General features: G+C 45.1%; 1 protein-coding gene across 1 annotated transcript; it reads right to left on the reverse strand.

Moving 5' to 3' along the window:
• Window positions 1–35,992: 35,992 nt before the first annotated feature.
• LOC132833946 (uncharacterized) lies at window positions 35,993–56,151 on the reverse strand. The gene is made up of 6 exons (XM_060852632.1): window positions 55,992–56,151; window positions 50,506–50,622; window positions 47,885–48,022; window positions 42,620–42,742; window positions 37,352–37,492; window positions 35,993–36,327 (listed from the first exon to the last, which is right to left on the reverse strand). Exons 1-6 carry the CDS (start codon window positions 56,038–56,040, stop codon window positions 36,272–36,274), a joined length of 624 nt encoding a protein of 207 aa, XP_060708615.1. The 5' UTR covers window positions 56,041–56,151; the 3' UTR covers window positions 35,993–36,271.
• Between the last annotated feature and the right edge of the window lie 15,938 nt (window positions 56,152–72,089).

Here is a 72,089-nt window from a genome sequence, read left to right on the forward strand (position 1 = left end):
GCTTGCTTGAAATATCAATGTCAGCAGAGCAAGAGGATGTCTTCATGAAACAGGGTGGGTTTTTTTTTCCGGTGGCAAATGCTTTAAATTGGTTGAATAAGAGAAGAGAAAGAAGTTTCTGTTTGCACACAGAATCTCGGAGGTAATGAGACTTTACACAAGTAAATAGTTGGTGCTAGGAGAAAGCGAGGACTGCAGGTTTAGGAGACCAGAGTCAAGAGGGTGGTGCTGAAAAGCACAGCAGGTCAGGCAGCATCCGAGGACCAGGAGAATTGATATTTCGGGCATAAGGAAGGGCTTATGCCAGAAACGTTGATTCCCCTGATCCTCGGATGCTGCCTGACCGACCGTGCTTTTCCAGCACCACCCTCTCGACTCTGTTCTCCAGCACCTGCAGTCCTCGCTTTCTTCTATAGGAGTTGGGACGTCATGTTGAGGTTGTATAGGACGTTGGTGAGGCCTCTTCTGGAATGTTGTGTTATAGGAAGGATATTACCAAGCTGGAGAGGGTTCAGAAGAGATTTACCAGAATGTTTCTGGGTATAAAAGGTTTGCCTTATAAAGAAAAGCTGGATAGGCTAGGACTTTTTCACTGGAGTGTAGGAGGTTGAGGGGTGACCTGATAGAAGTTTATACAATAATGAGGGATATATTTGATTTAATGATAGTTGTCTTTTCCCTAGGATGGGGGAATTTCAAGATTAGAGTACATATTTTTAAGGAGAGAGAATTAAAAAAGACGAGAGGCAAATTTTTAACAGTGGGTGGTTCAGTGTGGAATGAACTTCCTGAGGAAGTGGGGGATACGGGTACAATTACAGTGTTTAAATGAAATCTGGATAGATATACGAATAGGACAGTTTTGGAAGGATTTGGGCCAGGAGCAGATAGGCAGAGCTTGTTTAGTTTGGGATTGTGTTTAGCATGGACTGGTTGGACCGAAGGGTCTGTTTCCGTGCTGTATGACTCTATGGCTTTATGATCATCCTCAATTCCATTTTCCTACTTTTTCCCAATAACCCTTGATTCCCTTGCAGATTCAAAATCCATCTTGAATGTACTGGATGACGGAGCCCTGTCAGCCTTCTGCAGTGAAGAATTCCAGAGACTTGCTCCCCTCTGAGTGAAGAAATTCCCTTCATGTCTGGATCATGGGTGATCCTTATTCTGAGATTAGAACATAGAATATTACAGTGCAGTACAGGCCTTCCGGCCCTCGATGTTGCTCTGACCAGTGAAACCAATCTGAAGCCTATCTAACCTACACTATTCCATTTTCATCCGTATGTTTATCCATTACACCCTCTGGTCCGAGCCACTCCCACATGGGGAAACAACCTTTTCATATCTACCCTGTCAAGTACCCGAAGAATCTAGTATCTTTCAAGAAGGTCTCCTCTCACTTTTCTAAATTTCAATGAGTATAGTCCCAATCTCAAGGCATCATAAAATTTGTAGGGGGGTAAATACAGAAGGATATAGATGGGCTAATCAGTGGCTCGTGGAATACAATCCAGATGAATGTGAGGTGATGCACTTAGGCAAGACAAAAAAAAAGACAAAGGAATATATAATGGGCTGTAGGACCCTGGGAAGCATTGAGGATCAGAGGAACCTTGGTGTGTCTGTCCACCGATCCCTTGAGGTATCAGGTCAGGTAGATAAGGTGGTTAAGAAGTCACATGAGATACTTACCTTAATTTGTTAAGGCACAGAGTTGAGGAACTGAGTGGTTATGCTGGAACTGTATAAAACTTTGGTTAGGCCACAGTGACAGTATTGTGCACAGTTCAGGAATCTACATTATAGGATGGATGTGATAGCACTGGAGACATTTCAGCGGGAGATTGTGGGAGAAAATCCGCTTCCATGTCCACCCATAGCATGGCCACAAAGAGCAGAAGACACCATGTCTGTGTGAGCCACAACAGAAACTACCCGGAGTGCTTCAGTCTTGACCAAACAGGCTAGCAAAGACACAAGGCAGCAAACAGGAGATGACTCAATCCACTTTCAGGCGGAGGAATACACTTCCCGAGACAGCCTGACAATAGATTTCCTAGCACTCAGTAAGCACAACTGCTCCTGAAGCCCTAAGGGCAGCCTCACTCCTTACACGTACTGGAACTTCACAAAGGATGCTCAGACTGAAAGGTAACTTGCTTGCAGACTAACTACAATGGAAACCCATTGATGCCAGGATGAGAGACATTAGCACCTGCACTCACAGAGGATTGGGATCTCCTAACTCAATCATAGACTGATTGCTGCTAGATGGCTGATTGTCCTCCCATTGATTGTGTTTTACTCTTGATTGTACTGTAATTCACACCACATTACCCCTACAAAACTGCCTGTGCCCACTGCTCAGAGAAGAGAGCCCTTGATCTACCTGTAGAGACTCTCAGTTCTGTGTCAGTCTGGTCAATTTCTCTTCCAGCCATATCGCTTGTAATAAACAGCTTGCCAATTTCACCCGATCTGCGCTTGTGTGGTCTCTGTTCAATTCGGCTCAATTCTCTGACAGAGATTGATAGGGTATAGCCTGGGCTGGACAGTTTCATTCATGAAGAGAGATTGGACAGACTGGAGTTGTTATCCTTGGAGCAGAGGAAGTCAAGAGAGAATATATTGAGAAGTATAACGTCAGAAGAAACATATATAGGCTAGAGAGGAAGAAGCTTTTCCCTTGCTGGATGGATCAATGAACAGGGGACATAGGTTTTACTTAAGGGGCAGAAGGTTGGAGGGGATGTGAGGATAAACTTGATCACCCAGGGCTGGTGGGAATCTGGAACTCACTGCTTAAAAGGGTGGGAGCGGCAGAAACCCTCATCATCTTGAGGAAGTGTTTGAACGTGCATTTCAATGTCAAGGCAGGTAAAAACAATGACTGCAGATGTTGTGGTTCTGTTCGCCGAGCTGGAAGTTTTTGTTGCAAACGTTTCATCCCCTGGCTAGGAGACATCATCAGTGCTCTGGAGCCTCCTGCGAAGCGCTTCTTTGATGTTTCTTCCGGTATTTATAGTGGTCTGTCCTTGCCGCTTCTGGGTGTCAGTTTCAGCTGTCTGCTGTAGTGGTTGGTATATTGGGTCCAGGTCGATGTGTTTGTTGATGGAGTTTGTGGATGAATGCCATGCCTCTAGGAATTCCCTGGCTGTTCTCTGTCTGGCTTGCCCTATGATAGTAGTGTTTTCCCAGTCGAATTCATGTTGCTTGTTGTCTGAGTGTGTGGCTACTGGGATAGCTGGTCGTGTCGTTTCGTGGCTAGTTGATGTTCATGTATGCGGATTGTTAGCTGTCTTCCTGTTTGTCCTATATAGTGTTTTGTGCAGTCCTTGCATGGTATTTTGTAAACTACATTAGTAGTTTAACAATCCGCATACATGAACATCAACTAGCCACGAAATGACACGACCAGCTATCCCTAGTAGCCACACACTCAGACAACAAGCAACATGAATTCGACTGGGAAAACACTACTATCATAGGGCAAGCCAGACAGAGAACAGCCAGGGAATTCCTAGAGGCATGGCATTCATCCACAAACTCCATCAACAAACACATCGACCTGGACCCAATATACCAACCACTACAGCGGACAGCTGAAACTGACACCCGGAAGTGGCAAGGACAGACCACTATAAATGCCGTAAGAAACATCAAAGAAGCGCTTCGCAGGAGGCTCCAGAGCACTGATGATGTCGCCTAGCCAGGCGACGAAACGTTTGCAACAAAAACTTCCAGCTCGGCGAACAGAACCACAACAACGAGCACCCGAGCTACAAATCTTCGCACAAACCTTGAATGACTGCAGATGCTGGAAACCAGATTCTGGATCAGTGGTGCTGGAAGAGCACAGCAGTTCAGGCAGCATCCAATGAGCAGCGAAATCGACATTTCAGGCAAAAGCCCTTCAGCAGGAATAAAGGCAGTGAGCCTGAAGCGTGGAGAGATAAGCTAAGGGAGGGTGGGGGTGGGGAGAGAATAGAAACGACCTGGGAGTTGTAGGGGGAGAGGGACTCCCTGAGATTCTTGTAGATAGAGGAGGAACACTTTTTCAAGGCAGGCATCCTTGAAAGAGGATTCGCAGTAGGGTTAAAATCAACGAGATAAAAACAATGACTGCAGATGCTGGAAACCAGATTCTGGATCAGTGGTGCTGGAAGAGCACAGCAGTTCAGGCAGCATCCAACGAGCAGCGAAATTGACGTTTTGGGCAAATGTCAAGGCACACAGGGCTATGGGCTGGAAAATGGGATTTGAATAGTTAGTTAGTTGCTTTTGACCAACATGGACTGGATGGGCTGAAGGGCCCTTTTTGGTGCTGTAGATCTCTGTGATTCTACATTCATTTCCTCCACTGATAAAAGCCAATTTGGGCTTTAAAAAGTGCACATCTTAGGACTGTGGGAGGAAACCGGAGCACCTATGCAAGGTTACGCAGTGCATGGTCTATAGTTCCCTGGCTTGTCTTCACTGCCTTTCTTAAACAGTGGCACCACATTAACCAGCCTCCAGTCTTCCAGCACCTCACCTGTGACTATCAATGATACAAGCTGCATGGTTACGCAGTGGTTAGCACTGCTGTCTCACATTTCCAGGGATTCAGGTTCAATTCCAGCCTCGAGTACTGTGTGGAGTTTCCACATTTTCCACGTAGCTACATGGGTTTCCTGCATGTGCTATGATTTCCTCCCATAGTGCAGAGATGTAGAGATTAGAGTGGATTGGCCGTGCTAAATTGCCCGTAGTGTGTAGGGATGTGCAGGCTAGGTCAGTCAGCTATGGGAAATGCAAGGTAGCTGGGGTAGCATCGGGATGGATGGGTATGGGTGGGATGATCTTCAGAAGGTTGGTATGGACTTGGTGGCCAAGTGACCTGCTTCCACACTGTAGGGATTCTGTGAGAGGCTGAATAGCCTGCGTTTTTTTTCTCTCGAAGTGGTGGAGACTGAGGGATGATTTTACAGAGGTTTATAAAAATGAGAGGCACAGATAAGGTCTTTTTCCAAGGATGAGGCGGGGATGGGGTGCAAAACTAGAGGGCATGAGTTTAAGAACAAAGAAAATCTACAGCCCAGGAACAGGCTCTTCGGCCCTCCAAGCCTGAGCCGATCCAAATGTACTGTCTAAGTCTGTCGGTCAATTCCTAAGCATCTGTATCCCTCTGCTCCCCACCTACTCATACATCTGTCCAGATGCATCTTAAATTAATCTACCGTGCCTGCCTCTACCACCTCTGCTGGCAACGTGTTCCAAACACCCACCACTCTCTGTGTGAAGTACCTGCCATGTATATCCCCCTTAAACTTTCCACCTCTCACCTTGAAAGCGTGACCTTTCGTTATTGAATCCTTCACCTTGGGAAAAAGCTTGTCTCTCTCCACCCTGTCTATACCCTTCATGATTTTGTAAATCTCAATCAGGCCCCCCTCAATCTCTTTTTTTTCTAGTGAAAATAAACTTAACCTACTCAACCTCTGTTCATAGCTAGCACCTTCCATACCAGCAGCATCCTTATAAACCTTCTCTGCACCCTCTCCAAAGTGTCCACTTCCTTTTGGTAATGTGGCGACCGGAACTGCACACAATATTCTAAATGCGGCCGAACCAATGTCTTGTACAATGTTAACATGACTTGCCAGCTCTTATACTCAATACCCTGTTCAATGAAGGCAAGCGTACTATATGCATTCTTGACCACTCTATCCATCTGTGGAGCAATCTTCAGGGCACAATGGACCTGCACTCCCAGATCTCTCTCCCCATCAATTTTTCCCAAGGCTCTTCCATTCATTGTATAATTCGCTCTATAATTAGACTTGCCTGAATGCATTACCTCACATTTGTCTGGATTGAAAGCCATCTGCCACTTTTCTGCCCAACTCTCCAGTCTATCTATATCCTCCTGTATTCTCTGACAGTCCCTTACGCTTTCTGCTACTTTGCCAATCTTTGTGTCATCTACAAACTTGCTGATCATACCAACAGTGCCGTCTTTGGGATCATTTATATATATCACAAACAACAGTGAGCCCCAACACTGACCCCTGTGGAACACCACTGGTCACCTTTCTCAATTTTGAGAAGCTCCCTTCTCTGTCTCCTGTTGCTCAACCAGTTCTTTATCCACCTAGCTAGAACACCCTGCACACCGTGTGACTTCACTTTCTCCATTAGTCTACAATGCCTTACTAAAGTCCATGTATATGACATCAACAGCCCTTCCTTCCTCTAAGGTTAAGAAGGGAAGGATTTAAAAGGATCTGAGAGACAGCATTTTCAGAGATCACAGCAGGTCACAATATTAGCTTGCTATCTCTCCATGGATGCTACCTGACCCGCTGTCATCTCCAGCATTGGTTGTTTTCAATGCAAATTGCAGTGTCTGCGGTAATTTACTCCTTTTTCACACAGAGAGTGGTGTATTCATGGAATGAGCGAAGAGGTGGAGGCTGATACAATGACAACATTTAAAAGCATCAGATGGGTATATGAATAGAAAGGGTTGAGAGGGATATGGGCCAAGTCCTGGCAAATGAATCTAGGTCTGATTGGGATGTAGACGTGGATAATTTGGACCAGAGTGTCTGTTTCCATGCTGTATGACCCATGTCTATTATGTCCATCCAATCTGCTCGTTATCAAGTTGCTGTTTTATCTGGATCTTTAGGTACACCCACTGCTGCTCTTGGCATCGTCTCCTATAGAACTTGTCGAGTCAATATTGATGTAAAAAGTGAGGTCTGCAGATGCTGGAGATCAGAGCTGAAAATGTGTTGCTGGTTAAAGCACAGCAGGTCAGGCAGCATCCAAGGAACAGGAAATTCGACGTTTCGGGCATGAGCCCTTCTTCAGGAAGAGATTCCTGAAGAAGGGCTCATGCCCGAAACGTCAAATTTCCTGTTCCTTGGATGCTGCCTGACCTGCTGCGCTTTAACCAGCAACACATTTTCAGAGTCAATATTGATCCCAGGCTTGATGGCAGTCAGAGAGTGAGGGATGGAAGGAGTAACAGTAACCATGACATCATGCTGCAGCTGTACAAAACTCTGGTGTGGCCGCCCTTGGAGTATTGCGTACAGTTCTGGTCACTGTATTACAGGAAGGATATGGAAGCTTTGGAAAGGGTTCAGAGGAGATTTCCTATGATGTTGCCTGGAATGGAATGAAGCTTTTAACGAGGAAAGGCTGAGGGTCTTGAAGCTGTTTTCGTTAGAGAGAAGAAGGTTGGGAGGTGACATACTTGAGACATATAAGCTAATCAGAGGGTTAGATAGGTTGGACAATGAGAGCCTTTTTCTTCAGATGGCGATGGCTATCACGATGGGACATGGCTTTAAAGTGAGGGGTGATAGATGTAGGACAACAGTGAGAGGCTGTGGGACCCTGTCCCAGTTAGAGCCAGTGTGTGTGTTGGAACCTGACCCAGTGAAAGTCAATGTGTGTGATAGGGGCAGTGTAGAGGGGTGAGGTAACTGAGGTAGTTTCTTTACTCAGAGTAGTAGGGGCATAGAAAGCACTGCCAGCAACAGTAGTAGACCCACCAGCTTTAAGGGCATTTAAATGGCATTGGATCGGCATCTGGACAAGAATGCAATAGTGCAGGTTAGATGGGCTTCAGTATGGTTCCACAGGTCGGTGCAACATCGAGGGCCGAAGGGCCTGTATTGCACTGTAATGATCTATGTTCTAGATGTGTCGAGCCATGAGGTGACAAATCATGCTGCAGGGGAGTTGCTGTTAAATGATGGCTACGGCACTGACCGGATGCTTAGTTCTGATTCACTACCTGTTTTCTGTGGTTAAAGCTTTTATTGGTGGTGGCACACAACATGATTATGTCTACAATGTTGATTAGATTGCTTACAGTGTGGAAACAGGCCCTTTGGCCCAACAAGTACACACCGACCCTCCAAAGACCAACCCACCCAGACGATTTCCCCTAACACTATAGGCAATTTAGCACGGCTAATTCATCTAACCTGCATATTTTTGGACTGTGGGAGGAAACCTGAGCAAACCCACATAGACAGGGGAGAATGTGCAAACTCCACACAGACAGTTGCTTGAGGCAGAAATTGAACCCGGATCGCTGGCACTGTGAAGGAGGAGTGCAAACCACTGAGCCACTGTGCTGCTTGTGTTGAGACAGACGTTTGTTTCTGGAAGAATTCGTCCACTCTACAATCTTGATGGTACTGTCAAGGGCAGAGGCATCAATCAGCAAATGACTGAGAATCAAGTCAAATAGGCTTATCCAACACTGGGGTACAGCTCCCACACACACACTGATTCTCACTAGGGTACAGGTCCCACACACACACTGACTCTCACTGGGGTACGGGTCCCACACAAACACTGTCTCTCACTGAGGTATGGGTCCCACACACACACTGACTCTCATGGGGTATGGGTCCCGCACACACACTGACTCTCACTGGGGTTCGGGTCCCACACACACACTGACTCTCACTGAGGTATGGGTCCCACACACACACTGACTGTCACTGGGGTATAGCTCCCATACACACACTGACTCTCATTGGGGTACACTCCCATACACACACTGACTCTCACTGAGGTACGGGTTCCACACACACACTGACTCTAACTGGGGTACAGGTCCCACACACGCGCTGACTCTCACTGGGGTATGGGTCCCACACACTCACTGACTCTCACTGGGGAACAGCTCCCATACACACACTGACTGTCACTGGGGTACAGGTCCCACACACACATTGACTCTCACTGGGGTACACTCCCATACACACACTGACTTTCACTGGAGTACAGGTCCCACACACGGTCTGACTCTCACTGAGGTATGGGTTCCACACACACAATGACTCTCACTGGGGTACAGCTCCCACACATACATACTAACTCACACTGAGGTGCGGGCCCCACACACACACTGACTGTCACTGGGGTACGGGTCTTATACACACACACTGACTCTTACTGGGATACAGGTCCAACACACACTGACTCTCACTGTGGTACAGGTCCCACACACACACTAACTTGCACTGAGGTGTGGGCCCCACACACACACGCACACACACACACACTGACTCTCACTGGGGTATGGGACCCACACACACTGACTCTCGCTGTGGTGCAAGTCCTACACTCACACTGTCTCTCACTGAGGTACGGGTCCCACACACACACTGACTCTCACTGGGGTATGGGACCCACACACACTGACTCTCACTGTGGTACAAGTCCTACACTCACACTGTCTCTCACTGAGGTACGGGTCCCACACACACTGACTCTCACTGGAGTATGGGACCCACACACACTGACTCTCACTGGGTTACAGGTGCCCCACACACACACACACACACACACACACTGACTCTTAGTGGGGTACAGGTCCCACACACACACTGACTCTCACTGGGGAACGGGTCCCACAAACACTGGCTCTCACTGAAGTACAGGTTCCACATACACCAGTACACATACGCCTTCTTAACAATCATATCAACTTGGGTGGCAACTTTGAGGGATCTATGGACATAGACCCCAAGATCCCCCGGTTCCTCCACACTGCTAAGAATCCTGCCTGAGGGATTTCTGAGGGATCAACTATGACAGAAGGAAATGTTGGGATAGCTGACTGGAAGCATTGGTAAATGTTTGATTTATTTAGTATCACATGTATTTTGTTACAAAATACAGTGAGACATGTTGTATACTATCATCGCTCTCCCGTGACTTCTTAGAACTCAGAAAAATAAAGCAAAATATAGAAATAAAGGCAGAAAAATAAAGACCTGGTGTTCACCGTTACAGTCTTTGTTAAGTGCTGGGCCATGGGCCTGTGGTCAGGCACGAGTCCCCTCTGCCGATGGAGTGAAGGTTGCCTGCTCTTCGGTGCCATCTCGCCTCCACCGATGCCCTTGACACTGACTCCTCGCTGGACCTCACCAATGCAGATGGTACTGGGTACCACACCAGCCCAAACCCAACTCCACCACCATCACGAGTCCACATCAGGTCCACCTCACCGATACTGCCGATGCTGCCAGGTCTCCTCCCATGAGCCTACACCTGAAGCTCTGCATTGCAGTTGGGTCTCCTTTCCAAGGAAAGGATATGATTGTGTTAGCAGCAGTTCAGAGAAGCTTTATTCAGCTGATTCTTGGTGTGGTGATGCCCTGTGTCCCCACAGGGCTGAAACAAATGTGAGATCACAGTGGAAGACATAGGGGCCTTGTTGGGCTTGATGATGACAGAATGCTCTTCCTCTTGATGAGAAGCTCAAAAGAAGGGGTTCATTTCTATGTGACCTTACATTCACCTCTTTATTCCCTTCTCCCCCAGTGTAAGCCAGGGTAGAGTTTGTCCCCAGTCTTAGATTGGTTAGAACCATTGGAATGGGGTCAGTGAACATTTCATTTGCCAGGCAACATATAGAATGAGAAAGCCCCTATACCCAAAGGAATTGGCCAGAATACAACAAAGGACAGCGCAGATACGAAAAAAGAAAGATAGAAAGTTCTGGAGGAATTCAGCATCTGTGGAGAGAGAGAGAGAGAGAGAGAAAACAGTGCTAAAGTTTGAATTACTGTTCTGATGAAAGTGTTGCAAAACGAGGCAAGCAAGGAAACAAAACCATCAACTAAATTTAGGGACATATTTCCAACTCCCCAGAAGGAAATGAGAGCTGTTGTTAATTGTCAGAAAGATTCCACCTGGATCACTAAGGTCTTTCAGATAAGAAGCTTAGGAACAGCCTGAAGAGAGGAAGGATGGTATTGTTGACAGATTTAGGTTCAAGGTATTTTTTTCCCTGGAGCTCAGATATTTTAAAAAACCAACTTTTTCTGTGCCTGACAACTGCCTGGGAACATTCCTAGTCTCCCACCCACTGGAACTAAGTAAACAGGGTGCATGCCAATGCTGCAATGTGCCAATTCAACATGAAACTTAGCGAGAAACGAAACTAATGACTTTTATCAGTAGTTTACAGGAAAAAGGCTCCAGCAGCAAGAGTCTAAGTTATCTCACCTCACTTCCCTCCCCCCACTACTTTTCTGCCACCGATTCAGTAAAAAAATTCACTTCCCATTCCTGTTGTATTTTTATAAACCAAACTTAGCACTTAAAACATGTTTTTGAGTACATGTTCTGAGTAGCTGTAGAGGATGCAGACTCTGTATTGGACAGGAAAGCCATCAGACAGTCTAATTAAAATTATGATTTGGAGATGCCGGTGTTGGACTGGGGTGTACAAAGTTAAAAATCACACAACACCAGGTTATAGTCCAACAGGTTTAACTGGAAGCACACTAGCTTTCGGAGTGACACTCCTTCATCAGGTGATAGTGGAGGGCTCAATCCTAACACAGAATTTATAGCAAAAATTTACAGTGTGAAGTACTTTGCTCGAAAACTGCATTCCTTCATGTAGAACTCTGAGCTCAAAAACTGCATGAATTTATGTAAAACTCCACTATCTCTCTTTTTAGATTGGAATCAATCTAAGCATCATGGCATAGACAGAGAGCAAAGGGGGCTAACACCTTCAACATATTGTCTAGCTATCACCACTGTTAACAGCTAACCTGAGAATGCAACTTTTTTAAAAAAAAGGTTTTGTGATTTACACATGAAAGAAGTGAAACGATCACTGTATTCTACCAGAAGAAAGACTTAACAGACAATCAATTTTTCAATGTATAATTTCAGTTACATCACACTGTAAATTTTTGCAATAAATTCTGTGTTAGGATTGAGCCCTCCACTATCACCTGATGAAGGGGCGCCGCTCCGAAAGCTAGTGTGCTTCCAGTTAAACCTGTTGGGCTATAACCTGGTGTTGTGTGATTTTTAACTAATCAAAATCGACCCTTGACATAAACAAGGTGTGCATTACGGCATGTGATGAGAGGCTCGGTATAAATGACATCGAACAGATAGGTATTGTAAAATGAAATCATTGGAGAGCTGGGATAACTACTTTCATGTTGTGAGGGTCAGCTGCTTTCCTCATGGCCCCACACCACATGTCTTGTCGGTGTCATCCAATTGGGCACAGCTTAGTGCCATCTTTGATTACCTTACACTATCGCACGCACATAAAGCAGTCCTGGTGCCAGCCAGTGAGTGTAAGCCAGTGTCTATGGTGGGCACTCGTGTCGGCATACGCACAAGGGCTGGTCGTGTATCACTGATTCTGTCCCCTTGGCCAGGAATTACAATACTCAGCTCAAGGTAACACCTTCTGTTTCCATATGGTTCCATCTCAGTTGAAATAGCAAGGAGGAATTTAGCTGAATGAAGCACTCGAAGACGATTCACTGCAGGATGATAAGTGTGCTACTGAGCCACTTGATGAGGTGCTAACTCAGAAGACAAAAACCTTCGCGAAAATTTAGGGAGAATCTTACAGGTCAGCATGGAAAACTATGGAGGATTGGTAGAAATGACATTTGGGAGGTTGGCTTTATTTACTTGGCTGTACTTATGCTAATTGATTAGCTAAACATTAAAAGATTGATGATCACAAAGGGTTACCTATGGTGTTGAGAAACTGGTATTACACAGTTGGAGCGCTTCTGAATCATTGAATCCCTACAGTCTGGAAGCAGGCTGTATAACCCATCAAGTCACACTGATCCTCTGACAAGCAAACCATCTAGACTCACACCCCAACCCTATTTCTATAGCCCTACACTTCCCATGGCTAATCCACATAATCTGCATGTACCCTCGATACTACAGGATAATTTAGCATGGCCGATCTACCTAATCTGTACAGCTTTGGACTGTGGGAGGAAACCGGAGCACCCTGAGGAAGTCCATGCAGACACGGGGAGACTGTGCAAACTCCACCCAGTCAGTTGCTTGAGGGCACAGTAGCTGTAAAATAGCATAGTGCTGCACATCACCCTGTTGTAGGAAGGATATGCTCAAACTGGAGAGGGTTCAGAAAGGATTTGCCAGGATGTTGCTGGGAATGGTGGGTTTGAGTCATAAGGAGATTCTGGATTGGCTGGGCTTTTCTTCACTGGAGCATCGGAGGTTGAGGGGTAACCTGATAGAGATTTTTGAAATCATGGTGGAGATAGGGTGAATGGCAGGTGTCTTTTCCCTAGGGTGGGGGATTTCAAGACTAGAGAGCGTATGTTGCAGATGTGAGGAGAATGATTTAGAATGGAAATGTAGGCACATATTTTACACAGAAGTGGAAGGAACTGCCATAGTAAGTGGTGGATGTTGGCACAGTTATAACGTTTAAAAGACATTGAAATAAGTTCATGAATAGGAAAGGTTTGGGTCAAGTGCAGGCACGTGAGAGTAGTTTAGTTTGGGAATAGGGTCAGTGTGGACTGATTGTATAAGTCTTGCCTTTGTGTGTTTTATGAAAATACAGTACCAAATAAATTCCATCTGCAACTCCTCAGAGTGACCCAATTGATCAAGATGTCTTTGTAATCTTTGATAATCTTCTTCGCTGTCCACTCTACCACCAATTTTGTTGTCACCTGTAAACATACTATCCATGCCTTCTATAATCTCATCAAAATGATTTATACACTTATATTTGTGGTCTCACAAGTATTAACCATAAGGAAAGGCTTGGGTGTTATGAGCAGATGGTGGTGGCAGATAAGCTAGTGGGCGGCACGGTGGCACAGTGGTTAGCACTGCTGACTCACAGCGCCTGAGACCCGAGTTCATTTCCCGACTCAGGCGACTGACTGTGTGGAGTTTGCACGTTCTCCCCGTGTCTGCGTGGGTTTCCTCCGGGTGCTCCGGTTTCCTCCCACAGTCCAAAGATGTGCGGGTCAGGTGAATTGGCCATGCTAAATTGCCCGTAGTGTTAGGTAAGGGGTAAATGTAGGGGTATGTGTGGGTTGCGCTTCGGCGGGTCGGTGTGGACTTGTTGGGCCGTAGGGCCTGTTTCCACACTATAAGTAATCTAATCTAAATAAAAAGCTCTGAAGACAGAGTCATCAGGTCACAGAGTCATACAGCACGAAAACAGTCCCTTCAGTCCAACAGATAAAAGAAAGTTACTGTGGATGCTGGAATCTGAAACCAAAAGAGAAAATGCTGGAAACTCTTTGACAAGCTTTGAAAAAGGGGCAGTTAGACTTGAAACGTCAGCTCTTTTCTCTCCTTACAGATGCTGCCAGACCTGCTGAGATTTTCCAGCATTTTCTCTTTTACCTTCAGTCCAATGACTTGCCAAACTAAACGAGTCCCATTTGCCCATATCCCTCTAAACTTTTCCTATTCATGTACCAGTTTAAAGCTCTTTGAAATGTTGTAACTCTACCTGCATCCATCACTTCCTCTGCAGTTCATTCCACAAATGACCCATTATTTTTGTGAAGAAAGTTGCCCCTCAGGCCCCATTTAAATCTTTCTCCTCTACCTGTAAAAATATGGCCTCTGGTTTTGTACTTCCACACCCTTAGGAAAAAGTGCCAGTCTATCTACCCTCTCCTTGTAACTCAAACCCTCCAATCCTTGTCACATCCTTGCAAATCTTTTCTGCACCTTTTTCCAATTTAATAATATCCTTCCTATTGCAGGGCAACCAGAACTGTACACAGTAATCCCGTTGGAATTAGAGGACTCAGCACCATGCAAGTAAATAAGCTGCATCCTGCTTCTACAGTAAAGAACTGACATAGAGTTTATTTTATGCCAATGCTACATGTAACCATTGTGACCCAGATATGTACAAATATCTTGTTTTGACCTGTAAATGGTCCTTTGCTCCAGTATTCTATGCCCAGCTAATGAGGACAACCATCCTGTATGCCATCCTGACACCTTCAGGGATTCATGGACTTGGATGCCAAGGTCACGTTGTTTCTGAGTACTCCTTAGGGTTCTCTTCTTTATGTACATCCTTTCCTTATTAGACCTTCCAAAATGCATCACCTCACTCTTATCAGGATTAAATTCCATCTGATACTGCTCTGCCTAATTTACTTGCTGATAAATATCAGCCTGCATCCTGAGACCATCCTTCTCACAAATACCAATTTTTGTGTCATCTGCAAAATGAATAATTATCCCTTCGGCATTCACATCCACGTCATTAATGTACATAACAAATAGCAAGTGTTCCAGCACTGAGCCCTGTGGTAGACTGCTGGTCACAGGCCTCTGTTTACAGAAATGTTCCTCCACCTTTATCTCCTAGTCTAAAGCTAATTTTAGACCCAGTTTGCCAATTTGCCTTGGATCCCACGGGCTTTTATCTTTGGGACCAGCCTCCCATGTAATATCTTGTCAAAGGCCTTATTGAAGTCTATGAAAACCCCATTAACTGCAATACTCCCATCAATATATTTAAGCATCTTTTTCAAAAAACTCATTTCAGTTCGTCAGGCAAGATCACCCTCTAACAAATTCTGGAATATTATCCCTGAACAATTCCTGCCTATCCAAGTATTGATTAACCCCGTTCTTTGAAACATTATCCAATAGTTTCCCAAGCACTGGTGTCGGACTAACTGGTCTGTAATGTCCTGGTCTACCCCCTGCAGTCCTTCTTGAACAAAAGTCCAAGTTAGCTATCCTCCAGTTATCTGGCACTTTGCTTTTGGCCAGTGAAGTAGTAAATACCTCAGTGCTGACCATCGACAATGCGGCACTCCCTCAGCACTGACTCTCCGACTGTGCAACACTCCCTCAACACTGACCCTCTGACAGTGTGGCACTCCCTCAAGGCTATTGATAAGGTTCCTCATAGTAGGCTCATTCAGAAAATAAGGAGGCCTGAGATACAGGGAAATTTAGCTGTCTGAATACAGAATTGACTGTCCCATAGAAGATAGAGAATGATAGTAGGCAGAAAGTATTCAGCCTGGAGCTCGGTAGCCAGTAGTATTCCACAGAGATCTCTTGTAGGACCTTTGCTGTTTGTGATTTTTATAAATGATTTGAATGAGGAAGTGGAAGGGTGGGATAGTAAGTTTGCTGATGACAGAAAGGTTGGTGGAATTGTGGATAGTGTTGAGGGCTGTTGTAGGTTACAACGAGACATTGTTCGGATGCAGAACTGGGCTGAGATGTGGTAGATGGAGTTCAACCTGGAAAAGTGTGAAGCAATTCATTTTGAAAGGTTGAGTCTGAATGCAGATTACAGTGTTAAAGGCAGTGTGGAGGAGCAGAGGGTTCTTGAGGTCCATATCCATAGATCCCTCAAAGCGGTCACCCAAGTTGATAAGTTGGAAGAATGTGTATGGTGTTTTGGCTTTCATGAGCAGGGAGAGTGATTTTAAGAGGCGCGAGGTTATGCTGCAGCTCTGTAAGGCCTGGTTAGATCGCACTTGGAATATTGTGTTCAGTTCTGGTTACCTCATTATAGGCAGGATGTGGAAACTTTAGAGAGGGTGCAGCAGAGATTTACCAGGATGCTGCCTGGACTGGCGGGATTGTCTTATGAAGAATGGTTGTGGGAGCTAGGGGTCTTCTCATTGGAGCGAAGAAGGATAAGAGGTGACTTGATAGAGGTGTACAAGATGATGAGTGAATAGCCAGAGACTTATTCCCAGGAGGAAATGTCTATCACGAGGGGGCTTAATTTTAAGGTGATTGGAGGAAGGTTTAGGGGAGATGTCAGAGGTAGGTTATTTACACAGAGAGTGCTAGGTGTGTGGAATGCACTGCCAGCAGTTGTACAGGAGTCAGATACATTAGGGACATTTAAGTAATTTGTGGATAGGCTCATGGATGATAGTAAAATGTATGTAGGTTTGTCTGATGTGAGAGGAGGATAAAAGGTTAGCACAACATCGAGAGCCAAAGGGCCGGTGCTGTGCTGTACTGTTCTACGTTCTAAGTTCTATGTTCTTCAATGTTGTAGTGTGCCCAGGCAGAAGATGATGTGTTGTTCCTCTAATTTGTGGTTTGATTCACTGTGGCAATGAAGGAGGCCTTGGTTTGTGCCACTCTCTCCACCAACACCCCAGTCCGCTTGGTACTTTCCCCATCACCAAAAAACGTGCAACGCCTGCAGGCATATCACTTCCCTCACCTGCAATCAGGGCCCTAAACAGTCCTTCCAAGTGAAACAGAGCTTGACCTGCTTCTCCTCCAACCTGTTCGACTGTACCTGGTGCTCCCGTTATGTTCTTATCTACGTCGGTGAGTCCCAATGAAGACCAGGTGACTGTTTCACAGAATATCTTTGGGTCCCTCCTGGTCACCTCCCTTGTCAGATCCCCCTCCCGCTCCCTGACCAACATGACCATCCTCGGCATCGTCCTTTGCCATAGTGAATCAAACCGCAAATTGGAGGAACAACACCTTATCTTCTGCCTAGGCAGCCGGCAGCCTGGGGATTTAACATTGAGTTTCTAATTTCACATAATATTCCCACCCATCCTCCGGCTCCCTTCCCAGCCCCAGCTCCTTCCTTCCAGCTGCCGACCTGAATTATTCCCCCCCCCCCTCCCCCCCCACCCCCACCCCCACTTCGAGCAACCAGGTCTTACCCACTACCTGTGTTCACCTATCAATACCTCACCATTCCACTACTCTCCCCACCTCCAAGACCCCTACCCTTTATCTGTAGTTCTCCCAACTCCCACATCTAGTCCTGAAGAAGGGTTAATACCCGAAATGTTGGCTTCTCCACCTCCTGATGCGGCCTGGTTTGCTGTGTTTTACCAGCTTCCTCTTTGTTTACTTTAGATTCCAGCATCAGCAGTTTTTTTTTGTCCCCCCACTCCCTCAGCACTGACCCTCCAACAGTGCAGCACTCCCTCAGCACTGACCCTCCAACAGTGCAGCACTCCCTCAGCACTGACCCTCCAACAGTGCAGCACCCCCACAGCACTGACCCTCCAACAGTGCAGCACTCCCACAGCACAGACCTTCCAACAGTGCAGCACTGCCTCAGCACTGACCCTCCAACAGTGCAGCACTCCCACAGCACTGACCCTCCACAACAGTGCTGCACTCCCTCAGTACTGACCCTCCAACAGTCCAGCACTCCCTCAGTACTGACCCTCCAACAGTGCAGCACTCCCTCAGCACTGACCCTCCAACAGTGCAGCACCCCCACAGCACTGACCCTCCAACAGTGCTGCACTCCCTCAGCACTGACCCTCCAACAGTGCAGCACTCCCTCAGCACTGACCCTCCAACAGTGCAACACTCCCACAACACTGACCCTCCAACAATCCAGCACTCCCTCAGTACTGACCCTCCAACAGTGCAGCACTCCCTCAGCACTGACCCTCCAACAGTGCAGCACCCCCACAGCACTGACCCTCCAACAGTGCTGCACTCCCTCAGCACTGACCCTCCAACAGTGCAGCGCTCCCACAACACTGACCCTCCAACAGTGCAGCACTCCCTCAGTACTGACCCTCCAACAGTCCAGCACTCCCTCAGTACTGACCCTCCAACAGTGCTGCACTCCCTCAGCACTGACCCTCCTACAATGCAGCAGTCCCACAGCACTGACCCTCCAACAGTGCCCACTCCCTCAGCACTGACCCTCTGGCAGTGCAGCAATTCCTCAGCACTGACCCTCCAACTGTGCAGCACTCCCTCAGCACTGACCCTCCAACAGTGCAGCACTCCCACAGTACTGACCCTCGAACAGTGCAACACTCCCTCAGCACTGACCATCTGGCAGTGTAGTACTCCCTCAGTACTGACCCTCTGGCACTGCAGTACTCCCTCAGCACTGACCCTCCGGCAGTGCAGTACTCCCTCAGCACTGACCCTCCGGCAGAGCAGCACTCCCTCAGCACTGACCATCTGGCAGTGCAGTACTCCCTCAGCACTGACCCTCTGGCAGTGCAGCACTCCCTCAGCACTGACCCTCTGACAATGCAGCACTCCCTCAGCACTGACCCTCTGGCACTGCAGTACTCCCTCAGCACTGACCCTCCGGCAGTGCAGCACTCCCTCAGCACTGACCCTCTGTCATGGCAGCACTCCCTCAGCACTAACCTTCCAACATTGCAGTACTCCCTCAGTAGTGGCACTCCAACAGTGCAACACTTCCTCAGTGATGATCAGCAGGATATTCACGTCTCTTCAGTGCTGGTGGTTGCCACTGGTTCCCAGGTAGTTGTATTGGTCTCTGAGTCTGACATGATATTGGTATAACTACAGATTCACAATTCCTTGAAGTAGAAAACGTGGTAGACAGGATAGTTAAGAGGACTTTTTTTTACTTTCAAAAATATACTTTATTCATTAAAACCTTTTGGTATCTGTACAGTTGGTGATGCCATTCATATGTATACGTAGTATGTCTTTACATACGGAGGTCTGTATGTTAACCGTCCAGATGTTTAGCTGAGACGTTAGAAGAGCCCAATTAATGAGTGGGCACCCCGTTCCTCTTCGGCAGGCAGGCCTTACCCGCTGGCCTTTCCCCACCGTGCCTTGGCAGCTGCCCCAAGCTTCAGTGCATCCCTCAACACGTCCTCCTGAACCTTGGAAAGTGCCAGTCTGCAACACTCAGTTGAGGTCAACTTCTTCTTCTGGAAGACCAACAGGTTTCGGGCAGACCAAAGAGTGTCTTTCACTATGATGATAATCCTCCAGGCACAGTTGATGTTTGTTTCAGTGTGTGTCCCGGGAAACAGGCCGTAGAGCACGGAGTCTGGAGCTGCTCGGGACGAACCTTGACAAACACCACTGCATTCCACTCCAGACTTCCTTTGCGTAGACACATTCCAGAAGGAGGTGTGTGACAGCCTCGTCCCCCCTGCAGCTGCTTCGAGGGCAGTGTGTGGTGTGGCTGAGAGTCCGGGCATGCATAAAGGATCTCACAAGCAGAGCCCTTCTTACCACCAGCCAAGCCATGTCTTGGTGCTTGTTGGAAAGTTCTGGTGATGAGGCATTCTGCCAAATGGCTTTGACAGTCTGCCCAGGGAACTGCTCAACAGGATCCGCCCTCTCCTTTTCCCGAAGTGTCTCAAGGACACTACGTGGATCACTTCCTGATGGACTTGTGGTCAAAGGTGTTTTTCTTCATAAGTTTCTCCATGAAGGACAGGTGATACGGAACGGTCCAACTACTCGGAGTGTTCTGCGGTAGCGAGGCCAGGCCCATTCTTCGCAACACCGGGGTCAGGTAGAACCTCAATATGTAGTGACATTTGGTGTTTGCGTACCGGGGATACACGCACAGCTGGATGCAGCCACACACAAAGGTGGCCATTAGGGTGAGGTTGGCATTGGGTGTGTTTTCTCCTCCATTGGAGAAAGTGAGGTCTGCAGATGCTGGAGATCAGAGCTGAAAATGTGTTGCTGGAAAAGCGCAGCAGGTCAGGCAGCATCCAAGGAACAGGAAAGGTAGGCATCCCTACCTTTTATCTTAGCCTGCTGGACACACTTTCCTCATTCCTGATGAAGGGCTTATGCCCGAAACGTCGAATTTCCTGTTCCTTGGATGCTGCCTGACCTGCTGCGCTTTTCCAGCAACACATTTTCAGCTCTTTTCTCCTCCATTGCCCAGATCTTTATACATCTTGTCCCTTCGGTCCATCTGTGATCTCCACATGAAGTGGAAGATGGCCTGGGTGACTGCAGCGACACAGGTTCTGGGCATTTGGTACACTTGGCTTTATTGGTCAATGCATTGAATATAAGAGTTGGGAGGACATATTTCAACTGCACAGGACATTGGTTAGGCTGCTTTCCAAATACTGTGTTCAATTCTGGTCTCCCTGCAGTTTGTGCTCTGTAGTGTGGCCATGCTTCCATCAGGAATTGCTCTGTAGCGCCTCTCTCATTTGCAACAGGAATTTCCTTAATGTTGTTTATTCATCATTGCAGAATGTTTGCTTCCTAAACGTGCTCAAGTACTCTGTGGTAACACTGAGAACACTGTGGTAACGCATTGTATAATTACCAGAGTGCATTAGTTAACCACCTCTCCCTTTTGGAAATATTCCGTCTGAGGGATGGAGTTCAGTCTCGTTTCAAATGTTGAAAGTGAAATTGAAATGCTGTACACTGTTACCCAGCTCAATCTGCACCTCATAATCAGAGAGTTCTGCAGCACTGAAACTGACTCTTTGGTCAACTCGTCCAAATATCTTAAAATAATCTAGTCCCATTTGCCAGCAGTTGGCCTAAATCCCTCTAAACCCTTCCTATTCATATATCTGTCCAGATCCTTTTCAATTTGTAACTGTACCAACCTCCACCACTTCCTCCAGCAGCTCTCTCCATACATGCACCACCCTCTATGTGAGAAAGTTGCCCCGACCTACCTTTTAAGTTGTTCTCCTCTCACCTTAAACCTATACCCTATGGTTTTGGAGTCCTTAAACCTGGGAAAAAGCTTTTGTTATTTGTCCTATATTAGTTCATCCCTCAGACTCTGACCCTCCAGGGAAATCGGCCTCAGCCAATTCAGCCTCTCCCTGTTGCCCAAACCCTCCAACCTCAACAACATCCTTGTCAATCTTTTCTGCACCCTCTCAAGTTTAACAATATTTTTCCTCTTGCAGGGAGACCAAAAGTGTCAAGAGGGTGGTGCTGGAAAAGCACAGTACGTCAGGCACCATCCTAGGAGCAAGAGAGTTGACAGTGCAGCACTTTTGGGCAAAATCCATTCATCAGGAATATTCCAAAAGTGGCCTAACCAATGTCCTGTGCAGCTACAACATGAGTTCCCAACTCTTGTGGCTCAGTGGTTAGCACTGCTGTCTCACAGCCCCAGGGTCCTCGGTTTAATACCAGCCTTGGGTGACTGTCTGTGCGGAGTTTGCACTTTCTCCCTGTGTCTGCGTTGGTTTCCTCCCACAGTCCAAAGATGTGTGGGTCAGGTGAATAGGCCACGCTAAATTACCCACAGTGTTAGATGCATTAGTCAGAAGGAAATGGGTCTGGGTGGGTTGCTCTTTGGAGGGTCGGTGTGGACTTGTTGGGCCAAAGGGCCTGTTATAGACTGCATCCAATGTTGTGCCTTTATCAATCCTCTTTGTTACTACTTCAGAAAACTTCCATAGAAACCATATTGTTTCAATTGTTCCATATTGTTTCAAATTTTGTAGATCCAGAGAATGAATATAAAATGAGTGTGGAATTAAAGGGTCATTTGATAGACAAACAATGCAGAATTGAACTGAATTGAGTTAGCTTCATTGTCACATTTACAGGAGTACAGTGAAAAGTTTACAAATCACCACTTACTGCACCAGCTTAGGTGGAAAGGTACACAGTGTTTTAATTCTTTCTCCAGCAAAGAAACTGTGAGTCAACTCTAAATAGTAACAAATGAGAAGATTTATTTATTTAACACAATTAATAACAACAAAATACACTATAAACTAACACTTTATACTATAAATCTAATCAATTAACTTGTGCTTTAGCTTAACTTTGGAGTAAAAAGTGAGGTCTGCAGATGCTGGAGATCAGAGCTGAAAATGTGTTGCTGGTTAAAGTGCAGCAGGTCAGGCAGCATCCAAGGAACAGGAAATTTGACGTTTCGGGCACAAGCCCTTCATCAGGAATGGGGAATCATATACTACCACACTAGATCTTGACCTTGACCCACGTGGCAATGATCATCTGGTCTTCTTCCCCTGCTGGTCTCAGGGGTGTCTTCTCTTCATGGTAGTTGGTCTCGAATTATTGCTCCTGAGGGTGATGTTGCAGCAATTCTTATACTTAGGGGTCTTGGCCCCGTTTTGTGAAGGTCTTCATTGTTCACCAATAGCTCGATCATCCTGATCAATCAGACCCAACCGGGTGTTGACATGTCAATCACAGCATGGTCCTTGGGCATCCATTCCTGGAGCCTTTGGAAGCATATCGGTCAGGTGGCCCTTTCCAAACCCTTTCACAAAAGCTGTGAGGCGCTTCTTTATCTGGTAAACAACACAATGTTTCCAATTGTCCTGGGGATGATATTCAGGTCAAATCCATTCAATTCAAAATCAAGTGTATATTGTATGGTCTTCAGCTGCTGGGTCAATTATATGTTACCTCTCTGTAGCTGTAGCCTGTCTGGATTCTGTAGCTTGTTTATTTCAGAGTCTTTTAAGCAGTCACTTTGACCAAGGCTTGCCTCAATTTCCCAGTATTCCTCATTCAGTTGTCCCTTTTCTTCCTCCAGACCAAATGGCATCCGCATGGGCCCCAGCTATGCCTGTCTTTTCATTGGGTATGTGGAACAGTCCATCTTCTGCAGCTACTCCGGCACCATTCCCCACCTTTTCATCGATGACAGTATTGGCACCACCTCATGCTCCCAAGAGGAGATTGAACACTTCATCGACTTCACTAACACCTTCCACTCTGACCTTAAGTTCACCTGGACCATCTCAGACATCCCTTTTCCCCTTCCTGGACCTCTCCATCTCCATTTCTGACGACCAACTCAACACAGACATCTACTTCAAACACACCAACCCACACAGCTACCTGTGCTACACCTCCTCCCACCCTGCCTCCTGTATAAACATGATCCCTTATTCCCAATTCCTCCTCCTCTGCCGCATCTGCTCCCAGGAGGGCCAATTCCACTATAGAACATCCCAGATGGCCGCCTTCTTCAAAGGCTGCAATCTCCCCTCCCACATGGTTGATGATGCCCTCCAGTATATCTCCTTCACTTCCTGTACCTCCGCCCTTGAAGCCCACCCCTCCAATCAAAACTGGGACTGGACCTCCCTGGTCCTTACCTTCCATCACAACAACACCGAATTCATTGCATTATCCCCTGTTATTTCTGCCAAGTACAAGCAGACCCCACCACCAGGGATATATTCCCCTTTCAGCATTCCGCAGAGATCATTCCCTTGTTGGGTCCATGCCCCCCACCAACCCAACCTCCACTCCTGACATCTTCCCTTGCTGTCGCAAAAGCTGTAAAACCTGTGCCCACACCTCCTCCTTCACCTCCATCCAAGGGCCCAAAGGTCCTTCCACATCTGACAGAGATTTACCTGTACTTCCACACATATTGCACCCAGTGTGGTCTCCTCTATGTCGGGGAGACAGGACTTTCAGAGAACATCTCTGGGACGCACGCACTAAATGACCCCTGTGGCTGAACACTTTAACTCCCTCTCTCACTCGGTCAAGGACATGCAAGTCCTGGGCCTCTTCCACTGCCAAACCCTAACCACCTGACGCCTGGGGAAGAACACCTCATCTTCCATCTTGGAACTCTCAAACATGCAGGATCAATGTGGATTTCACAAGTTTCCTCATTTCCCCTCCCTCCACCTGAGCCCAACTCCAAACTTCCAACTCGGCACTGACTTCTTGAACTGCCCTACCTGTCCATCTTCCTTTCCATCTATCCCCTCTACCCTTCTCTCTGACCTATTATCTTCTCCCCATCTTCATCCACCTATCGCAATCCCAGCTACATTCCCCCAGCCCCACCCTCTTCCCATTTATCTCTCAGCCCCCTTGGCCACAAGCTTCATTCCTGATGAAGGGCGTATGTTTGAAACGTCGTCTCTCCTACTCCCTGGCTGCTGCCTGAACGGCTGTGCTCTTCCAGCACCACATTCTTCCACCCATCTTTTTGAATGCCCAATCTGGTCCCGCTACATGTTCTTGAGTATAAATTCTTAGGGAAGAAAATGGAAAATTAACAGAATATGAAGTTCAGCATTGCAGTCCTTCAAAAGTACAAAATCAGCATAATAACTGAGAAAAAACCTCCAGGTAAAGTGATGAAACAAACTATCACTTTCATGTGAAGATCAAAATGAAGCCGAATGTTGCAGTATGCTACTCTCACAAATTTCCTGTCTCCCTTTCCATTCTGGGTAGGATTCACATATTTTCTCCCTAAGAATGATTTCTGTCAACCCTCCATTAATGGGAATATGTCACGTTACTGATGCCACATTGTAAAAGAGCTGGTACAGTGTGTGCTATCGAAATGTTTGTCAAGTGTTTTAATGTGAGCAGGCATGTGGCGCTGCCCTGCTTACCACGCAGAGACATGCCTGAGTAGCCAGCAAGGTTAGATCTGGCGCTGAACTGTTCAGAATGGCCAAGGAAATCCTCCAGAATAAGGTAAGACATGCCAGAAAAGTGTACAGTCTTCACAACATGATCAAAAGGTGAAGGGGTGGGATATGTTCAACAAATCATCTCATTTCTTCATTCGCTGGGAATAACAGAACTTACTGTGTTCATATAATCCACGTTCACACTCTCAGGATGCCCCTAACCATTTAAACAGCTTGTCAAACCTTTCAATTCTGTACCCAAGAGGAATTTGTATCCACTTCTGAGTCGGCTATGCCATTGAAATGGGACAGGACTATAAATTTCCTGGATTATCTCCTTACCTGAGAGAGTCTATTGGCTGTTAATATCTGGGATACAGACACAAAAATTGGGTTCAGTCAGTCACCAGTGATAACAGAAATTGAAATGATCAAAATCTGCTTAAAAGTAAGCGACAATTTAATCTCAATACTGTGCTTCCAAAGCAGGACCAGGAGTTTAAATGACAAAGTGTATACTTGTCAGGGAAAGGCAACGTGCCTGTATATATTCAATTATTTTTGAGAGGAGGAGGAGGAGAAGGGAATTACATTCACAGTGGTTAGCACTGCTGCCTCACAGCGCCAGAGACCCGGGTTCAATTCCAGCCTCAGGTGACTCTCTGTGTGGAGTTTGCACATTCTCCCCGGGTCTGTGTGGGTTTCCTCCGGCTGCTCCGGTTTCCCCCCACAATCCAAAAATGTGCAGGTTAGGTGAATTGGCCATGATAAATTGCCCGTAGTGTTAGGTGAAGGGGTAAATATAGGAGTATGGGTCTGGGTGGTATATGCTTCGGCAGGTCGGTGTGGACTTGTTGGGCCGAAGGGCCTACTTCCATATTGTAAGTAATCTAAGTAATCTAATCTAAAAAAAATTTATTCATTTCATGCGCCATGGCCTGGCTAACTCCATAATGATCCGGTTCTACCCACTGAACATAATAATGTATTGATCACCATGTAAATGAAGGATCAGGAATAAAAAAGGAGTGTTCTACTAACAAAATGGAAAGTGTATGTTTTGATTGTCTCTTGTCACTCAGAGGAGTGTGAACTGTTGCAGCGATCTGGAGGTCACTGAGGGAATTCGATTTTTCCTCATAGATTGAACATCCTTCCTTATGTTGTCAATTGGAATGCATCCTTCAACAAAATCCACCTGATCATTTCACTGTCATTGCGAAAGGAATTGAATTTAAGATCAGGGAGGTTCTGCTGCAATTGTATGAGGTGTTGGTGAGGCCGCATTTGGAGTACTGTGCGCGGCTCTGATCTCCTTACGTGCGGAAGGATATATTGGCTTTGGGGGTGGTGCAGCAGATGCTCACCAGGTTAATTCTGGAGATGAGGGGATTAACCTATGAGTAGAGGTTGAGCCGCCTGGGACTACTCACTAGAATTTAAAAGAATGAGACGGAATCTCCGAGGCTGGACAGAGTAATGTTAGGAGCTGGATTCCTGCTGAACTCAACAAATACCATCAGTGAACAGCCTCAGATTCTCCCTCTGTGTTGAATGAGGGATGTGTGGGGTCATCCACCATGCTGTTGGCCTTACAGATGCAGTGTGTGGTATAAATGTCTATAAAGGAGGACAGAGAGACCCCGATCATCTTCTCAGCTGTCCTCACTATCCATTGCAGAGTGTTTATAATCTGAGACGATGCAATTCCCAAACCAGGCATTGATGTAGCAGCTCAGGGTTGTCAATAACCCCTCAAAAAGTGGTGAGCCTTGAAGTACATCAAGTCATAATGTTGTATGCATGAGTTTATTTTTCTGAAAAATATTGCCCTACACTCCACTAATCTCAATTTTGTTTCAGTGTACCATAAGACCTTAAGACCATAAGACATAGGAGTGGAAGTAAGGTCATTCGGCCCATCGAGTCCATTCCGCCATTCAATCATGGCTGATGGGCATTTCAACTCTACTTACCTGCATTCTCCCCGTAGCCCTTAATTGCTTGTGACATCAAGAATTTATCAATTTCTGCCTTGAAGACATTTAGTGTCCCGGCCTCCACGGCACTCTGCGGCAATGAATTCCACAGGCCCACCTGGTACATGTGACATTAATAAATCAAATCACATAATCTCTGATGTACCAGTTATCAGGTTCTAACTGAACACTGAACATTGTGAGAATTAAATGAGTTCAGCAGCTGAGAGCATACAAAAACACAACTCGGTGAAAGAATCTCTTTTGGTATGCCTGACATTTGTTGATCTTCCAGAACAAGGAGTTGCTGCTAGCTGAGTGTTGAAATCTGTCACATTCCAAGGTCCAAGACTCGTGCTGGGGGACGTACAAAAAGGTGGGGCAGCTCCTACCAAGGGGCAGTGGGGAAAGACCACCATCTGAGGTCTTCCCGTTGAAGGTAATTGGGGGCCCATTCAGTTATTGAGCCTCCTAGTACCTGAAATGCATATAAATGCAATCTTGCATGTGTAAGAGGTGCCAATGCTGAAAATGTGTTGCTGGAAAAGCGCAGCAGGTCAGGCAGCATCCAAGGAACAGGAGAATCGATGTTTCAGGCATGAGCCCTTGAAGAAGGGCTCATGCCCGAAACATCGATTCTCCTGCTCCTTGGATGCTGCCTGACCTGCTGCACTTTTTCAGCAACTCATTTTCAGCTCTGATCTCCAGCATCTGCAGTCCTCACTTTCTCCTCTAAGAGATGCTGATGAATTTGTTTTGTTTCCTTGATATGCTACTCAACAGAATTGAACTGCATTTGTGACAATGTATAAACGGAAAGAGATTTTTACAAATAAAGTAGTATTGACGATAAACCCGACTGGATTCAACATATAAATACAACGGCTAAAAGGGCAGTCACAAGGCTGAGAATACAACTGTGAGTAACTCACTTCCTGACTCCCCAAAGCCTATCCATCCTTCCTTTATCGGTACAACCCGCACTAGCTCAGCTGCGACTACTATTAACATGTCTACAGCCTCCTTCTTCCATTCCTCAGCCAGCCCATGCAAGACTTCAGACCTACTCCAGTCTCACATTTCTGTAACTACTGCCTGCCCAGTTTCTGCTAGGTGCTCATGAGACAGAGTCTATAATCAGTCAGCTCAGTGATGTTAGAACACATGCCTGGAGGAATGAGATTTGAACCCCATTCATCTGGTCTGAGGGTGACAACACAGCCGTGAGATTACAAGTCTGCAGAGGTGTATGGATGTGTTCGCAAGATAGAGAGAGAGAAAGCTCATTAATAAAACCACAGAAACACAAGTTTATTTCTCATTTAGACACAAGCGTTTTGCGTAAATGAACACCAATCAGGACAGAGGCAGCACGTCAAGGTCAGTCTCGGAGGCAAGTCTGAGGCCAGGCCCGCATGGGGGAGAGATGTCAAGGTGAATCCCAAAGATGAGTGGAGTGGAATGGATTCTAGCACAGAGGTGGACTGCAAGCAAGGCCTCCAGGATTGATGCCCAGCATTTCTTGTACACAAGGCCTGGTAGTCTGAAAGCTGGCACGGACTTGGTTAAAAGACTAAAGTGTGAGTACTTCTTAAAGACAGCTCCTTTATCATTTATTCTCACATTGAACTTTTATTTATGATTTGCTCAATTCTGTCACACATTCTTAAGTATTCTGTATCACGGTACCCTGTTCCTAAGATGGTGCCAAGAGGCAATATTATAAACATTTCACTGCAATCATTTGAGTGCCGTGACAATGAAGGCTAAGTCATTCAATGAACATACTGCATAAATGAACACAAGAATTTTGCACAAATGAACGGAGTTTATTACACAAATGAGCACAAAGTTCTTGCACAACATTTTTTGCACAAATTTAATGAAATTGAAACTGATAAATCTTAATGAGTTTGAGATTTAAACAAATGAACACACTATATTTATAATTTAACACAGGACTGTTACAAATGAACATGAGTTTGTTTTAAAAAATTGAACAGAAGGGTATGATTAAATTGAACATTAGATCATTAAACAAATGTGCTTCATTCTGAGGAATATGTCAGGGACTGTTCCACTTTCTCATTGACATTTCATCTGTCAATCCTGCCAAGTAGCAACAGAAAAGGCCTGTGGGGTCAGTGGTTTGGGGAGTAGGTTTCGGGTGATCATGGTATCGATGCTGCTGCTGTTAACTGCTTCAAAAATGCTCGTATTAATATCTGTATTAGTGGTGCTGGAAGAGCACAGCAGTTCAGGTAGCATCCAAAATGCAGCGAAATCGACGTTTCGGGCAAAAGCCCTTCATCAGGAATAAAGGCAGTGAGCCTGAAGCATGGAGAGATAAGCTAGAGGAGGGTGGGGGTGGGGAGAAAGTAGCATAGATTACAATGGGTGAGTGGGGGAGGGGATGAAGGTGATAGATCAGGGAAGAGAGGGTGGAGTGAATAGGTGGAAAAGAAGATAGGCAGGTAGGACAAGTCCAGACAAGTCATGGGGACAGTGCTGAGCTGGAAGTTTGAAACTAGGATGAGGTGGGGGGGAAGGGGAAATGAGGAAACTGTTGAAGTCCACATTGATGCCCTGGGGTTGAAGTATTCCGAGGCGGAAGATGAGGCGTTCTTCCTTCAGGCGTCTGATGGTGAGGGAGCAGCAGTGAAGGAGGCCCAGATCCTCTATGTCCTCGGCAGAGTGGGAGGGGGAGTTGAAATGTTGGGCAACGGGACGGTGTGGTTGATTGGTGCGGGTGTCCCAGAGATGTTCCCTAAAGCACCCTGCTAGGAGGCGCCCAGTCTCCCCAATGTAGAGGAGACCGCATCGGGAGAAACGGATACAATAAATGATATTGGTGGATGTGCAGGTAAAACTTTGATGGATGTGAAAGGTTCCTTTCGGGCCTTGGATAGAGGTGAGGGAGGAGGTATGGGCACAGGTTTTACAGTTCCTGCGGTGGCAGGGGAAAGTGCCAGGATGGGAGGGTGGGTCGTAGGGGGGCGTGGCCCTGACCAGGTAGTCATGGAGGGAACAGTCTTTACGGAAGGCGGAAAGGGGTGGAGAGGGAAATATATCCCTGGTGGTGGGGTCTTTTTGGAGGTGGCGGAAATGTTGGTGGATGATTTGGTTTATGTGAAGGTTTGTAGGGTAGAAGGTGAGCACAGGGGCGTTCTGTCCGTGTTATGGTTGGAAGGGTGGGGTCTGAGGGCAGAGGCGCGGGATGTGGATGAGATGCGTTTAACCATGTGGGAAGGGAAATTGCGGTCTCTAAAGAAGGAGGCCATCTGGTGTGTTCTATGATGGAACTGGTCCTCCTGGGAGCAGATATGGTGGAGGTGGAGGAATTGGGAATATGGGATGGCATTTTTGCAAGAGGTAGGGTGGGAAGAGATGTAATCCAGGTAGCTGTGGGAGTCGGGTTTGTAAAAAATGTCAGTGTCAAGTCGGTCGTCATTAATGGAAATGGAGAGGTCCAGTAAGGGGAAGGAGGTGTCAGAGATGGTCCATGTAAATTTAAGGTCAGGGTGGAATGTGTTGGTGAAGTTGATGAATTGCTCAACCTCCTCGCGGGAGCACGAGGTGGCGTCAATGCAGTCATCAATGTAGCGGAGGAAGAGGTGGGGAGTGGTGCCGGTGTAATTACAAAAGATCAACTGTTCTACATAGCCAACAGAGAGACCGGCATAGCTGGGGCCCATATGTGTGCCCATGGCTACCCCTTTGGTCTGGAGGAAGTGGGAGGATTCAAACGAGAAATTGTTAAGGGTGAGGACCAGTTCAACCAAACTAATGAGAGTGTCGGTGGAAAGGTACTGTTGGGGATGTCTGGAGAGGGAAAAACGGAGGGCTTGGAGGCCCTGGTCATGGCGGATGGAGGTGTAGAGGGATTGGATATCCATGGTGAAGATGAGGCGTTGTGGGCCGGGGAAACGGAAGTCTTGGAGGAGGTGGAGGGCGTGGGTGGTGTCTCGAACGTATGTGGGAGTTCCTGGACTAGCGGGGATAAGATAGTGTCGAGGTAGGTAGAGATGAGTTCAGTGGGGCAGGAGCATGCTGAGACAGTGGATCGACCAGGGTGGTCAGGCTTGTGGATCTTGGGAAGGAGGTAGAACTGGGCAGTGCGGGGTTCCCGGACTATGAGGTTGGAAGCTGTGGGTGGGAGATCTCCTGAGGGGTTGAGGTTCTGTATGGTCTGGGAGATGATGGTTTGGTGATGGGGGATGGGGTCTTGGTCGAGGGGGCAGTAGGAAGAGGTGTCCTCGAGATGGCGTCTGGCTTCAGCGGTGTAGAGGTCAGTGCGCCAGACTACCACGCGCCCCCTTTATCCGCTGGCTTGATGGTGAGGTTGGGATCGGAGCAGAGGGATTGGATGGCTGCGCATTGTGAGGGTGAGAAGTTGGAGTGGGGGAGAGGTTGAAGCGGTTAATGTCCCGGCGGCAGTTGGAATTGAAGAGGTCGAGGGCAGGTAATAGGCCAGCGTGGGTATGCAGTGTGTTGGAGGTGGGCGAAGGGGTCCTCGTAAGGTGGGCAGGAATCCTGATTGTGAAAGTAAGCTCGGAGGCGGAGGTGACGGAAGAATTGTTCAACGCCACGGCGTGTATTAAATTCATTGATGCGTGGACGGAGGGGGATGAAGGTGAGTTCTTTGCTGAGGACTGATCGTTCGTCCTCAGTGAGGGGGAGGTCTGGAGGGATGGTGAAAACTCGGCAGGGCTGGGAACTGGGATCTGGTGTGGATGTGGAGCTGGGAGTGGAGTCGGAGTCAGTAACTGGAATGGGTGTGATGGTGGGGGGAATGGGGGTAGAGTCATGAGCAGGGGTAGTGTTCACCTCGGGGTTCTGGGGGGTGGGGATAGTGACAGTGGGGTCCGTGGGGAGCGTGTCAGCAGAATGCAAGTGAGTGGCGCTGGTGGGGGCGGAAATGGTGGCAGAAACGGCAATAGGGGTAGCAGAAGTCATTGAACGTGTGGCATCAGCGATGATGTGAGGGGCGGACGTGATGTCACGTGTGATGCATGAGGAATTGTGAGGGGTGGAAGTGGTTGTGGGAGTGGCCATGATGAGGGCGGAAGTGACATAATCAATCAGCATGGGGTTGGTAGCTGCATCAGCCGCATGGCTAATGGCATTTGAGTTGTTTCCGAGGCCAGGGGAATCTTCTGGAATGTCTGAGGAGCGCTGGTTATGGGTAGATAAAAGTTTGTCGTTCTTACAATTTTTGATGTTTGAGATGGAATTGAAATACTGTTTGTTCCCCTTCCTCCACCTCACCCTAATTCCAAACTTCCAGCTCAGTACTGTCCCCATGACTTGTCCAACCTGCCTAGCTCCTTTCCCACCTATCCACTCCACCCTCTCCTCCCTGATCTATCACCTTCATCCCCTCCCCCACTCACCCATTGTAATCTATGCTACTTTCTCCCCACCCCCACCCTCTCCTAGCTTATCTCTCCACGCTTCAGGCTTACTGCCTTTACTCCTGATGAAGGGCTTTTGCCTGAAATGTTGATTTCGCTGCATTTTGGATGCTGCCTGAACTGCTGTGCTCTTCCAGCACCACTAATCCAGAATCTGGTTTCCAGCATCTGCAGTCATTGTTTTTACCTAGTATTAATATACCTATCCTTGCAGCTGATGGTTGAATTCATCTCAAGCAACATTGATGGTATTTCTCAAGGGTCTTAAAGTGGTGTCTATACACAGTGCAAGTTTTGGACCATATCGGAAAGTCAGGTGGATGACTGCCTTATACCTAAGGAACAAGCGAGCTTCTCCACAGCAGCAAGATGGCCTTTCACAGAAATGATCTGGAGCACTGGTTACAGGATTGGACACTTCAGTGAAAGGAAAGCTGAAAATGCATTGGAGGCAGTTCCGAGAAGGTTTACCAGACTCATATCTGGAGTGGGCAGGGGAAAGAGTAGGGAGAGCGAGAAATATTTTACATGGCACATTGTAGTGATCAAAAATGCAGTGACCAAAAAAGAAAATCAGTCTTCACTTTCAAAAGAAAGCTGGAGAATTAATTGAGGGAGAAAAATTTACACAGCCGTTGGGAAAGGATTTTGGAAAGGTGGAGAGAGAAACTGGTAAGCTATTTCCTGGAGTCAGCATGGCTATAGTGACACAAAAGCTGCACTATTTAATGGATAGACACCCATATGCGCAGGATTGCCACGAGATTTGAGAGCTCTCGTTTATGTATCAAAAGAAGCCAGCATCCAAGTTCGCCGACTTATCGGGTAAGTAAATGGACTGCTGCTCTTTATTTCAAAGGCAATCGAGTACAAAATTATATGAGGCACTAATCAGACCACAAACGTAATATTTGGGACCCCTTACCGAAGGGAAGCTAGATTGGCATTGGAGGCAGACCACAGAAAGTTCACTCAGCCGATCTAAGCTATGGAAGGGCTGTCTTATGAGGAGAGGTTGAGTTGATTGGACCTGGATTTGCTAAAACAAAAAGGTAGAGATGAAACATTATTGAAATATACAAGATTCATAGAGGATTTTCCAGGGTAGATGTGGAGAGATTGTTTGCCTTTGTGGATGAGTCTAGGACCAGAGGATATCATCTCAGAAAAAGGGCTTGCCCATTTAAGACAGAGTCATAGAGTCATGGAGATGTGCAGCACGGAAACAGTCCAATTCGTCCATGCCGGCCAAATATCCCAACCCAATCAAGTCCCACCTTCTAGCACCTGGCCCATATTCTTCCAAACCCTTCCTATTCATATTCCCATCCAGATGCCTTTTAAATGCCTCTACTACTTCCTCTGGCAGCCCTTTCCATACATGTACCACCCTCTGTATGAAAAAGTTGCCCCTAAGATCTCTTCTATATCTTTCCCCTCTCACCCTAAACCTATGCCCTCTAGTTCTGGACTCCCCCACCCTAGGGAAAAGACTTTGTCTATTTATCTTATCCATGCCCCTCATGATTTTATAAACCTCTATAAGGATACTAGTGAGAGAGGGTCATGTCTTTTTGTGGCTAAATCTTTCCAATTCATGTACCCATCCAGATGCCTTTTAAATGTTTTAATTATACCGCTCTCCACCACTAATTCTGATAGTCTGTTCCATATAGGCACCACACTTGGATTGAAAGATTTACCCCTCATCTTTTTCAAATCTTTCCCCTCTCACCTTAAACCTATGCCCTCTACTTTTGGACTCACCTACTATCGGAAAAAGACCTTGGCTATTCACTCTCTGCATGCCCCTCACGTTTTATCAAGATCATCCCTCCATCTCTGATGCTCCAGGGGAAAAAAGGTCCCAGCCTATTCAGCATCTCCCTATAACCCCCATTAGATCTCCCCTGATTCTTCTGAAGTCCAGTGTATGTAACCTAAGTGGTCTAATTCCACTTCATTCATCAGTTCTGCCATTTTGAGATATCAGGCTGGTAAATCTTTGTTGAACTTGGATTGGACGAATTGGACTGTTTCCGTGCTGCACATCTCCATGACTCTATGACTCTGTCTTAAATGGGCAAGCCCTTTTTCTGAGATGATATCCTCTGGTTGAACTTCCTCCATTGCCTGAATATTCTTTCTTGGATAGGGAGACTAGACTGCACACAATACTCCAAGTATGGTCTCACCAAGGCTCTGCACAATTGCCACAAGCCATCACTGCTTGTGAGAAACAGAGCTCACAATATAATAAATTTCAGTCCGAGTCAAATTCTGAAGCAGCGAATTTTATTGAAATGCTCTTGCAAGAACAGGTGTCTAGGAAGTAGGCACCCCGATCCAGAAATTACTCCACAATTTATAAAGTTTAATTCCCAGTACTTCCCCGTTTACCTCATTGGCCTTCAAACCTATCAATATTCCTTATCGTGTTATGCCCCTGCCTAGCTGCACTCCGCTCTTGCTTACTTCTCCTCCTACACCAAGCCAGGCAACCCTCACCCATATCCTTTATTTGTAAGTGACTTGGCTCCCTTCAGTACTGACATGAAGGAAATGTGCTGAGCTTGGCATATCTTGATGTTCTTTTTCACCTTATCTGTTTGTCTGTTACATCTTCCATTGTTTGCAGGCACATTTCATTCCTGTATGCACATTTTCACGAATGAGAAGTAACTATGTATTTCTTCCACATAGTTTTCATTACTGTGTTAGTTTATTTTATTTCATAAGCAATTCTTAATTTGGCTGAAACAATTATATACTGATGTTAATAAGGAATTATGGTTTGCAGAAGTAAGACTGTGTTATCTATATCCCATACTGCTCCTGTACTCGAATCCTCTCACTCTGAAACCAATATACCATTTGTGTAAATGTAACATAAATTTATCCTTCACCATTCCCTGAAATCAGTCCAGGAACCTTCACATACTCTGACAGGAGCCAGCTTTGTGAATGTTCAACGTGAAGAATCCAAATCTCTTGAACAATGTCACTTGATAAAAATACAATTTGTGTTTATTTTATTTCTGTTTCTCATTCTGTCCCTTGTGTTGTAAGCTGGAGCCGGAGAATGGCTACTTTGCACACTTTTTATTATGTCCATGTATTCGAATCCAAATCCAAGTCCAAATTCAACCCGAAACAAACAAACAGAAAGGATGGAGCTGACAACTTTTGTAGCAGTGACAGACAGGAATGAATGCAGAGTCTTTATCAATTAACATTGGACAGAGTGGTTTTGATTCAGGGACATGACTTGAAAGAAGTCAAGGATAACTGTGACACTCCGCCAAACATCTTCATCAGCCCAACAAACCACTGGAGAAACTCAGCAGGTCAGGCAGTGTCTCTCTGGTACAGAGAGAGACAAAATTAACCCTGATTTGGAAATACATCGCTGTTTTCTCTCTCTCTCTCTATTGGTCAAACCCGCCTTCAGTCACAGCATCTCTCCCTCTCTATTGGTCAACCCTGCCTTCACTCAACGGTCCGCTCTTTCTATTGGTCGATCGACCATAACCGCACGTGCAGTGGGCGGGACCTTCAGTGGACGGTGACCGTTACAAACCGCCACCTGCGGCGTCGGGAAACGGGGGGGGGAAAGAACTCGTATTTATTCAGTGAATCTCCAGACTGTAAGTGAACCTGTAATGGTTTATTTATTAATTACAGAGCACGGTGATACATTTTCATTCTGAGGGTGACACAATTCCGAGTGACAGGAGCCGTCCCGATGGGATGAAAACACACAACAGGAGGTGAGGGAAAGCGCGGAGCGGCATCAAATCGCGGGCTTGGTTTGTTTTAATTTCGTTTATTTACTTCGGTCGGGCCGGCGGCTGAATCTTGCAGAAAGCCGGGGACGTGACAACTTGTTGCCCCATTGAGGGATGTGTTAGCGTCTGGTCCCCCCCCCCATTCACAACCACGTCACCATGGCAACAGCCGCCAGGATGGAGAGAGAAATCCCGGAGCCTGGGAACAAAGGGAAGGTCATCAGGTCAGCACGTGATGAGTGAGATAGAAGCTGCTGCGACAGAGAAAATGTATCTGTGTGCATGTGTTCTTTTTGGCCTCTGTAAGTGTGTTTATGTATGCTTGTGGTTTCTAATGTGTGTATATATTTGTTTGAGTGGTTGTGTTTCAGTGTTTATGTATGGCAATGTGTATGTTCATGTATTTGTTTACCTGCTTGTGAGTTTGTTACAGAGATGGAGTAGGTGTGTCTCAGTATGTGTATATGTCAGTGTTTGTATGCCTTGGTTTACCTATGTGTGTATATCCATGTGAGTGCATGTCTGTTTGTGTCTGAGATTATGCATGTGTATGTGTTTGAGTCTGTGCCTGTGCATTCCTCTTTGTGTGTGAGCCTGTGTTTGTGTTGTTTATTTTCGCATGTTTGTGTTTTGAGTCTCTGTTTGTGAGTGTGTGTGTGTGTATGATTTTGTGGCTGTGCAGATGTAAGAATGGATATACCTTTGTGCATGCCTGTCTGTGTGCCTCTGGTATGTGAGTGTATATGTTTTTCTTTGTGTGTCTGTTTTTGTTTGTGTCCTGTCTGTATTTGTTTCTTTACGTGTACTTTTGAGAATGTACCTATGTGTGGGAGTGTACCTATGAGAGAGTGTATCTGTGTCCACCTGTACATACTTGTGTGAATGTCTGTAAGTGTGCTAGTGAATATGTCTGTGATTTTTCATTTGGTGTAAGCATTTCTGGTTATATCTGTGTGAATGTATTTGTAGCCTAGTGTGCACTGTGTATATTGCCAGTCTGAGTCTCTGTGCTTGTGTAGAGTATGTGTGAATGTCTGAGTCTCTATCTGCATTTTTGCTTGTGTCTGTATGAGTGTGTGCAAGTATTTGTCCCTTTTTACTTGTGTCTGTTTCTATCTATCTGTTTGTGTATCATGTGCAGGAGTGCTGTTGTGTCAGTCGCATTGCCCATGCAATGAATCATAGAATCCCTATGATTTAGAATATGTGCTTGTCATTATTACCTGTAAAAAGTACAGCCTTATTGCACAGCTTGGTCTCGCAGCACTTTCCGGTATAACTCAGCTGCATCCCCATCTGTGATTGGTCAATGGCTTGACAAGCTATACTGGATGCGCAACCTCTCAGTTCCATTTTAATTCCCCCTGTTGAGCATACATATGTGTTATAAATGTCGTCTTTAAGAAGAACTATTAGGTAATTTAATGTTACTATAGCGCCATGACTGAATAATAGAAATTGTACAATAGGGCAAACTCAAAACTAGTGTACTACTTCATTCAAATGAGTTCCAGACACTTGGCACAAGCATTTAAGCCAGCACACAAATCTGGAAATACGCACTCCTTGTTCGATCTCACTTACAACTGAAAATAATTTGGTAGCATTTTGTAAAACTTCTAACTGGATATTACAAGAGAGAGGCATGATCCTGAGACAGGCAGTCTGCAGCACCTAGAGGAATGGAGAGAAAGGAAGGTCGCTGAGAAAGGCAGTCAGCAAGACCTAGAGAGGAGGATTTTTGGATTGGCTAGGCGCAATGACCACGGGAAAAGGAAGGTTACAGGGATAATGTAGGGGGTTAGACCTGGGTGGGGTGCTCTTCAGAGGGTTGCTGTGGACTTGAGCTGAAAGACCTGCTTCGACACTTTAGGGATTTTGGTTCCATGATGATCGATTCACGTATTCCTAATGAATCATCATGAGAGGCCATGTAGGTTGAGCTAAAAATTTAAAAAGCCTCAGCAGAAGCTATGCGTAGAACCCAAATAGAAAGAGGAACCTTTACTTGGTCATAGCATTGAGTATAGGAGTTGGGAGGTCATGCTGTTTTGTTAGGTCACTTTTGGAATATTGCATGTGATCCTAGTCTCCTTCCGATCAGAATGATGTTGTGAAGCTTGACAGGGTTTAGATTAGATTAGGTTACTTACTCGGCCCAACAAGTCCACACCGACCCGCCGAAGCGCAACCCACCCATACCCCTACGTTTACCCCTAACCTAACACTACGGGCAATTTAGCGTGGCCAATTCACCTGACCCGCACATCTTTGGACTGTGGGAGGAAACCGGAGCACCCGGAGGAAACCCACGCAGACACGGGGAGAACGTGCAAACTCCACACAGTCAGTTGCCTGGGGCAGGAATTGAACTCAGGTCCCTGGCGCTGTGAGGCAGTAGTGCTAACCACTGTGCCACCGTGCTGCCCAAAAGATTTAGAAAAGGTTTACAAGGATGTGGCCAGGTTGGAGGGTTTGAGACATAGGGAGAGGCTGAACAGGCTGAGGCTGTTTTCCCTGGAGCGTCGGAGACTGAAGGATGGTCTTATAGAGGTTGATAAAATCATAAGAGACTTGGATAGGATAAATAGACAAGGTCCTTTCCCTGGGATTGGGGAGTTCAGAACTAGAGGGCAAAGGTTTAGGGTGAGACGAGAAAGATAGATAGAAAAGGGATCTAAGGGGAAACTTTTGTGCAGAGGGTCATGCGTGTATGGAATGTGCTGCCAGAGGAAGTGGTGGATGCTGGTACAATGACAATGTTTCATAGAATCATAACAGTGTGGAAACAGGGCCAGTTGGCCCAACAAGCCCACAATGACCCTTTGAGTATCCTACCCAGATCCATTCCCCTACCCTTTTACTCTACATTTACTCCTGACTAAGGCATTTAACCTACATATCCCTGAACACTGGGCGATTTAGCATAGCCAACTCACCAAACCTGCACATTTGTTTGGATTGTAGTAGGAAACCAGTGCACCCGGAGGAAACCCACACAGACAGTTGCCTGAAGCTGGAATCGAACCTGGGTCCCTCGTGCTGTGAGACAGCGGTGCTAACCACTGAGACATTGTTTAAAAGACAACTGGATGGGTATATGAATAGCAAGAGTTTAGAGGGATATGGGTCAAGTGCTGGCAAATGGGACTAGATTAGGTTAGGATATCTGGTTGGCATTGACGAGTTGGACTGAAGGGTTTGTTTCCATGCTGTATTTCTGACTGTGACCCTAAGAACAAATATGTATAGCTGAAAATGTGTTGCTGGTTAAAGCACAGCAGGTTAGGCAGCATCTCAGGAATAGGGAATTCGACGTTTCGAGCATAAGCCCTTCATCAGGAATGAGAGAGAGTAGCCAAGCAGGCTAAGATAAAAGGTAGGGAGGAGGGACTTGGGGGAGGGGCGATGGAGGTGGGATAGGTGGAAGGAGGTCAAGGTGAGGGTGATAGGCCGGAGTGGGGTGGGGGCGGAGAGGTCAGTAAGGAGATTGCAGGTTAGGAGGGCGGTACTGAGTTGAGGGAACCGACTGAGACAAGGTTGGGGGAGGGTAAATGAGGAAACTGGAGAAATCTGAATTCATACCTTGTGGTTGGAGGGTTCCCAGGCGGAAGATGAGGCGCTCCTCCGCCCTTGAGCCCCGCTCCTCCAACCGCCACCAAGACAGAACCCCACTGGTTCTCACCTACCACCCCACCAACCTCCGCATACAACGTATCATCCGCCGTCATTTCCGCCACCTCCAAACGGACCCCACCACCAAGGATATATTTCCTTCCCCTCCCCTATCAGCGTTCCGCAAGGACCACTCCCTTTGTGACTCCCTCGTCAGATCCACACCCCCCACCAACCCAACCTCCACCCCCAGCACCTTCCCCTGCAACCGCAGGAAATGTAGCGCCCACACCTCCACACTCACTTCCCTCCAAGGCCCCAAGGGATCCTTCCATATCCGCCACAAGTTCACCTGTACCTCCACACACATCATCTATTGCATCCGCTGCACCCGATGTGGCCTCCTCTATACTGGGGATACAGGCCGCTTCCTTGCGGAACGCTTCAGAGAACACCTCTGGGCCGCCCGGACCAACCAACCCAACCACCCCGTGGCTCAACACTTTAAATCTCCCTCCCACTCCACCGAGGACATGCAGGTCCTTGGACTTCTCCACCGGCAGAACATATCAACACGACGGCTGGAGGAGGAGCGCCTCATCTTCCGCCTGGGAACCCTCCAACCACAAGGTATGAATTCAGATGTCTCCAGTTTCCTCATTTCCCCTCCCCCCACCTTGTCTCAGTCGGTTCCCTCAACTCAGCACCGCCCTCCTAACCTGCAATCTCCTTACTGACCTCTCCGCCCCCACCCCACTCCGGCCTATCACCCTCACCTTGACCTCCTTCCACCTATCCCACCTCCATCGCCCCTCCCCCTAGTCCCTCCTCCCTACCTTTTATCTTAGCCTGCTTGGCTACTCTCTCTCATTCCTGATGAAGGGCTTATGCTCGAAACGTCGAATTCCCTATTCCTGAGATGCTGCCTAACCTGCTGTGCTTTAACCAGCAACACATTTTCAGCTGTGATCTCCAGCATCTGCAGACCTCATTTTTTACTCGAACAAATATGTATAGGCCAATGTCTGAGTGCTAAAAAGGGCAAGAATAGCTGGAGACATTAACTAATAGAAAACCATGTCAAGTATAAACAATGTGGAAAGCCTGGGAGAGAACACTGTTCTTGAACTTCAAAGGATTTTGTTTTGAACCTAACACAGCCCAATGAGAAGAGGCCATTCTCAATTTAAGCTCAGGAAATGAAGGATGAAATAGCAGTGGGTGTCAGTTTTGGATGCAGTGATCTTAACATAGCTTTCACACCATCATATGGCAAAGAATAAGATAGAAAAGGAGTAAAAGTTCCCTGTTGGGAGAAACACAAAGTTTGTGAAGCTGAGAGGTGATCTAGTATGGGGTGTATGGATGTAGCTCCTTGAAGACAAGTCAAGAATGAATTAGTGAGAAACATCATAAGCGAGATTCTAGAGGCTCAGTGTAGACACATCCTCACAAATGGAATGGGTGCTGCTTCAAAATCTAGCTGTTCAGAAGCACAAAGGGGAAGATAAACACAAAAAGAAAGTCACAAGAAATATAGTTTAAAAACAAGTTAGGAAAACGACGAGAAAAGATTGGCCTAAAAAATTAGGGAAAATTTCAAGATCACCTATCTGTACATAAGTGTAAGTGGGTGACTAACAAAAACGTTGGGTTTGTCTAAAATATACTCCGTGTGAGAGTGGAGGCAGAAACACTCAACTCATTGGGGGATAAAAAGATCTTGACATGCATCTGATGCGTTGTAACGCTAAAGTGAGGTACTGGCCCATTAGGTCCAACAAACCTCCAGTGACTCTCCAAAGAGTATCCCATTCCCCTACCTTATTACTCTATGTATACCACTAACCTATACATCCCTGAACACAGTAGGTAATTTAGCATGGCCAATTCACCTAAGGTACACATCTTTGGATGAAAGAGTGAGTGTGAGGAAGACTGGGGAGAAGTAAGGCAGGGATGAACGATAAAAGGATTTTCATTTCCATAGCTGAGAATGTAGTGCTGGAAAAGCACAGCAGGTCAGGTAGCATCCGAGGAGCAGGAGAATCGACATTTTGGGCATAAGCCCTTCATCAGGAATGAGGCTTGTGGATTGGGGCTGAGAGATAAATGGGAGGGGGTTGGGGTTGGAAGTGGGGGTAAATTAGCTGGGAAAGCAATAGGTGGATGAAGGTTAGGGAGAAGGTGATAGGTGAGAGAGGGGGAGTGATGGACAGGTCCGGAGGGCGGTGCCGAGTTGGAAGCTTGCGACTCAGATAATGTCGGGGGGAGGGGAAATGAAGACGGTGTTGAAATCCACATTTATTCCAGGTGGTTGCAGGGTCCCAAGGTGGAATAAGGCGTTCCTTCTCTAGGCGTTGGGTGGTAATGGTTGGTAGTGGAGGAGGCCCAGGACCTGCATGTCCTTGACGGAGTCGGAGAGGGATTTGAAGTGTTCAGCTGCAGGGTAGCGGGGTTGGTGGGTGCGGGTGTCCCAGAGATGTTTTCTGAAACAATCTGCAAGAAGGTGTCCTGTCTCCCTGATGATCGTTTTTGAGTGTGGAAAGAATGCTAATTCATTCAACAATGTGTAGCCTGTGTGTACTGTAACTATTTGTTTCATTGTGAGATTGATTATGGACATTGGAGGATACCAAACCAGTGAGAGTGAATTTAAGGGATCCAGATTCTCTTGATGAGCTTTTTGAACAGTCCTGCAATGATTTGTGAATGTATCATTCTCTCCATTCTTGCAGCTGTCTGAAATAACTGACAGGGAAATCTCAAAGTTTCCTGGACCTGTTGCCCTCCATGATATACCTTGTACCAAATTGAACACCTGTGAAACATTTCAAACTTATTGTAACTCTGTAGCAGTTTATACATGTAATTACCAAAATTGCCAGAAGCAGTGATGCAGCGATCCTGAATTCCGGTACATTTCACAATGTTCATGGCATTGGAGTCTTCAGGTGAATTGGTATGGCACTCGAGGCCATTCAGGATGGAAGGTCCCTCTGAAAAGTTAACACGGAATATTTAACATTGCATAAACTTTGGCTGCATCCACATGGGCTAGCAAATTTTGCAGTAAATGATACATCTCGGTCTTTCAAATACAATGTCCCCCAGATTGGTGAAGCTTTTCGCATCCCATTTTCTAAGGGCATTATGATTGGGATGTGACTAGATCTTTTGAGCTTGCTCTGACGTTTGATACAAGTGTGGCTGATTTTATGTATAAATTCCAAGCTCTTAGCCATTTCTCTTGGCTCTAACTGAAATATATTCAATGACTTTTTGAAACATAACACCGCAGAGAATCAGCGATCTTGGCTAAACCATGTGCCTTGATTTGATTCATAAATGCCACCTGTACTAAGATAACGAACAGTATTGTTTTGTGTTGACCAATCAAATCATACCTTACATAAGCAGAACAGGGTAATAAAACAATGCACAGTATAGTATTACATCCACAGAGGAAGATCAGCACTTGGAAGACAGGTGTGGTCAGAGGTTTGATAACACAGGGAAGAAGCTGTCCTTCAACCTGGTATGTGTTTTCAAATTTTTGTTTCTTCTGCTCAATGGAAGTGAGTGTAACCAGGGTGGAAGCATTCTTCGATTATGTTGGCTGCTGCCCTGAGGCAACAATTATAGACAGTCAATGGATAGAAGGCTGGTTTGTGTTATGGATCTATCTGAAATTTCCTGTGGCTTTGGGCAGAGCTGTTGCCATACTGGGTAGAATGTTTTCTGTGGTGCATCCGTGAAATTAGTGAGAGTCATTGTGGACCTGCAAAATTTGCTTAGTCTTCTTCATTAGCTGGTGTACTTGTGTTTAACTTTGATGTGGATGGACCAGGACAGATTGTTGATGATATTTACTCTTAGGATCTTGAGCTCTTGACCACCCTCCGTTGATCAGCACCATTAATACATACAGAATTGTGCCTTCCACTCGACTTCCTGAAGTCAATGACCAGCTCCCTCACTTTACTGACATTGAGGGAGCGATTAATGTCTTTACCATATGCCACTGAGCTCTCTATCCCTCTTTCCTGTACTCAGTCTCATTGTTTAAGATCTGACCCACTCTAACCATAGTTTATCAGTTAATACAACAATGTAAGAACCTAAGAAATAGGAGTAGGCCATCTGGCCCTTGCTCATTCCTGATGAAGGGCTCTGGCCCGAAACGTTGATTGATTGATTTATTATTTTTTATTTTGTTGGGGTGTCGGGGTGGGTTGCGCTTTGGCGGGTTGGTGTGGACTTGTTGGGCCGAAGGGCCTGTTTCCACACTGGTAAGTAATCTAATCTTAAAAAAAAGACCTGAGGTTGTGTGGGTTTGTATTTTTGGATTTGAGCACAGTCTCTTGCAAGTTTCTTTTTCTCTTTAAAACTGCTATCAATGTTTGAGTTGATAGTTCATCTGCAGGCACTCACAAGTGGATGGTGCTGAAGGGGAATTTGGAATATACTGCCAGTATTTCCAGACAAAGCATGCTCAGCCAGCCACAACTGACCCTGGATGTTATTCCAATGCTTATCACTTGTGTGTGAGGTAACATTGGCTGCAGATGAGTATTTGTGGTGACAATTTATTTTTTCTTTCTGACCTTATCTGGCACTTGGCAGTCACTGCTTTCAATATTATATTGTACATTGTTGTTATGTTTTCTCTAGGTCTGGTGATTGCGTGTACATGTCTGTCAGTGTGACTTTGTATAGCAATGTGTGTCAGTTTTCAAAATGTTGTTGCATTTTCTTGCAGCTTATCCTTTAGGTTATTTTTGCACCTTGAGATTTTGGGGAATATTTGTAGCTCAGGTTATGGAACCAATTGTAAATTTGCTCACTGATTTGGGAGATTTGTTCTCAGACGCTAAGTAACATCATTAGTGAACCTCCAGTGAAGCGTTGGTCTTCTGACCTGCTTACTATTTATCTGTCTTGGTTTGTTGTGGTAGGTGATATCATTTCTGGTGCTGTTTGTGAGAGGTTGGCAAACGGGGTCCAAATCTATATGTTTGTTAATGGAGTTCAGGTTTGAATGCCAGGCCTCTGGGAATTCCCGTGTGTGCCTTTGTTTAGCCTGTCCCGGGATGGATGTATAATCCCAGTCGAATTGGTGTCCCTCTTCATCTGCATGTATGATACCAGTGATAGTTGGTCATGTCTTTTAATGGCTAATTGGTGCTCCTGTACCTTACCCATTTGTCCAATGTAATGTTTGTTGCAGTCCTTGGTATTTTGTATATGTCATTCGTTCTGCTGGTTGCTGGTACGGAGTACTCGTAAATTCATCAGGATCTGTTTCAATGTGGTGGTAGGTTTGTGGGTAACATGATACCTAGGGGCTGGAGAACTATGCTTATTGGGTATCTACTGTTCCTGAATACGTTGCATAGGTGTTTTTCCTTGGCTTCTCGTCGTTCCTGTGTGTTGTGGCTCACTTAAATAATATTCTGATGCAGTTCCATTTGTGAGTGTTGGGATGGTTGCTGCTGTAGTTGGGTAGCTGGTCAGTGTTTGTGGCTTTCCTGTAGGTACTGGTCTGTAGCTCTCCATTAACCTTTTGTTCATAGAATCCCTACAGTGTGGAAACAGGCCCTTAGGCCCAACAAGTCCACACCAACCCCCCTCCAAGTAACCCACTCAGACCCATTCCCCTACCTTATTACTCTACATTTATCCCTAACTAAGCACCTGACCCACACATCCCTGAACACTATGGGCAATTTAGCATGGCCAATTCACCTAACCTGCATATCTTTGGATTTTGGGAGGAAACCAGAGCACCGGAAGGAAACCCATACAGACACTGGGAGAATATGCAAACTTCACACAGTTGCTGGAGGATGGTAATTAAACCTGGGTCCCTCATGCTGTGTGGCAACATTGCTAACCACTGAGCCACCGTGCCGCCCCAACATATTCTGGTGTGATGTACAGGAAGGGGAGTCTGTTATTCTCTTCTTTGAACTTCATACCGGTAAAGATGATGTTTGTGGGTTTCTTCTGATTTGTTGTGCTTTGTAATAACAAGGGTCTCATCCACACAGCAGATGCAAAGCTTGGACTGGATCATGGGAAGGGCTGTTCATTTTAACTTCTGCATAATTGCTTCTGCTGATATTGATGATCCCTTAGGCATCCCATTGATTTTGTTTGTAGATCTCACCTTTGAAGGTGAAGTGGGTTGTAAGGCACAGGTCTCCTAGCTTGAGGCTGCTGTCCTTGCTGATAGAGTCAGTGCTGTCAGGCATTTGTGACTGGTTTGTCGAGCAGTGAGGCCAGTGTTTCTTTAACGAGGGTAAACTGACATACAGACTAGCAAAGGAACTGCAACGCAAACAGGAATGTGTAGTAGAAAACTCAACCCATTTCATTGACTCCACCCAGGAATTCCTTATGAAAGACACCAAGGTAGAGGAAGACAAGGCCATGGTTTCCTTTGATGTGACGGTCCTATTCACATGAATAAACATCACCGTAGTCAAGGAAACCCTGGCCTTGCTGCTAGATGAACCAAGGATATATAATCTTTACACCTTTCTCTTGAGTAATTTTTCTTTGCAATCAGCTAGTTCTTCATTTGCAAACAAAATAAAATCCAGCAGATACTGGATTCCTGAAATAAAAGCAGGTAGTGTTGGAGAAACCTATTACTTCAGTCTTTGGGTTGGTACGCAAAACCACTTCGCCATCATGAACCTTCTACCTTTAATTGTGGGCTGGGCTCGAGGGGCTGAATGGCACACCTCTGCTCCTATTTTCTGTGTTTTGAATTTTGAGAGAAATTGCAAGTCAGCATGGTTTTGTGAAGGGCAGGTCGTGCCTCACAAACCTTATTGAGATCTTTGAGAAGGTGACCAAGGAAGTGGACTAGGGTAAAGCAGTAGATGTAGTGTATATGGATTTTAGCAAGGCATTCGATAAGGTACCCCATGGCAGGCTAATGCAAAAACTACAGAAGTATGGCATTGAGGGTGCATTAGAGGTTTGGATTAGGAATTGGCTGGCTGGAAGGAGACAGAGGGTAGTAGTTGATGGTATAGGTTCATCTTGGAGTGCAGTTACTAGCAGTGTTCCACAAGGATCTGTTTTGGGACCATTGCTGTTTGTCATTTTTATAAATGACCTAGAGGAGGGGCTTGAAAGCTGGCTGAGCAAGTTTGCGGATGACACGAAAGTCGGGGGAGTTGTGGACAGCGAAGAAGGATGTGGCAGGTTACAGCAGGATATAGATAAGTTGCAGAGCTGGGCAGAAAGGTGGCAAATGGAGTTCAATGTAGCTAAGTGTGAAGTCATTCACTTTGGTAGGAGTAACAAGAAGATGGATTATTGGCCTAATGGTAGGCTGGATGAGCAGAGGGATCTTGGTGTCCATGTACACAGATCTCTGAAAGTTGCCACCCAGGTAAATAGTGCTGTGAAGAAGGCATATGGTGTACTGGGCTTTATTGGTAGAGGAATTGAGTTCCGGAGTCCTGAGATCATGTTGCAGTTGTATAAGACTCTCTGGTGCGGCCTCATCTGGAGTATTGTGTGCAGTTTTGGTCGCAATACTATAGGAAGGATGTGGAGGCATTGGAACGATTGCAGAGGAGGTTTACCAGGATGTTGCCTGGCATGGTAGGAAGATCGTATGAGGAAAGACTGAGGCACTTGGGGCTGTTCTCATTGGAGAAAAGAAGGTTTAGGGGAGACTTGATAGAGGTGTACAAGATGATTAGGGGTTTAGATAGGGTTGACAGTGAGAACCTTTTTCCGCTAATGGAGTCAGCTGTTACTAGGGGACACAGCTTTAAATTAAGGGGTGGTAGGTATAGGACAGACATTAGGGGTAGATTCTTTACTCAGCAGGTTGTGAGTTCATGGAATGCCCTGCCAGTAGCAGTGGTGGACTCTCCCTCTTTATGGTCATTTAAGCGGGCATTGGATAAGCATATGGAGGTTATTGGGCTAGTGTAAGTTAGGTAGGCTTTGGTCGGTGCAACATCGAGGGCTGAAGGGCCTGGACCGCGCTGTATTTATCTATGTTCTATGTTCTACAGAATGCGAGGAGTGTTTAAACTTGAGAGATGTGCAAAGGGTTTGGTTTCCTATTACTGAAGAGCTTGGCTTGCAAGTCTGCATGTCTCGCTTACCTTCAAAAGGATGATCGTTACACAGATTGGAACTGCAGCTTTTGCATTTCTGCTCGATATTTATGAGACCAAATTGCAATGAGGTGTTTTGTACACATACTCCACAGTCTTTAAAAAACACGAATTGCTTAATTCCACCTGCAAACATAGAGAACATGGTTCACCTTCCAATATTCAGTGGACATCCTTCATCACTTGTCAACAATGTGTTTACTCCACCTGTTTCCCATCCATCTATCCTGTTTATTTAATGTCTGTCTTCACTTATTTAGTTAGTAACTCACCAAAGTATTTCACCAACCATTTGCGAATTGATAAATATGCTTCCAAAACATTTCTTTATTTGTAGAGGTAAAGTTGCCATTGTCCTAGCATATGCTCATAATCTGAAAGGCATTTGACTTGGTAGCCCATACAGAGCTGAGGAAAAACCCTGAGTGGGCTTGGGGGAATGACATTCCTCATTCAGAAACAGCAAGTGCACCAAGCAAGTGCACCTGTTGGAGGCATTCAGCTTTGGTGTAGGACAGCGAGTCAGGGTATCTGCTTTCACTTTTCAATATCTTCGCAATGATCAATGATTTCTATTTTCTGTGGACAGTGTTAGTACGCACAACAGATAATGCTGGAGAAGCTTAACAGCGTCTGTGTTATAGAATCCCTACACGGTGGAGGCAGGGCATTTGACCTAATGAGTCCACACCAGCCCTCTGAAGTGCAAGTATGAAATGACCTTAGTCCTATCCTTTAGGCCCTTCAGCCTGTTCTGCCATTGAATGATATCATGGCTGATCTGCGGCCTAACTTCATAGATTTGACTTTGTCCCATTGCCTTAGTATCTTTGCTTAAAAAAAAAAGAAAATCTCTCTCAGCTTTAAAGTTAGCAACTGTTCTAGCATCCAGTGCTGTTACTGGAAGGGAGTCCTAACCATCCAACTCCCTTTGTGAGTAGCAATGTTTCTAACATCTCTACTGAATGGTCTGGCCCTAATTCTCAGACTATGCCTCGTCAATCTAGAATTCCCAATTGGTGGTAATAGTTCATTTTACCCTGCCTTTTCCTCTTAATATCTTAACTTTAAAGATTGCCCTTTAACCTTCTAAATCATAGAGAAAACAGGCCTAATTATTTTGTCGCCCAATCGTAACCGCTGAAATTCGGATATTATCTTGTAAACCCACGTTATACTCCCTCCAAGGTGAATCTATCCTTCCTGAGATGCGGTAGAGTGTGGTGCTGGAAAAGCTCAGCAGGTCAGGCAGTATCTGAGAAACAAGAGAATTGATGTTTCAGGCTTCAGCCCTTCATCAGCCTGACCTGCTGTGCTTTTCTAGCATTGCACTCGTGACTCTGATCTCCAGCATCTGCAGTCCTCACCTTTTCTCCTTCCTGAGATGTAGTGCCCAGATCTGCGCTCAGCACACCAAGTGAGGTCTAACTAGAATTTTGTATAATTGCAAGTGCCTTATCCTCCAGTCCTATAGGTATAAAGGCCAGCATTTCATTAGCAATCTTGAACATTTTCTGTATCTTTTCGTGGCATTTTAACCTCCAAGTCTCTTTGGACATTCACTTTATTTAACTTCATACCTTCCCAACAGTGTCTTAAACTATCCTTTTCGGTCTAAAATGGATAACTTCACATTTGCTCACGTCAACTTCACATGCTAGCGCACGTAACGTATAATGCATTGGTTAGGTTCATATTGCCTTTATTGGCTCATGCATTGAGTGTACAGGTTGGGACATCATGTTGCAGATGTACAGGACATTTGTTCGGCTGCTTTTGGAATATTGTATTCAGTTCTGGTCTCTCTGTTATAGGAAGGATGTAAAGAAATTTGAAAGGGTTCAGAAAAGATGTACAAGATTGTTGCCATTATTGGAGCATTAGAGTTATAGGGAAAACTGAATAGGCTGGAGCTATATTCCTTGGAATATCAGAGGCTGAGGGGTAGCCTTATTGACGACAAAAATTTAAGAGGGATGTGGATAAGGTGAACAGCCGAGATCTTTTTCTTGGGATTGGGGAGTCCAAAACTAGAGGCCATAGGTTGAAGGTAATAAGGGAAAGATTTAAAAAGACCTAAAGGGGCAACAATCTCACACAAAAGGTGGTGCATGCATTGAATAAGCTGTCAGAGTAGGTGGTGGAGGTTGGTACAGTTACAGCATTTAAAAGGTATCTGGATGGGTCTCTGAATAGGAAGGATTGTGAGGGCAATGGGACAATGCTACCAAATGAGATTAGGTCAATGGAGAATATCTGGTCAGCATGGATGAGTTCGACCAAAGGGGCTGTTTCCATGTTGGACAGCTTGATGACTCCGTTATGACAGATGCCTCGAAGTTTAATCACAACATTCTTACATTGCTATAATGCCACAGACTTGTATGAAGCATGGGTTTTGTTCTTACTGGTATCACTGTACATTACATACTTATTACTGACCGAGCACACTCCACTGACCCCATTGTAGTCTGGTAGTGATTGAAGCAAATGCCTTTTATAGAGCAGTGTCACACGTTGTGACGTGATGTAACTGTCTTAAATGTACACTGCTTCTCTCAAGTAAAATCCGTCAAGACAAACGAAAGTTAGAAATTCCAGAAAATTACCTGTATTCATTGAGATCGACGTTGTGATGCAGCTGTTGATCCCAGGGGGGCAAGAAGTTTGTATGGTCTTACATGTACGGTTTTGTACATTGCAAGAGAGGCAGGTAAGAGATTGCACTGGAAAGAGAGTGAGACAAATTGAGCCAATTAAATACTGTGATTAAGAGCAGGTCAGAAACTTGGAATGCTGCTCTAGATAACTCACCACCTGATGCCTCAAAGCCTGATCACAATCGATGAGGCACAGGTCAGGAGTGTGATGGAATACTCTCTATTTGCCTGGATGGGTGCAGTTCCAATAACACTTAAGGCTCAACCATCCAGAATAAAGTATCCCACTTGATTGGCACCACATCTGCAATCATCTATTTCCCCCCAACACTGACGGTCAGAACCACCAGTGTGTACCATTGACAAGATGCACTGCAGAAATTAAATAATGCTTCTTAGAAGTTAGGCAATGCGCCTTGCAAACCCACAGCTCCTACCATCTAGAAGGACACAGAGAGTCACTGCTTCATACAACAAAATGTGGTGCAGCCAATTCAAGGCAGACATGAGTTAGTTGATGACTTGGAGAAAAGAAGCTGCATGTACTTTGGCCAAATTTGCAAAAATAAGCAGAAAGCAGTTTGTGAGAAGGATACAAATAATTTACGGAGAAATGTTAAGAGACGGATCACAGGACTCAAAATCTTAACTCCTTTCTCCCTGCAGATACTGGCATGTGTTGAGTTCCTCCAATAATTTTGGTTTTTGATTCAGATTTTCAGCATCTGCAGTTCTTTGTTTTATTCAGAGTACTTTGATCAGTTTTGGTCCTTTTTTCTTTAAGGAACAATATTTCTTCACTGCAGGCAGTTCAAAGAGGGTTCACTGGTATGGTATACACTGTGGAGGGATTATCTTGTGAGCCAAGGCTCAACAGGTTCAGACCCTACTCACTGAAGTTTAGAGGAATGGCTGTCCTGTGCTAGCTAGCAGATATGGATTTAGACTAAGAACTTGTGCAACAGAGTCTATCAAATGTTCACCAGACTACTTCTCTGGGTGAGAGAACTGACATTTCAAGAAAGACTGGATCGATTGGACTTGTACTCACTGGAATTTAGAATGGCTGGGAAATAGGGAATGGTTGATCTCAGAAACAACTAAAATCCTGATGGGACTGGACAGGCTGGATATGGAAGTATGTTCTCAATGATGAGTCCAACACTAAAGGTCAGAGTTTCAAAAATAAAGGGTAAGTCATTCAAGACTCAGATGAGGAAGCGTTTCTTCACTGAGAGTTGTGAGCATGTCGATATCTCTCCCACAGCTGTGGGGCCATTATTCAAGACAGAGCTGGGTGTGGCCCTTTCAGTTGAGGAATTAAGGAATATGGAGAGAAAACAGTAATAGGATACTGAAATTGCATCGTCAGCCATGATCATATTGAATGCCTTATTCTTGAATTGAACTTTAGTCTTGTTCTTGTTCAGGTGCGGTGCTGACAAAAGCAGAGGTGACATTCCCTAAGGCTGTAGTGTGGCCATGTCCATTGTTATCAGCTTCTGCAATTTTCACATGTTGGGCCAACTTGCATCTTCCAAAACCTAAAAGATCCTTGAAAGCAGCAGGACAAATAGAATAGATTGGTTGAGATGGGATCCTTGGCTCCATTAGTTGAAGCATTAAATGGAAGAGTAGGCAGCTTATGATGGAGTTGTATATAATGTTAGTTGAGCTCCAACTGGAATCCTGTATGCAGTTCTGGTCACCATGCTAGAAGGATGTGATTCATAAGTGAGGGTGCAGAGGAGATTCACCAGGATTTGACTGGGATTGAGCAATTCAGCTTCAAAGAGAAACTGGATAGGTTAGAAGTATTTCTGTTTGAGCAGAGAAAGTTAGGGGTGGCAGGGTGGGAGATCTGATTGAGGTGTACGAAGTTCTAAGTGGCAAAACTGAGGGAGAAACCTTTCTGTCCCATTTAGTAGAGCATTCAATAACCAGTGGGCACAGTTTTAAGGCAGGAAGCAAGAGGGTTTGAGGAATTTATTTTTTCCGAGAGGATGATGGGAATCTGGAATGCACTGCTTCAAAGGGTGGTGGTGGCAGAAACCCTCATAATATTGAAGCGGTATTTCTATGTACACTTGAACCATCATAGCATCCAAGGCTATGGGCCAAGTGCAGGAAAATATGCTTAAAATAGATAGATAACTAATGACCAGCATAGCCATAATGGACTGAAGGGCCCCCTTCTGAATTTTAAAATAATCTATGACCATCTAGAAGTGCAGTAGCTATATGGGAAATCACATTCTGCAAGTTCCCCTCCAAGCCACTCCCCATCCTCACTTAAAAATATAGTGCTGTTCCTTCAATTTTATTTCCCTAAGGACATTGTGGATTAACCCACAACACATGCATAGCAGAGGGTCAAGAAGGCAGCTCAGCACCACTTTCTCAAGGAGGCAAATAGGAACGGGCAATAAATGCCAATTCCTACAAACGAAATAAGTTGCTGAGTTTCTGCCCAACCACTTACATCAATGGAATAAAACAAAACACAATTTGCCATGTCTCTACTGAGCAGTTCCCAATGTTTGTGGACTACAGATATCATTCAAGAACATTGGTGAATTAATGCTGTGCTGCTTTTTCAAAAAGAGAGCACTGGACATTTTGAATAACCCCAAGGCAGCCTGTCCTCACCTCAATGCTGGGCAAATTTCAGGTCACATTTCTGCATAAATCATCATTTTGAAAGGCACATTAAGAATTAATATTTGGCAGGGATTAGTCAAGTGAAAATAAATCTCAGGAGTTGGGTTACATTTTTCAGGTAAGCTCAACAAGAGCTGGTGGAGGTCAGGCATTTGACCTGGGAATTTAGCAAAGCTTTGGCAGAGGAAGTTAAAAATCACACAACACCAGGTTATAGTCCAACAGATTTAATTGGAAGCACTAGCTTTCGGAGCGACGCTCCTTCATCAGGTGATAGTGGAGGGCTCGATCGTAACACAGAATTTATAGCAAAAATTTGCAGTGTGATGTAACTGAAATTATACATTGAAAAATTGATTGTCTGTTAAGCCTTTCATCTGTTAGAATACAGTGATCGTTTCACTTCTTTCATGTATAAATCACAAAACCCTTTTTTTAAAAGTTGCATTCTCGGGTTAGCTGTTAACAGTGGTGATAGCTAGACAATATGTTGAACGTGTTAGCCCCCTGTGTTCTCTGTCTATGACCTGATGTTTAGATTGATTCTAATCTAAAAAGTGAGATAACAGAGTTTTACATAAATTCATGCAGTTTTTGAGCTCAGTGTTCTACATGAATGTATGCAGTTTTTGAACAAAGTGCAATGTAACTCTGAGTTACAATTAAGTCAAATGTAGGAGCAAGATTAGACCATTTTGCCCCTTGAGCCTTCACCACCATTCAGTGTTCTGGATATAGTCTTCAATCCGTAGTCCCAACTACTTGTCAAAACCTTTCACCCCTTCGGTTAACAAGAATCAATCCACCTCTGTCTTAAAAGTATTTTCAAAGACCCTGAGAGAAAAGTGCAACTTGCCATCTGGATAGTAATAACAGGATAGGTCAGAGTCAGCATGGATTTATGAAGGGGAAATTATACTTGACTAATCTTCTGGAAATTTTTGAGGATGTAACTCTGAAGATGGACAAGGGAGATCCATAGATGTAGTGTACATGGACTTTCAGAAAGCTTGTGATAAAGTCCCACATAGGAGATTAATGAGCAAAAGTAGGGCACATGGTATTGGGGGCAAAGTACTAACTTGGATTGAAAGTTGGTTGGCTGATAGGAAACAAAGAGTAGTGATAAATGGCTCCATTTCGGAATGGCAGGCAGTGACCAGTGGGGTACCGCAGGGATCAGTACTGGGACCGCAGCTTTTTACAATATATGTTAATGATATAGAAGATGGTATTAGTAATAACATTAGCAAATTTGCTGATGATACTAAGCTGGGTGGCAGGGTGAAATGTGATGAGGATGTTAGGAGATTACAGGGTGACCTGGACAAGTTAGGTGAGTGGTCAGATGCAGTTTAATGTGGATAAATGTATAGTTATCCACTTTGGTGGCAAGAACAGGAAGGCAGATTACTTCCTAAATGGAATCAATTTAGGTAAAGGGGCAGTACACAGAGATGTGGGTGTTCTTGTACACCAGCCAATGAAGGTAAACATGCAGGTACAGCAGGTAGTGAAGAAGGCTAATAGCATGCTGGCCTTCATAACAAGAGGGATTGAGTGTAGAAGCAAAGAGGTTCTTCTGCAGCTGTACAGGGCCCTGGTGAGACCACACCTGGAGTACTGTGTGCAGTTCTGGTCTCCAAATCTGAGAATTTGCTAATGTTATTACTAATACCATCTGAGGCTATTGTGGGAGTGTAGCGTAGGCTCATGAGGTCAATTCCTGGAATGGCAGGATTACCTTACACTGAAAGACTGGAGTGACTGGGCTTGTATACCCTTGAATTTAGAAGACTGAGAGGGGATCTGATTGAGACATATAAGATTATTAAAGGATTGGACACTCTGGAGGCAGGAAACATGTTTCCGCTGATGGTTGAGTGCCGAACCACAGGACACAGCTTAAAAATACGGGGTAGACCATTTAGGACAGAGATGAGGAGAAACTTCTTCACCCAGAGAGTGGTGGCCCAGTCTCTGGATTCATTTAAGAAAGAGTTGGATAGAGCTCTCAAGGATTGTGGAATCAAGGCTTATGGAGATAAGGCAGGAATAGGATACCGATTAAGGATGATCAGCCATGATCATTTTGAATAGTGGTGCAGGCACGAAGGGCAGAATGGCCTACTCCTGCTCCTGTTGTCTATTATCTTTTGTCTATTATCTATGATTTAAAAGGCTAGCCTTTGATTTTGAAACCGTGACCTTTTCTGGATCCTCCCAGAAGAGGAAATGTCCTTTCCACAGCTATCAAGACCCCTCAGAATCTTTTGCATTCCCCTCCAAGCCATTCTGATTTGGAAATATATTGTCACCCATATATATTGTCCTGCAGTGTCACTCATCCAAAATCCTGGCATTCTCTTCCCTGAGTCACATGGACTGTGGCGATGCAAGAAAGCAGCTCACCACCACCACCTATAGATGATGTGCAATAAATGCTGGACCCAGCCTACAACACCCTCTTCCCCTAAGAGAATTTAACAACCGTGTTCCAGTCAAGCCACTTCTTACTCTTTGAAACTCTAGCGAGTACAGGCTTGGCCTGTCTCTCCTTTCCTAAGACAGCCCATCCATTTCTTGCCCAGATGCTTGCAGCACTAATCGATAATCGATGCCATCACTTCAAGGCTTATCATTCAGTTTGAGTATTGTCTAACGTTTAGACATTTAGGACACCCCTCCAATTAAACAACTGAGATAATTACATTTATTCAGCTCCAATAGTACCACACAAATTGCAATCACTAATTTAATTGATAAACTCTCACCTTCAGCAACAAAAGCACAAATGATAAGAACGCTTTGAAGCAGCTGCATTTTGAACTTTTGATATTATCACCGACCAGGAGCTGTCTTGGCAGTTGCAGATTGGAAGCTGCTGTTTTTAATCTTCTCAATGAACTTTCTTCCTACGGTCACAGCAATTTATTACAAGTCTGCTTGGAATGTCAACGTCATCTTTATGTGAAAGAGGGAGGTATTTATTTTTTGCTGTTAGCAAATGCTTTATATTGGTTGAATCGGAGAAGAGAACACAATTTTGGTTTGCACACAGGAATTCTGGAAGGGTGGAGCTCATGAGATATTGTACAAGTGAATAGTTGGTGCTGCCTGCATTAGGAGGACAGTCAGGAGTGTGTGAAAACTGGAGGAGGTCCGATATTTATGATAATGAATAGATGCCCTGAGAATGCAATGAGAAAAACAAATGTTGGAGTATGTGAAATAAGGGGACAAAAATTACAGCATGCTACCCTAAGAAGTATGAACAAGGGTAGGCCATTCAGCCCATCAAGTCTGCCCTGCTCTTCAATGAGGGTATGGATAATCTGATCATCCTCAACTCTATTTTCCTGCCATTTTCCCCATAACCCTTGATTCCCTGATTAAAAATCCATCTTGAATATACTGAATGGCTGAACCTCATCAGCCCTCTGCAGCAAAGAATTGCAGAGATTCACCCCCCCTCCCACTACCCCGAGTGAAGAAGTTCCTCCTCGTCTCCATCTTAGATGGGTGACCCCTTGCTCTGACATTATGCCTCCAGTCCAAGATTGTCTAACAAGGGAAACTTTACTAAGTCACCTAAGAATCGTATGTTTCAATACAGTCTCCCCGCAATCCTCTAAACATCAGTGAGTACAGGTCTAATATCAAGTCCTCCTTTATGATCCAAAATTAGTTGCATGGTAAATAGTGAGGAGGCGAGCCTTGGTCGACAAGAGGGTATAGGTGGGCTAATCAATGGCTAGAGGAATTCAGTCTATATAAATATGAGGTGATGCACTTGTGCAGGACAAGAACGACAAGGGAATATATGGACAGGAGGACTCTGGGAAGTACTGATGATCAGAGAAGCCTTTTGTTGTGTATGTCCACTGGTCCCTTGATGTATCAGGACAAATAGATAAAGTTGAAAATCACACAACACTGCTTCCAATTAAACCTGGTGTTGTGTGATTTTTAACTTTGTACACCCCAGTCCAACACAGGCATCTCCAAATCATAGATAAAGTTGGGTTGTAAATTTGCTTGCTGAGCTGGGAGATTTGTTCTCAAATACTAGGTAATATCATCAGTGAGCCCCCAGTGAAGTGTTGGTGTTCTGCCCTGCTTGCTACTTACCTGTCTTGGTTTGTTGTGGTAGGTGATATAATTTCTGGTGCTGCTTCTGAGATGTTGATAAATGGGGTCCAAATCTATATGTTTATTAATGGAGTTCAGGTTTGAAGGCCAGACCTTCAGGAATTCCCATGTGTTTCTTTGTTTAGCTTGTTCCAGGATGGATGTATTGTCTCAGTCAAACTGGTGTCCCTCTTCATTTGTGTACCGATACCAGTGATTGTTGGTCATGTCTTTTGGTGGCTAATTGGTGCTCATGTATCCTGGTGGCTAGCTTCCTGCCCCTTTGTCCAATGTAATGTTTGTTGCAGTCCTTGCAGGGTATTTTGTATATGTCATTCATTCTGCTGGTTGATGGTACAGGGTCCTTTTTAAATTCATCAGGAGCTGTTTTGGTGGGGTGGTAGGTTTGTGGCTATCATGATGCCTAGGGTCCAGAGTAATCTAGTGGCTCTGCCTTTGTATGGTAGGATGGCTAGAGTCTCTGGGTGTGTTTTGTCACAATGTGTCGTGGCTCGTTTTAAATAATGACCAGATGCAGCTCTGTTTATGAGTGTTGGGATGGTTGCTCCTGTAATCAAGTATCTGATCTGTGTGTATGGCTTTCCTGTAGATGCTGATCTGCAGTTCTCGAATGGCTTTTTGTTACTGTGACAGCCTGGAAGGGGAGTTTGTTATTGTTCTCTTCCTCTTTTTGGTGAACTTTATCCGTTAAGGATTTTGTTTTAGATAGGTTTCTTCTCATTTGTTGTGTTTCATGATTACAAAGGTCTCATCCAGCCCAAGCTTTGGGTTTACTGTGTGGATAGTGGGAAGGGCTGTTTATTCTAACCTCTGCATAACTGCTTCTGCTAAAAGTCCTGATTTTGGTGATCCCTTAGGCCTCCCACTGGTTTGTTTGTAGATCTTGTCATTGAAGGTGAAGAGAGTTGTGAGGCACAGTTCTATTAGTTTTTGGATGCTGTCTTTGTTGATGGAGTTGATACAATTTACTCTTTTAACATTACAACAGTACTATTTCTCTGAGCATTAATGCAATATGAAAGGGTTAAACTGCACTGTCTTTGGGTGGAGGCGACAGCCGTGAAGGAATGTGAATGACCTCCACTCCAATGAGACAGTCATTTGCTGCTACTCCCCCTTGCTATTGTCAAGTTAAACTGTCATTCAATGTCTTCCATTCAGAAATACTTTATGGCCAGAGATATGTCGCACCTACATTTTCTTGGGAAATCACTGGGTCAGAAAATCATCTGCAGAATGATTCCCCAGGATTAGGGCATTAACATTCACAAAATCTCAAAGGATGATCTCATCCTGCCATTGTACCTGGGGTGAAAATCTTCTAGGGGAAAGTGAGGACTGCAGATGCTGGAGATCAGAGCTGAAAATGTGTTGCTGGAAAAGCACAGCAGGTCAGGCAGCATCCAAGGAGCAGGAGATAAAATGCTGTGAAGAGAGGCAGTTAAACTAAATATGCCTGTATAAACAGTAGGTACAAACATTTGTTTCCCACTTTTACAGAAACACAGGAACAAACCCCAATTAAAAGGGCTTAGTGATAAGATGCTGTGAGGGGCAGCACAGATGGAAGGTGTAGATAATGGTAAGGCAAGGCTGTGCCCACAGCAGGATGAGGTTAAATGGCCTTGTGAGACCAGGAATAAGCATTTCGTCACAGACAAGGCCGGATAAGACGAGATAAACAGGAGTAATGGGTACTGGTCTTAGGGAAGTGGAGGATGTAAACAGGAGGGGGGAACAATGAAATAAGAAAAAAATATGTAGGAACCAAATTATATAAATATCGAGTATTTGTTGAATTCAGTGTGTTTTGTCTCTGCCTTGTGGACATCACAACCACTTGCAAGTGTGAAATAAATGACACTACTGATTCAGATCTTGTCTCGGACTGAAATTATTGAAGTGAGTGAGCTTTGTTTTTCACAGCCAGCTTGTTATATTGAGTTTAAATGCAGCAACGGCTAACACATCGATGTGCCAACTGCGACTCTCAAGAAAGGCAGCGGTTAGATTTGAACCCACGCCTCCTTTTGAGACTTAAGCCTTAATCCAGTGCCTTACACCGCTCGGCCACACTACCGGATTGATTTGGTTTTAACATGTTTAATCAGAAACTAATGCCTGGAAGGTAGCTTTCGATTCATGCTTTCACTTTTGATTTCTCCAATTCTACTTCTGTCAATGCTGATTATGTAAGTTTTTAATTTTCCAGTTTCAAGTTGTTTATTTATTTCACCATGTTTGATATGCTGCCACATGGCAGATTTGAAATGTTTGGGTTTGTTGGTCCTTGGCAGCATGGTTAAACAATAGGAAACGGAGGGGAGGTATAGATGGGCATTTCTCAAACTGGAGTTGAGTTGAAAGTGATGTTACCAAGAGAATGGTGTTCGGGGCAAAATCTCTAAATTTGCAGATGACAGGAAGCTGGGAGAATAGTGAATAGTGAGGATGATGCTGAGCGACTTCAGAGGGCATTGCTAAGTTGGCCAAAGTGGCAGACATCTGTCAGCTAAACCTCCAATGCAGTGAAATGTGAGGTGATGCATTGTAGTAGGACCAGGAGAAAGCATTGGCTTATAAGACTGCTTGTCAAAACCCTAATTTAGAATCCCTACAGTGTGGAAACAGGCCATTTGATCCAACAGGTCCACACTGACCCTCTGAAGAGTAACGCACCCACACTCATTCCCCTGCCCTACATGTACGTATAACTAATGCGTCTAACGTACGTATCCCTGAACACTATGGGAAATTTAGCATGGCCAATTCGCCTAACATGGACATCTTTTGGGTTGTGGGAGGATACCAGAGTATCCAGAGGAAACCCACACAGACAGTTGCAGAGGGTGGAATTGAACCTGGGTCCCTGGCGCTGTGAGGCAGCAGTGCTAACCCCCTGCCAATCCTCTCTAATTATCTCTCAAACCTGCATGCACAGACACACACAGACAAGAAAACAATAACAACATGGGTCTTATAGATGGTGGGAAAGTGTTTTGGTGGTTCCTGATTACAGGATCTGCTGGACTGGTTCTTATGTTAGTTGAAAATGTGTTGCTGGAAAAGCGCAGCAGGTCAGGCAGCATCCAAGGAACAGGAGATTTGATGTTTCAGGCATAAGCCCTTCATCAGTCTTATGCCCAAAACGTCGAATCTCCTATTCCTTGGATGCTGCCTGACCTGCTGCGCTTTTCCAGCAACACATTTTCAGCTCTGATCTCCAGCATCTGCAGACCTCACTTTCTCCTCGTTGGTTCTTATGTTAGTCAGAATGCAGCTTTGAGATGATCATTATCAAATCAGTCTTGATCTCATTGAATGGCAGAGCAGGTGTAATGAGCTCATTGGCTGACCTTGGTTAATGGTGAGTGAGATGTTGCTTTGATGTCAAGAGTCTTCAATTTGTCATGTTTGTGCTGGGAGATGCCTGGGGCTACTGGAACCGAAGTGAAATGCCAGAGAGCAAGTACAGAGGAATGTTGATTATCTGAAAGCGATGGGCAGGTGTTATTTCGTTCGGATAATCGATTTATGGTTAATAGATTTAAATGCCTTTCCTCTGGGGCTCAGAGTTGTAAAAAATCTGCTCCTCCTTCAGGAGACTGCTGCAGCACACAGCGCGCGAGACCCTGCCTCCAACCCCGTGCAACACCTCCCCGCGCCCCCAACCCCGAGCAACGCCTGCCCTCGCGCCCCCCCCTCTCCCCAACCCATTACACACCCGCCCCCTTTCCGGGGCAGCTGGACTGGACACCGTGCGCGCGCACACACACACACACACACAACTTCTTGCTGCAACATTTTGATAGGTTCCACCTTTGCGCTGTACAGAACAATGTTGGAGAGATTATGTAGGAAAGGGGGGTTTAGGGTCAGCCCTGTGTAGAACTCCAGAACAAGTATTGGGAGAGAGGGAGGGTGGGCAGTCAGTCATTTGGAGACGGTGCCTGTTTAATCACTATAAACAAAAGACACGATCACTGGTGGAAACATGTCTTTTGCATACTGTTTCTATCGGGGCCTCGAGATCTTTGATAATTGGTATTTGGATAATCGAGGTTCCTCTGTAATTAGTGTGTGGCTGATGCTTGAGAGCATGTACTTTTAGGATGGGAATTTGATGCTTTTGATTTATCTAACACGTGGGCCATATGTGATTGTTGGGCCAAAACTAGGCAACTTCCTTTCTCGGGCAAATACCAGCTAGTGCAGCTGTACTGCAGCAGGCTGACCTGGATGAGGGATGTTGGGGAAGAGTAGTAGAGTCAGTGAGATGTACAGCATGGAAACAGACCCTTTGGTCCTATTTATCTATGCTGACCAGATTCTCCATTGATCTAGTTCCATTTTCCAGCTTTTGGTCCACATGCCTCTCGACCCTTCCAGATCATATACCCATCCAAATTCCTTTTTAACTAGTATAATTGTACCAGCCTCCTCCACTTCCTCTGGCTGCTCATTCCATACACACGCTACTCTGTGCGTGAAAAACGTACCACTTAGAACCTTTAAATTTTTTTCCTCTCAACTTAACCCTATGCTGTCTAGTTCTGGGCTCCTCTACCTGGGTTATTCACCCTATCCGTGCGCCTGATGTTTTATAAATCTCCTTTAAAGTTAGTTGTTGGCGCCTGGTGCTCCAGGGAAAATAGCCACAGCATTTTCAATGTCTCCATGTAGCTCCGTGACTACTTTTGAACTCTGGGGAAAAAAAGCAACACAATGAGTATAATGGCAGGCAAAATAAAGATCTGATGTTTACCTTTACAGTCCATGTTAAGCGCTCTGCGAGAAGGGGTCCAGTCTCCTGGTTAAGTGCTCTGCAATGGGTCTGGTGGTCAGGCAGGAGTCCCCTCTGCTGCTGGAGCCCTTGACACTGACTCTTCGATAGACCTCACCAATGCAGATGGTACCGGGTACTGCACCAGCCCAAATCTGACTCCGCTGCCGCCATGAGTCCACTTTGGGCCCACCTCACCGATACTGGCGCTGCCGATGCTGCCATGGCTCCCCTCGTGAGCCTATACCTGAAGCTCTGCATTTCATTTGGGTCTCCTTTCTAAAGAAAGGATATGATTGTATTAGAAGCAGTTCAGAGAAGTTTTATTCAGCTGATTCTTGGTGTGGTGATGTCTTGTGTCCCCACAGGGCTGAAACAAATGGGAGATCACAGTGGAAGACATAGGGGCCTTGTTGGGCTTGATGATGACCGAATGCTCTTCCTCTTGATGAGAAGCTCAAAAGAAGGGGTTCATTTCTATGTGACCTTACATTCACCTTTTCATTCCCTTCTCCCCCACTAAGCCAGGGTAGAGTTTGTCCCAAGTCTTAGATTGGTTCGAACCATTGGAATGGGGTCAGCGAACTTTTCATTTGCCAGGCAACATATAGAATGAGAAAGCCCCTATACCCAAAGGAATTGTTCAGAATGAAACAGGTCAGTAGAGATATGAAAAAAAAGAAAGATAGAAAGTTCTGGAGGAATTCAGCATCTGTGGAGAGAAAGAAAGAAAAAGCAGTGCTAAAATTTGAATTACTGTTCTGATGAAAGTGATACAAAGATCAAAAAATGAGGCAAGCAAGGAAATAAAACCGTCAATTAAATTCAGGAAATGACTCCTGCTCCCTGGGAGTAAATGAGAACTGTAGTTGATTGTCAGAATAATCCACCTGGGTTACTAAAGTCTTTCCGATAAGAACCTTAGGAACAGCCTTAAGAGGGGACGAATGGTATTGTTGACAGATTTTTGTTCAAGGCTTTTTTTCCCCGGAGCTCAGTTTTAAGGAGTGCTTTACGGCATGTAATGAGAAGCTTGGTATGAATGACATCCATCAGATTGATGTTATAATATGAAATCACTGGAGATCTGGGTTAACTTCCCAGTTGTGAGAGTCAGCTGCCTTCCTCACTGGGTGGAGCTCTGTGCGGTCTTCAATATTAACCCTTTCAGGCTATTTCCTTACACCATCGTGGGCATATAAAGCAGTCCTGGTACCAACCAATGAATGCAGGCCAGTATCTATGGTGGGCACTCGTGTCGGCATACGCACAAGGGCTGGTCGTGTATCACTGATTCTGTCACCTTGGCTAGGAAAATCAGCTTTTGAAAGTTCTTGCCTAATACCATCAAAATTGGCCTTTCTCCAATTTAGAACTTCAACTTTTAGGTGTATCCTTTTCCATCATGATTTTAAAATGAATAGAATTATGGTCGCTGGCCCCAAAGTGCTCCCCCACTGACACCTCAGTCACCTGCCCTGCCTTATTTCCCAAGAGTAGGTCAAGTTCTCTAGTAGGTACATCCACATACTGAATCAAAAAATTGTCTTTTTCACTGTCCACGAAACCACCAAATTTGGTGTGGTCTGCAAACTTACTGTCCATGTCTTCTCATCAAAATAATTTAAATACTTTATATTTGTGGTCTTACAACTATTGATAATAAGGAAAGGCTTGGGCGTTATGAACAGATGGTGGGGGCAGATAAACTCTGAAGACAGAGTCATCAAGTCAGAGTCATACAGCACAGAAACAGTCCCTTCAATCCAATGGTTTGCCAAACTAAACTCGTCCCATTTGCCCATGTTTGGCCCATATCCCTTGAAACCTTTCCTATTCATGTACTGATCCAAAACTTTTCTGAAATGTTGTAACTCTACTGCATCCATCACTTCGCTTGCAGTTCATTCTACAAATGACCCATCCTCTTTGTTTAAAAATAAAATTGCCCCTCAGGCCCCTCTTAAATCTTGCCCCCCTCACCTTAGAAATATGCCCTGTAGTTTTGAACTCTGTCACCCTTCGGAAAAGATCTGTCCAGTGGGAAAAAGTGCGAGTCTCTCTGGCCTCTCCTTTTCACTCAAACCCTCCAGTCCTTGTAACATCCTTTCAAATCTTTTCTGCACCTTTTTCCAATTTAATAATATCCTTCCTACTGCAGGGCAGCCAGAACTGTACACAGTACTCCCGTTGGAATTAGAGGACTCAGCACCATGCAAGTAAGTAAGCTGTATTCTGTTTCTCCAGTAAAGAACTGACATTATTTTATACCATTGCTACATGTAACCATTGTGATGTAGATATGTGCAAGTACCTTGTTTTGACCTGTAAGTGAGGGCAAAGTGTCTTGGAGTTTGACTCTGAGGCTTCTCCCACAAGTTTGAATAAAGGCTGCCTTGTTATGTCCCACTCAGATTAGAGACTTGATTCATCTAATTCCTTCCAACATACTGCCCTTGTCCTTTTAGATTGTAGTGGTCATAGGTTTGGAAGGTGCTATCTGACGAGCCTTGGTGAGTTACTGCAGTGCATCTTGAAGATGGTACACACTGCTGCAACTGAGCATTGGTGCTAGAGAGAGTGAATGTTTGGGGATGTAATACCAATCAAGATGATATCAAGCCTCTTGAGCATTGTTAGAGCTGTACCCATCCAGGTAAGTAGGGAGTATTCCATTACAATCCTGACGTGTGCCTTGCAGATGATGGACAGCATCTAGGGAGTCAGGCGATGATTCCCAGCTTCTGATCTGCTCTTGTAGCCACAGCATTTATTTGGCCAGTTCTGTTCAGGTTCTGATTGGTAACCAGCAGGATGTTAGTGTCATGGAATGACACAGTCCTACAGCATAGGAACAGGCCCCTTAGCCCACCATGTCTGTGCTAACTAACAAACTCCAAAGTACAGAATTCCCATTGACCTGTGCTTGGTCCATAACCTACAATGCCTTGGCTAGTACTTGTCCAGATGCTTCTAAAATGGTGTGCGAGTACCTGCCTCTACCATTCTATCAGGTAGCATGTTCCATATTTCTACCACCCTCTGTCTCAGAACTCCTCTAGACCACTTACTCATCACCATATACCTATGCCCTCTGGTGTCTGGCATGTCTGCCATGGGGAAAAGATTCTCACAATCTACTCTGTCTCTGCCTCTCAATGTTGTATACTTCAATCAGATCCCCCTTCATCCTCCTGTGCTCCACAGAAAACAAACCCAGCCTGTCACGTCTCTCTACATAACTGAGGCTTTTCATCCCCAGGCAACATCCGAGTGAACCTTTACTACACCCTCTCCGGTACAATCACATCCTTCCAATCGCATGGTGACCAAAACTGCATGGTATTTTGAAAGTGAAGTCTGATTTTTCTTTTAGTCAGTGCATTCCTCATCAGTACAGCATGCCGTGTAAATTATTTCTTGCTATCCTAACTCTTTCCCCGCCCACTCCAGATATGAGTCTGGTGAACCTTCTCTAAACTGTCTCCAATGCATTTTCAGCTTTTCTTTCACTGAACTGTCCAATCCTGTACCCAGTTCTCTGGAACCTTTCTGTGAAAGGTCATACTGCTGGCAATATCTGGCAAAATTCAACTACATCCTTGCACAGTCCAGAACAGGAAAATAATGTTTTTGCATTTTTCCTTTAGTTTTCTTACCCCAAACTGATCTCCTACTGGGAGTTCATGTGTTATCTGTATCACCGCTGAGAAAGTGAGGTCTGCAGATGCTGGAGATGAGAGTCAAGAGAATGGTGCTGGAAAGCACTATCTGCATCACATCCTTTCTATAATCCACTGGAAATACAACTTGATGAATGTCTGCCCATTTCTCATCTGCCTGAATGTGTGACGGTCTCTATTTCTTCAGTAAGATGTGATTTTTAAGATAGGAACACACTGGGATAAGCTCAGATTCATCTTCTGTGTTTTTTTTTGATACAATTGCTTCAGATTTTCATCTTTCTGTTGTAACTCAGTTAATTTCTCTGAGCTAAAAAATATCAACGTCGTTCACCTGTTCCTATTTTGCCTCAACCATTAGATCAATCACTGTTTCTGATAGTTCTACTTCAACTTTCTTACCAGTAGTCTTTGATTTCTCCTCCTGTTTCAACTGCTGACTTTGTGACCTTGTTACCACACAGTAAGGAAAAATCCCAGGATATGTTTCCAGTTACCTGATGTTCCACTGGCTTTGTGAACACAGTAGGCAGCACTCCTGCCTGTGACCCGGCTATATCACTAGCAAGGACAAGTTGTATTCCTGGAGCCTAGAGTTTGTCCAGTTCTCCCACCACTTCTCTACTTTTCACTGGACACTCTTTATTGAGTCCAATCCAGCTCAAACCTGGGAGATGGATAAGTAGTGGGAATCTGGGTGAATCAGATGCTCTGGTTTTCCGGAATGAGCAGTTTGAGTTTGTTGAAGGATGCGTTCTAATTGACAACAGTAGGATGAACGTTCAATCTATGAAGAAAAATAGAATTCCCTCAGTTACGCCCTTGTCTCTACTACTCCTCAGTGACGAGTCAATCAGAACAAATGCTTATCCATTCTGTTAATAGAACACCCCTTTTATGGTTCCTGATCCTCTATTCACTTGGTCAATACACTGTTAAGTTCAGTGGGTGGAACTGGATCATTATGGAGAAGGCCAGGCCATGGCACATGGAAATGAATGAAGAGTGAGTGTACATTCCCCTGTCATCGTCCTCTCAAAAATAACTGAATATACAGAGGCATGTTGCGTTTGCCTGACAAATACACTCTTTGTCATTTAAACTCCTGGTCCTGCTTTGAAAGCATAGTATTAAGATTAAATTGTCTCTTTATGTTTAAAGCAGATCTTGATCATTTCATTTTATGTTATCACTGGTGATTGACTGAACTGAATTTCTGTGTCTGTATCCCAGATATTAACAGCCAATAGACACTCTCAGGTAAGGAGGTATTACAGGAAATGTATAACCCTGTCCCAAGCTGGCTCAGAAGTAGCTCAAATTCCTCTTGGGTACAGAACTGAAAGGTTTGACAAGTTGTTGAAGTGATTAGGAGCATCCTGACATAGTGAACGTGACTATATGAATGCATTACATTCTGTTATTCCCAGCTAATGGTGACATGAGATGATTTATCGAATGTATCCCACCCCCTCACCTTATGATCACATCCATGCATCTTCTCGTGAAGACTGTACACTTTTCTGGCATGCCCTACCTTATTCTGGAGGATTTCCATGGCCATTCTGAACAGTTCAGCGCTAGATCTAACCTTGCTGGCTACTCAGGCATGTCTCTGCGTGGTAAGCAGGGCAGTGCCACATTCCTGTTCACATTGAAACACATACAAACATTTCGATAGCACATGTTACACCAGCTCTTTTACAACGTGGCATCAATAACATGACATATTCCCACCCAGAGGGTGAATATAAGTCATTATTAGGGTGAAAATATGTAAATCCTACCAGAATGGAAAGGGAGACAGGAAATTTGTGATAGTAGCATACTGCAACATTCAACTTCATTTTGATCTTCACATGAAAGTGATAGTTTGTTTCTCCACTTTACCTTGAGGTTTTTTATTGTACAGATTTTGTACTTTTGGAGGTCTGTAATGCTGGACTTAATATTCCGTTAATTTGCAATTCCCCCCCCCCCCCCCCCCCCCAAATAATTTGTACTGAAGAAGATGTATCTAGGTTGCTTTGTATCTAAGATGGCGCAGTAAGTGGCAATTTGTAAATTTTTCACTGTACTGCAAGTACATGTGACAATAAAGCGAATCCCACCTAGTTCAATTCTGCATTGCTTATCTGTCCAACTGCCCTTTTCATTCTGTTCTCCCTGTAAATTTACTGTCTACCTGGATCTGGGAAATTGTTAACAACCATTCTGGTTTCTATATTGGAATCCCTCTTTAGTCACAGAATCTCACTCTTAGTTCTGGGGACGGTCCCTATAACCTCCTGAATTCAGATGTTTCAGTGCTATTAATCCTCTTTTAGATCTGGTCGAGGTTATGTCATATCTGACCCACCATCTAGATGTATGACGCAGTTGATTTTGTTTTAAGTCTTTCAGGATCCTGTTGAAATATGAAGTATTGCATTTTAGTACGATAAACAAGGACAGGGCTATACAATTGATGGTAGGGTCTTGGGGAGTGTTTTCTAATAAAGCAACCCAGGGTGCAGGTACATAATTCCTCAAAGTTTGCCTCCCGTAGACAGGGTAATTCATTAAAAAGGCAAAAGTGAGGACTGCAGATGCTGGAAATCAGAATCTCGATTAGATTGGTAGCTGGAAAAGCGCAGCAGGTCAGGCAGCATCCGAGGAGCAGGAAAATCGATGTCTTCAGGGCTTTTGCCCAAAACATTCAGCACGCTTGCCTTCATTGCTCAGTCCTTTGAGTACAGGAGTTGGGATGTCATGTTGAGGTTTTACAGGACATTGGTGAGGCCTCTTTTGGAATACTGTGGCCAGTTCAGGTCACCCAGTTTTAAGGAAGGCTATTTAAGACTGAGAAAGATACGTTTTTGAGTACCAAGGGTTATGGGGAGAAAGTGGGACAACGGGGTTGAGAAAGTTGTTAGCCATGATTGAATGGTGGAGCAGACTCGATGGGGCTGAATGGCTGAATTTCTATCTCTTATGGCCTTATCAAGCTGGAAAGGGTTTAGAAGAGATGTACCAGAACGTTGCTGGGTATGTTTGAGTTAGAAAGAAAGACTAGTTGGTTGGGACTTAATCCACTGGAGCGTAGGAGGTTGAGAGGCAAGCTCACAGAAGTCTATAAAATAATGAGAGTTACAGATAAAGTTTTCCCAAGGATTGTGGGTTTCAAGACTAGGGAGGGCACATTTTTAAGGTGAGAGGAGAGAGATTTTAAAAAAGATGTGGCAATTTTATTTTACACAGAGTTCGCATGTGGAATGAACTTCCTGAGGAAGTGGTGGATGTGATTACAACGTTTGAAAGACACTTGAATAGATCCGTGAGTAGGAAAGATTTGGAGGGACATGGGCCAGGAGCAGGCAAGTGGGGCCAGTTTAGTTTACGATTATGTTTAGCATGGACTGGTTGCACCGAAGGGTCTGATTCTGTGCTATGACTTTATATGAATTAGCTGGTTGTTTGGTCTATCTTCTTGGTGCCAGTTTTTCAGCTCCTCCAAATCCTTCTCTCTCTTTAATCTTCATCTCTCTCCAACAACACAGGTGCAGCCGAATAGTAGAAAAGGAAATCGTTCTTTGTAGTCACCCACATAACAAAGAAAAGAGCAATCTATATTCTCTGTGCTAATCTGAGAGCTGGTTTCTTTTAAAGGGAAGTTGAGATATGGAAACTGAGGAACTAGATGTTTCTGTTTCTGAGAAAGACCACAGAGAGTTGTCGTCATGTAATTGGCACAAAGACATTCTTTGGAAATACAGAAGGCAGTTTGCTATGCAGAAAGATTGGCTGAAAGGCCTCTTCTGGCCTTGAATACTTGAATGTGGAAGGTGCTCCCACTCAGAGGCTCAGATGGAGTGTGACTACTGGGAGGCATTGTGCGTGGGAAATCATGTCTCACAAACTGGATCGAGTTTTTTGAAGAAGTAACAAAGAAGATTGAGGGCAGAGCAGTAGATATGATATATATGAACTTCAGTAAGGTGTTTGACAAATTCCCCATGGGAGACTGATTAGCAAGGTTAGGTCTCATGGAATACAGGGAGAACTAGCCATTTGGATACAGAACTGGCTCAAAGGTAGAAGACAGAGCGTGGTGGTGGAGGGCTGTTTTTCAGACTGGAGGCCTGTGACCAGTGGAGTGCCACAAGGATCGGTGTTGGGTCCTCTACTTTTTGTCATTTACATAAATGATTTGGATGCGAGCATAAGAGGTACAGTTAGTAAGTTTGCAGATGACACCAGAATTGGAGGTGTAGTGGACAGCGAAGAGGGTTACCTCAGATTACAACAGTCTCTGGACCAGATGGACCAATGGGCTGAGAAGTGGCAGATGGGGTTTAATTCAGATAGATGCGAGGTATTGCATTTTGGGAAAGCAAATCTTAGCAGGACTTATACACGTAATGGTAAGGTCCTAGGGAGTGTTGCTGAACAAAGAGACCTTGGAGTGCAGGTTCATAGCTCCTTGAAAGTGGAGTCACAGGTAGATAGGATAGTGAAGAAGGCGTTTGGTATGCTTTCCTTTATTGGTCAGAGTATTGAGTACCGGAGTTGGGAGATCATGTTGCGGCTGTACAGGACATTGGTTAGGCCACTGTTGGAATATTGCATGCAATTCTGGTCTCCTTCCTATAGGAAAGATGTTGTGAAACTTGAAAGGTTTCAGAAAAGATTTACAAGGATGTTGCCAGGGTTGGAGGATTTGAGCTACAGGGAGAGGCTGAACAGACTGGGGCTGTTTTCCCTGGAGTGTCGGAGGCTGAGGAAATCCAAAATTGGCAGCCAATATCTTTGCTGAATGCAGGCCATAAAATCCAGTCTCAGGTCATCGCCAAACGGGTCTTGTCTGCTCTGGGATTGGTGATTCTTGCTGACCAGAGGATTGGGAAGCTTATAAAGGACCAACAAAGGACAATAAAAAAGAAATCATGAGGGAGAAGATTTGTGGGCAGCACTGTGGCTAGCACTGCTGCCTCACAGCACCGGGTTTGATTCCAGCCTCAAGCAACTGTCTATGTGGAATTTGCACATTCTCCCTGTGTCTGCGCGGTTGCTTCAGTTTCCTCCCACAGTCCAAAGATATAAGGTTAGGTGAATTGGCCATGCTAAATTGCCCATGGTGTTCAGGGATGTGTGGGTTACGTGCATTAGTCAGGGGAAATGTAAAGTAAAATGGTTGGGGCATGGGTCTGGGTGGGATGCCATTTGGAGGGTCAGTATGGACCTGTTGGGCTAAATAGCCTGTTCCACAGTGTAGGGTTTTTATGATGCCATGATAAATATGAAGGTAAGCCAGTCAGTAATATAAAGGCAGACTATAAGAGTTTCTTCAGATATATAAAGAGCAAAATAGGGGCAAAAGTGGACATTGGACCACTGCAAAATGACATTGGAGAGATCGTAGTGGGGAACAAGGAAAAGGCTGAGGAACTGAATAATTACTCCACGTCAGTCTTCACGGTGGCTGACACGAGTAATATCCCAAAAATTCGAGAGTGAGGGGATAGAGCTGAGTATAGTGGCCATCGCCAAGTCGACGGTGCTGGAAAAACTGAATGGTCTGAAGGTGGATAAATCACCAGGACCTGATGGATTACACCCCAGAGTTCTAAGCAAGATAGCTGAAGAGCTAGTGGGGGCATTAATTATGATCTTTCAGGAATCGCTAGAATCCAGGAGGGTCCCAGAGGACTGGAAAATCACTCACGTGACACTCCTGTTTAAAAAGGGAGTAAGGCAAAAGACAGAAATTACAGCCAATTAACCTAAACTTGGTCATGTATAAGATCCTGGAATCCATTGTAAAGGATGAGATTTCTGAATATTTCTGAATTGGAAGTGTATGGTAAAATAGGTTTCATCAAGAGGAGGTCTTTCCTGACAAATCTGCTGGATTTCTTTGTGGAAGTAACAAGCAGGTTAGACCAAGGAGAGCCAATGGATGTTATCTACCTCGACTTCAAGAAGGCCTTTGTCAAGGTGCCACACAGGTGAGTACGGAGTAATATAAGGGTCTTGGCTGTCTGGCAGAAAACAGTGAGTGGGGATAAAAGGGTCCTTCTCAGGATGGCAGCCAGTGAGATGTGGTGTTCTGCAAGGGTCAGTGTTGGGACCACAACTTTTTCTCTTATACATGAATGATCAAATGAAGGAACTGAGGGCATTCTGGAGGGCCAGGTAACATTGAGAAGGTGTGGAGGCTGCAGAAGGACTTGGACAGATTCGGACAGTGGGCAAACAGTGGCAGATGGAGTACA

The sequence above is a fragment of the Hemiscyllium ocellatum genome, chromosome 38 (assembly GCF_020745735.1).
Source record: "Hemiscyllium ocellatum isolate sHemOce1 chromosome 38, sHemOce1.pat.X.cur, whole genome shotgun sequence".
NCBI lineage: Eukaryota > Metazoa > Chordata > Chondrichthyes > Orectolobiformes > Hemiscylliidae > Hemiscyllium > Hemiscyllium ocellatum.

Coding starts and splice junctions, on each gene's coding strand:
- LOC132833946 (XM_060852632.1), bottom strand. CDS start 56,040: ATGCAGCTGCTTCAAAGCGTTCTTATCATTTGTGCTTTTGTTGCTGAA. Junction 42,743..47,884: donor TAACGATCATCCTTTTGAAG/GTAAGCGAGACA, acceptor TTAACTTTTCAG/AGGGACCTTCCATCCTGAAT. Junction 36,328..37,351: donor TAAGGCTGTACTTTTTACAG/GTAATAATGACA, acceptor CTTTGTTCCCAG/GCTCCGGGATTTCTCTCTCC.